Here is a 71,930-nt window from a genome sequence, read left to right as displayed (position 1 = left end):
ATCCTCTGTACCTCGGTTCTGTGAGATGGACTCATTTCCAAGAGAGACAAGGCAGGAGACTAACCACAACACACACTTCCATTTGTGAAGAGACAACAGGGAGAGGAGCAGGGAGAAGACAGTGCTCTGCTTGATCTGCCACCTAAGCAGGTTGTATTTGTTAGGGTAAACATAAACTAGAGGACAGTAAACTGATGCCTAAGGAGCAATTCACCCATTAATCTAACATCTTACACCCACCACAATTTATATGCACCATTAATATTTATAAGGATGACATATATCTCTAACAGGAACTTTTGCCTTCAAAGACAACGGGATGTTACAGCATCTATGAAAGAAACCACTTGAGCATTTCCAATGGATCCTGTCCATGCATGTCATGTCTTTATACTGTGCTCCAATTGTATTATTCATGGAGAGCCTGGATTACCTGCTGAAAGTTAGGATAGTGCCAGTCTCCAGCCCAAGAACATAAAAGGCACCACACTTGATACTACAGGAAGACCTAAAACACTTCAGAGGTGCATTATTTCTCCATGGATGCTCCTCTAGGACCTAGAGACCATTTAAATGGAACCAAAAGGGAAACAGGGAATTATGTGGCAGAAGCCTCAATTCCATGAGAAGTTACCACTTACCTTTGACTCCAAAACACGAAGCAGGCGGCTGAAGCCACAGGGATGTCTTCCACAGTAGGTGTCTTAGTCCCTGCTGCCATAGCCCCGTAAGTGACAACCTAGGACCTGCAAAGAAACAAACCCAGCTATGTTGCATTTAAATGCTATATACAAGCAGACTTACAGCAAAACACAAGCAGCAAAGCCCTGATCCCATTACCTCAGCCAAAACCATGCTGCTCCCCCAGCTAAGCTGCAATATATAACGTGTGGCAGCTGCAGTGCTCCCCACCTTGGGAAAGGTTTAATGATCCACAGGGATGACAGCAGCACACATGCACCTCGCTATCAGTAGGCAGCAGTACTGGTTTAAGCCTGTAAAGAACTATATGGATAAATGGACAGGCTTTACCAAAATCTCCTGCATGGGCAGGCAACTAAGTTTTAGAAAAAGTATGTAAGAAACACCTGTTGAACTGCAGATTGCAGTCGATATTCCACTAAAACACATGGCATTATAACAAAGTACTTCACCTGATGCAATGGGCCTTGTTTAAAGTGGCACAGAAACGTCACATTACAGGTGTGGGCTAGAGCAGACAGACTGCAGGGACTTCTTCCTCAGGTCACATATCAGCGTGATATCTATGGCCTATACATTTTTATTGTACAGCACAAATGTCACCAGCATTTGTTAACTCATTTGCTGTGCATCTTCTCAGAAACAATACAGGAAGGCACAGTCTTTCTTCCACTTAGCTATGTGTAAACTCACCTTGCCACCAGCCCCAGCCACGTCAGAAAAGAAACCCAACTGTACGGCCATGTCCGACTCTCTGCAGTCATCCTTAGCCAAGCTTTGCTTGGGAATCACCAGCTCCCACGGACTGTGGATCAGGCCCTAAAATGACGAAGACATGACACAAATCTCTCTCAGATATTATATTCCCTTATCTCTTTCCAGACTGAATTTATGGTCTCATAAGGGTGCAATGTGTTTGATGTAAATCAGCAGAACTTACACTACATTAAACACAGTGGTTGAGTGTTTCCGATTACATAGAAAAAAATTTGGAAGATAGGGAAAAAATATGTTTTATTGGAAGGGAAAACCTGCTTACAGCCATCCTTTACCACAATTATGTACATTTCATATGCTACTATATGTTTTTAACAAGTACAGTTGTGCATGTGTGTATATATGTATTTATGTATGTGTGTGTGTGTAGATATATTTATGTATTAAAAAAAAAGATGTCTAGTGGCATTACACGGCTAATTTTGGTTCAGAACAAAGGTGTCCCTCGGAATTGTCACATCCCTTACTTGGTTGTAGTTTGCATCCCTACAATTGCCCTTTTTTCTCCCCGTAGGCCAACTATGAACCGGCTAGGCACAAAATGCAGTGTCTCTACTTGTTTAAAGATAAAAATGTTATGTACCCAACCTGAACATTTGTGCTTAGTCCGCATTAATCGTATCAGTGGAAAGATCAGCTAGCTGCAACGACTTGCTGCATGGTGCACTGAGCTCATCACAACTGGCAGGACAGATTTAATCATGCACGCACAGGTACCATCCAGTTCTGCTTCGATCTAATGTAATGAGATCTGCTATCTATAGAGCGAACTCTTGGCCAAAATCTAAGCATTTTTTTGCTGTAAGAGAAAAAGTAGTAAAAATACCTTTCTGAAAAATCTGTTGCCAACAGCTATACAAAAAGCCTCGTGGTCTGAGCCCAGGCCTGTGGCCGGAGCGCCCACGCTGCAGGTCTCCCTGTGATGCTCTCCTTGTCTCGGGGCCGGCGAGCGCAGCTCTGCCCCAGCTCCCTCGTCTGTTAAACAAGTATTGGCACAAGGTGAGCCCGGACGTTTCTGCAGCACCTTGAAGACAAGAACGATGCACAGGGCTGCCTGGGAGCAACCCGGGTCTTTCCTGGAGCGAATCACCCAGAGGGCTCCATGTGGGGAGTGAAGACACTGAGCTGCTAGCGCAGATCACCACGGGGTAAAAGACACACGCCTGTAACTGGGGATGCTACCACCACGCCAGGGAGAAGGGAAAGCTTTTGGAGAGCAGGCGCACGGCTTGGACCCTGCACCCACGGGCTCTGCTTGCAACGGTGCCTTTCCCTGCGGGAACAGGCAGCGGCTCTCGCAGCGGGGAGGCAGGAGGAAGAGCAGCTGCCGAGGGGCCGTTCCCGGCGCCGCGGCCCCGGGCGGGGAAGTTATGCGGACCACGTCCGCAGCGGCAGGCGTGCGCGGCCCCGGGACGCACAAACCGCGCGCGCACCGCGAGGAGCACAAAAAGAGCGGAACAAAGGAGCGGGAGCCAACACCTGCCGCCCGGCGCGGGGACGGCCGCCGGCTTTCACGGAGCCCGTCCGCGGGGCGGCCGCAGCTGCCGACTGTCATCAGCATCAAGTTGTGCACAAAGCCGGGCGGCCTCGTGCGCCGGGGCGTTCCGCACGGATCCGGCGCGCGGGCGGCAGCTCCCGCACCGACCGCGTCCCCAGCGCGAGTCCCATGGGGGACAGCCACGCCGGCCCGCTTTAGCCCACCGGAGAAGCGCTGTTCTGGCAGTTAATGCACAGCACAGACCCAGAGCAGCGCGTCCTCCCCAGCACGCGCTCCAAGCCCGCGTCGGCACAAGATGGCCCAGCCTTAAAGCCGGGAGCGATTCTGCCAAAGCCAAGGCCAAAGGCCGGGCCCAGCTCCTGCCCAGCTGCTCAGATGAACCAGGTTTCCCACTTGCACAACTGCCCTTTCCTAATCCAGGCTGCTGCCTGCAGGGCCGGCGATGCCACCAACCCTTTATGGACCCACAGCAACAGCCACCAGAGACCAGCGAGCACCCGCAGGCGTCTCCCAGGGCCTTGAACACTTATTTATTTATTTACTTTTGGAAGGAGACCCATCCACACAAGCGCTCTGGCCAGCCCCACAGAGCTGGGGCTCATGCCTGCCCCAAGGCACCTGTGTGCCCCTTTCTGCACTCTGCTGCTAAAACCCTCCTAAACAAACAAATGAATAATAAGATATATATTAAAAAAAAAATGAAAACGGGCCAGCTGCCCATGGCAGGGAGGCCGCACCATGGCAAGCGTAAGCGAGTGACCCTCAAATGCTCCTACTTCCATAAAGCATCCGATGCAAACATGAAACACCCAAAAGCACACAGGGATGTCGGTTTTGTTTTATCCGCCACCCATTGCGGGAGCACTTCCACCGGCGCAGCCCGCACGGGTGCAGAACCAGGCCCCAAACCCGTGGGGAACGGAACGGAACGGAACGGCTCGGCTCGGCTCGGCTCGGCTCGGCCCGGCTCGGCCCGGCCCTGCCTAGCGCCGCCATGTCGCGTCGCAGGGGGCACAATGGCGGCGGGACCCCGCCTCGTCCCGCCCCCACCGCGCGCCCGGACAAAGCGCCCTCCGCCCATTGGCCCGTTCGCCCCACGCCGCGGCCTGGCCCCGCGCGGCGCGGCCAATGGGCTCATTGACATGCAAATGAGACGCTATATGTAGGGCGGGCGCGCGGCGCGGGGGCGGGGAGGCGGCTCGGCTCGGCTCGGCTCGGCTCGGCTCGGCTCGGCTCGGCTCGGCTCGGCTCGGCTCGGCTCGGCTCGGCTCGGCCATGGCGCCGTCCCTGCGGGCGGACGAGCCGCGCCTGGACACGCGCAGGGACAGGAAGGTGAGCGAGGCCGAGCCGGGCCGAGCCGAGCCGGGCCGGGCCGAGCCGAGCCGGGCGGGCGGGCGGGCAGCGCCCTGACGCGCCTCTTGCTTCCCGCAGACGAGGAAGCCGCTGGTGGAGAAGCGGCGGCGGGCGCGCATCAACGAGAGCCTGCGGGAGCTGCGGCTGCTGCTGGCGGACGGCGAGGTGAGCGCGCGCGCGGGCGGCGCCGGTACCGCTGTCGGTACCGCTGTCGGTGCCGGTACCGCTGCGCGGCGGCGGCGGCTCGCTCACGGCGCGGCCGCCCTTGCAGGCGCGGCTGGAGAACGCCGAGGTGCTGGAGCTGACGGTGCGGCGGGTGCAGGCGGTGCTGGAGCGGCGCCCGCGCGGCCACGGCCGGCGGCGCCGGCGCCCCGGGGCCCCCGCGGAGGGCGGGCGGCTGCAGCGCGAGGCGAGCGAGCGCTTCGCCGCCGGCTACATCCAGTGCATGCACGAGGTGCACACGTTCGTGTCGGCCTGCCCCGCCATCGACGCCGCCACGGCCGCCGAGCTGCTCAACCACCTGCTCGAGTCCATGCCCCTCAACGAGGGCGCCTTCCAGGACCTGCTGGCGGACGCTTGGGCCGAGCCCGCGCTGCTGGCCCCGCCGGCCGAGGCCGCCCCGGCACCCTCGCCACCCTCCTCCGGCGACGAGAACGGCTCCGACGCGGAGGAGACAGATGCCGAGTCTGGGCAGACGGCGGCCGCCGGGCTGGACGCTCCTCGTGCGCGCGGCCTGCCCTCGTCGAGCATCTCCAAATCCATGTGGAGACCCTGGTAACGGCAGCAGCAGCCACGCAGACCTACCTAGCCCGGAGCGGGCCCGGGCGGCCCTGGAGCAGCGGCAGGAGCACGGGGGGCTCGGCCGCGCGTCCAGCCTGGGCGCGCTCCGGCCCCAGAGCAGCGGCGCTCCCATGCTGTCAGCCTGACAGGATAAACGTGTTAACATTTCATCTGTGAGCGTGGCTGTGTGTATGTGTGTGTGTGCAGCATTTTGTAAGCAGGGGGTTATTTTACAAGGGGCTGGGGTGGGGGGACGGGGGTGTTTTTTCTTAGTAGCAAAGCTCTTCTGGTGGATGCAGAGCAGTTATAACCCCCTTGCTTTCCCTAGGCCCTTATAAATGGCCTGGGTATCACTACCCTTTTCCGCAAAGGAAAAGCATTGTGCATTTTATATCCCAACAGGTAACTCCCTGGGAGGCGCGAGTCTGGTCTGCATGCAGAGGTTCAAGGGTTCTAGGGGTAGCAGAATCCCTGAGAGGGGTTGGTGGGGGGCGCAGTGTGGGGCAGGAGTAGCCTCATGTCTCACCTTCAGTGAAGGAGGAGGCAAGGAGAGACCTCCTGAAACCAGGTGAACGGTTCCAGGACTGGGGGCAGGGTGCCTTTTAGAAATGAGTGTCTTGATGCACATTTTGCTTTTAGCACCTCTGAGGTTATTGTGACTTTATGTATATTTGGGTGTCAAATGGTTTTATTTTTAATCTTTAATAAAAAAAAGAACTGAATTCACAAGAGCTTGCATGTATTTGAGTGTGCTACACTTCTCCCTGTAAAACTTACACTTCCCTAGTGTTAGCTACTAACAAGAGTACATAGGTGTGGGGAAACAATGCAGGCAATTAAGCACTTAATTCTTGCACTAAGCTTTGTTAGCTCAAGTATTGGGATTCAAATGGTGCTTTTGCTGAGTACAGGAAGGTGCTTAGGCTATCAGTGAGAAACCCTCTCCTGGGTAGGCTTGGGCTTAGGCCGCAGCTTTGCTCTTTTTTCCCTGTAAGGCTCAAAACTACCTTTTAACCTTTCAGTGATGTTCATGGAGCTGCAGCCCTCCCCTTCCTTCAGAAGGACTTAGTGCACAGTATCCCTGTGCCTGATTTTTTTTTTTTTTTTCGCCCCTGCAGTTTGCACAGCTGGTTAGAGCCTGTGCAGCAGCTTTGGAAATAGTGCCAGGGCCTGCAGGGCTTCAGCAGTTCTGCACAGGAGGCCTGTACAGGAGCTTTGACACCACTCCTGCTACTGCTTTTGAGAGATACGGGCTCTTTATGCTGCAATACCACCTTCCAGAGAGCTGTGCCTGTAAAATGAAACAACCGATGGTAATGCTGCTAAACCTTACAGTCCTAAACACAGAACAAGCAACTACGGAAGTAACTAGCTACCCAAGGACTAGATGGGTAACTTTGTTCACAATCCCCTGGAATAAAAATCAAAACCAATGTTTCTACTAGAGCTCTGCTTTGTTACTTTCTTTGAGGTACCTGAGGTGGGTGTTTCTACTCAAAGATGCCCCTCAGATGTGTAGCTTTGCCAACCCCTTTTTGTGTTAAAATCTCTTTGAACTAGGGAGAAGGGCAAAACCCAGCTCAGCCAAGGGAGGTGAGAGCTGCTGTTATGGCCTCTCTGCTTTAGGGAGGGAGTTTAGCGTTTTGAAGTGCAAATGAAGGGGCAGCCTGGGACACTTGCACTAAAAGTAACACCCTATACCCAAGATGACCTTTCTGAGTGAGTCTCTCTCCCTAGTGCCCGTGCAAGGCTGGGTTTATTGGGCCCACAAGCAGCACAGAGCGGTCGGTATCGCCCTGTCTTGGCAGCGCCCCACAGCCAAGGGGCAGCTCCTACATCACACCCTGCAGCGCGTTACCTGCTGACACCACCAGCCCCGCTCTAGCACCGGGCCTTGCTGTCCAGGGTGCGCTCAGCCCGTTTCCTCACGGCGCCCGTGCGTCCAGGAGGGACGTGGCACCAGCCTCGGGCGCGGGGCAGGGCTCGGGCCGACGCCACGGGCCGCCATGGGGACACTTGCCTGAGCAGCGTCTCGGGACAGCACCGAGCACCCTTCCCGGCTCGGCCAGGTCCTGTGGCCGGGCTTCCTTTCCATGAGATAAAAGGCTCCCACGTTAGGCTCTTCCGTAAGGCTCCTGTGAAAGCAAGTGCAAGACACCTCAGTGACAGGAACACGGCCCAGAGGCAGCGCAGAAGCGCCAGCTTCCTGGCAGCAGCCGCACCCGCCGCATGCCCCCGGCTTTGCCGCGCGGCGCCGCAGGCGGACGTGAGGGCTCCGTGCTGGTCTGGAGCATCGGAGCACGCGGCCCCGCATCCAGCCACCCGCCTGCTGCCCTTCCGTACACAGACCGAGCCAGGCGCCTGGACACGTCCCACAGCTGGGACACGCGGGTGCTGGGACACGCCGGCTGCCGGCCCAAAGCCAGGGTGGCTTTGGGGGTGGAAGAGCCACCGCAGGAACACAGACCTTCCTGCACGCAGCTCTCAATCCCTTAGCGGTTCAAAAGGAAAAGTTAGGGCAAAGCAACACTGCTATTCGTTTTTCTAGAGAGTGTCAAAAGCATTTTAGAAATGTGTTAGCAGTAAGGCTTTTTTCTTAATCCACAAATTAGGTTCACAGAAAGTTTACATCCTCTGATTAGGTGTTGCTGGATTTCTCCATTTGCATTTCTGTACCTTGCTGCAAAGGTGTCAAATCTGACACTTCCCTGACAAAGGAAGAGGGGAGCATTTTGGGGTGGGACTGGGGAAGGAAAAGGAAGGGGCGAGAAGGTTTCCAGCAGCTCTGATGAAAAATGAATGGAGCCTTTTCAAGTCCTTCTCTATAGAAGCTGCCTTTATTCTTTTCCATTCCAAAGTAATATAAACAGATGATCTGATCTAACAGTGCAGCGCATTGTAAAGGGAGAGGAGCAGGCACTTAGCAGAGGGGCTCCCGATTGATATGCACCTGAACAACAGAGAAGGAAAGGCTCTTTTTTTGCCTCTTTTTGCAGGCCAGTCACCCACACCTGTTGCAGGAGGCAGCTCTTCCTTCTAGACTAGGAGACCTGGGAGGACACACAGTTCAGACCTTCTCCTAACCTACCGGCAACATCCACCAGACCTGTTGTTTTCAAAGTCCTGCAAGCCAACTTAGGCTTTTCCCTTGCCTCCCTTCACACAGGCTCTCTGTAGAGTTTTCATCTCCAAATAAATCTGTCTCTACTTCAATTACAAATAATAAAGAATAAAATTCAGCCCAGCACTCACTTGCCTCCTCCATTGGAAGATGCAGCCAACTTAGACACATGTATGTATCTACGTATCACGGGATGAAAAAATCTGCTAAGTAGACAAGTGTCTGTAACACTGGGAACTTCTTACCCTCTGGGATGCTCTCACTAGCAGAATATTGCTTACACAAATAGGGAGAAAAAGGAGGCTTATTTCTTCAAGAAGCATGCTGGGATTAATTTTGGTTAATCCTGGCATCCAAATCTCCGCTTTATGGAAAGCTTTCCACAGATATCATCCCTACGGCACAGGAATGATCCAGTGTTGACAGGTTCAGCCGCTGGAGCCCAGGTTCAGGATTCTCCCCTTCACGGCCATCTCCAAGTGCCAGCACACAGCACCTCTGTCCTGCCTACGCCTCCTCCCCACAGGAGCGGGAACACAGGCATGTAGTGCTTAAGGCCACGTTGAGCTTTCAGAACGCACCAAGACCCAAGCAAACCTTCCCTCTCTCCTCTGAGAGGGAAAACTGGGACAAAAATGTCCCCTCCTGCGGAGGGCCCAGGGCTCCGGCCTGCTCGCCCAGGCCTCTGCCATAGGCAGCCCCTAGTGACAGGGCCCGGGAGAACATCTCCTTCCACGGATGGCTACAGAGGTTTGAACACGGCCAGGGAGGCACATGGAAAATCCAAGGATCAAAACGAGACCATACCAACCCAAGCCGGCTGGCTTAACCGGCAGCATATCCTTCCTCGGCTGAGTTCTCCAAGTTCTCCATACTTCCTAACAGAAATTTCCTAATCTAAATGCATAGTCTCACCAAACGGTGCACTTGAGGCCTCCCAGGCCACTCAATTTACCTAAAAAGAGAATTGAAGAAAAAAATTCTCTCCTTTCATGGTGTTTTTAGTTCCCTAGATAAAATTGTGTTTCATTATTTCAGCAAGTGCAAATCTAATTTCTCCTTTTTAGGAGGAAAGTTCAACAAATATACATCAGTGCTGACACAGAAAACATTCAAATAGGAAAGATATAGATGTCTTGCAACAAAAGACTTGAAGCTTAATTATTTCATTTAACAAGAAGATGACTGAAGATGATTTAATTATGTTGCATACATACCTTCCAACTGAGGAAGCTGTGAGTTCAAGAGGGCTTTTAGCCCAAGGAAGCAGAATATCTTTTCAGAAGCAAATATGGATTGCTTGGATTGGAACAAAAATACTCGGTGAAGCAACACACAGGCAGTTAGATTATCATTATGGCCCTAGATTTCTCAAGCAAAAATTGAGGTCATTTTGCAGTTTTTACATTGATCTGAGACTAAGCTATAAACTGAGAGCACAGTGAGGATGTGACTGAAATCAAATCCTCTAGTCCAAGCAGGAGCATACAGCTTCCTCCCAAAAACTAGGATTCTGCAGCAAATTCTACTGAGCAGCTGTCATTCTCGGAGCAGCTTTGAGCTTTCCACTTACTAAGTCCTCCATTAAATCAGCTGTTTTTCAAACGCGGCAACACAGGTTGACAGTAAAGCCCTTGACAGCACCACACAAGCCAGTGGTGAGGCACTCCCAAGCCTGGGAGCTTGGGATCTGCAGAGCATCAAGGATGCTCTCGTTACCAGGGAGCTTTATAGGACCCAACACGATGCAGAAAGCTCCCCAACACGTTGCTCTCCAAAGGACTTGCTAAGGGCACAGTTCCTCCCACCTCGATCCCCTCCACGCGTGCATGTGCAGACGCAGCTGCGGGGTAGTGCTGCTCCATGCACAGCAGGGACTGCAGGTCCGCGCCGCTCTTCTCCGCAGCATTTCACAGTGTCGGTGACCGCAGCGGCTGCCCCAGCGTGCGGCCTGTCAGGGTGTCACTCCAGCAGCAGGGCAGACCTCACTTGTATCTGTTGCAGGGCACTGGAAGAACGATTCATATCCTGCCATCCAGCACCGAGCCTTGTTCCAAGGCTAGAAGCAGTCCAGGCGTGAAGACAGGCTCCAAAATGTGCAGTTACCTCTCATCTCCCTGCTAGGCTACCCCCACTCACTGGGTTTCTACAGAGGACAAGAAATAATATTCAGATGCTTGTTTTAGCATTTGGAATTTTTGAGTTTAAAAGATACAAAAAATATATTATATTGATGTACCAGTAGTTATAACAGCAGCCAATAACATGTTTATCTCGCATAGTTCTAGCAGGGCTTCAAAGTCAAAAAAAAAAAAAAAAAGAAAAAGAAAAGAAAAGAAAAAAAAAGTCTTATTACTTTTTTTTTCTCTTCTGTAGAGGAGAAAAAAGAAATGTAAAACGAATTTGCCAACAGCAAATCAACAATCCCCCAGGGCACAGTCTAGCTTCCCACTTGACTACCACCAGTTCTAGCGGATTGTTTTCCACAATAGAAAAAATCCTTTGCCTACATCTTCTGCAAGTTTGTACAGTGATACACCAATTTACAGCTGTTATAACCAATTTACAGGACAACAGAAGGGAGGAAACGGCGCAAATAAACCAACAAAAAAATGCTGTAAAGCTTCCTTATTTGCCAGGAGGAGGAAGAGAAAGGGGGCCTCAATGAGTAACTCTCATTTGAACTGACAGGGAGCAGGAACAGAGGCCAACGTGTTTCCCACCACCTGCAGCCAAGGGCTTCTTGCGTTCCAGCTCGTAGTAGCGCTGGATTCCTGCGAGCGCTCACAGAGCAAGCAGAGGCTTTACCCCCTCTCGAGGGCACGCAGTCCCCCTCGCTCCTTCCTTCCTTCCTCTACTCACGCAGTTTGGATTCAGCATCAGAATGACATTAAGGAAGAATTGGCCACGTGTGTCTCAAGGGGGCATTTCTGTTGTTTAATTGGCCAGTTCTGCTAAACAAAACCACAGAACTTGCATTCTGAAGCCTCTTGTGTCTTAAATACTGTGCAGCTCATGGATTGGGTGAAATGCTACGGTTTTGCAAGCGCTGGCAAGTGACAGCGGTAGATGTTCTACCTTGTCACTATATTTGCAACCTGAGCGGGCTTAGGAAGCTCCAGTCCACCCTGAACACCCCAGACAAACCCGTTGCCTTCAGTCAATGTAACATTGACCACACTGACTCAGCGACACACACACGTGTAAAATTAATAGGTATGACACAGACCAGACTGTGAAGGAAATACAGAAAGAATATAAAGAGAATCCATATCATGCGAGTAGCTCGAGAAAGTAGAATTATGTACAGCCAAGCTGGCAAAACTTCACAAAAAATGGTCACAAAGATGATTAAAGGACTAGATTCTCCCTCACACAAGGAGGCAGAGCTGGCACTGCTCTGAGGGAATCTTACCAGTGTTTATAAACATCTATCTGGGGGGGCTGGCAAGAGAACGGGGACAGACTCTGCCCAGTGCTCCCCGCTAGAGTTACATTCACCAGCACAGAAATTGCCACCATTGGGACTTAGCAGGGAGCCTGGCTGCTACCAGGGGGGTGTCCTCTGGAGTGTTTGTCATCTTGGCAATTCAGCAGTAAGCAACACAAGAACCCCATGCAACTTAACAAAAAAAGAGCCTTTCCACTTCCCCTGTCCTTATCCTGAAACAAAAGGTATCATTTTATTACAAAAATTTTGTACTTACTGTTCTTATTTTCAGGGAATGTTAGCACTAGGAAGCACTTTAAACAAAAGCATTTTACATGTTGCTCCAAATACAATTAGAGATGGATTCAACAAGCAGTTACCTACTCGGTTTCAGGTTTCAAAGACGTGTCCGTTTGAAGTGCCTGGAGAAATTTTTTTGACTCAACTTAGCTTCCTATTTTACCTCAGAGTTCAGATCTGCCCCAAAATGCTGACAGCTCCAGTATCTGGAAATTTAATTTAGCCCTAAAACCAAGCAAATAACCTTGCGAGGCTCCTTCTCCAGCTGAGGATTCTTTTGCCAAAAGCTCTAAACAGCACCTTCTTCTCTCCCCCTCATTTTCTTTTTTTTGTCTAGACATGGGGCAATTCCAGCCTTCCCCGTTTTGACAGGTTCCTCATTTTTTATGGTTGCAGGCCGCAGAGGCACACAGATTTAACCTTGTTCCTTCCTTTCCTATCTGTATTTTAACATCTCAGGCTTAGAAGTTCTAATATCCACATGACGTAAGACGCCTTCATCTTCACCTCTTTCCCAAAACCTCTTTTTGATAAGCAATTGCTACATCCTTTCTAGAAGAAGATATAAATTGGTTACCTACCATTAAATGCAATTTTAAAGATTTACTGTTAAGTGATTTTAAAAAGGAGGCCGTGCACTTCCACACTGCGCTATTACCTTCTTCCTCCAATTCTTCCAGGGAAGTCACAAATCAGTCCCAAACGTTTCCCCAGCAGCCAACTGTCACGTCCTGCATCCAGCCCCGTGTTACCATTCAGTCCTTGTCTTAGGAAGGCTGGGAGGCTTCTGTGCACGTTTCATTACAGCAGTTTGCACGGAGCAAGCCCTGGCAATCACATTCGATAACTGCTCCGTGCCTCCGTAAAGCCACAAAGCGGAGGAGGCCATTAGCATGCACCGCTGTAACATTAATAACAATTATTTCTCACTTGCACAAGTATGCACCACTTCAAAAAAAAATTTATGAGTTTTTATCGCTGAAAGTTTCAAGAATTCCATGGAAATTCTGAAATAATCGAGTGGGTCTGTATAAGTCAACCTGGTGATAAACACCATCTCCGTTTATAGACCCTTCCAGGAGGACACTAGAAGGAAAACGCTGCATTTCCTGGCTCTGATTTACTGCTGTCTCGTTCACACACATTGATGATTTACATTATATTGGCCAAGATACCCCGACCTTCCTCTGCATTACTTCAATTTGTCCCCGCGACAGGCAGTATGGGCAGCGTTACTGTTCAACAACTTCCTGAGCATTTGGACCCTTTGATCCTGTCAAATACATTCCAAAAGACTCTACCTGTAAAGCCACCCTTGTCAGTGTAACGAGTAAAAGCTGACACCATAAACTTCACAGGCCTATGAACACTAAATTAGGTGACAAAAGCAGTCGTATATCACTTCATCCAACTAATTGTCAGCGAGACTAATCTGTAAAACCACTTACAGTATGCGGGGCGCTTGAGTTTCGTATCATTTTGCTGTGAGTACATAGATTAGGACACAGACATCCTCGTTTTGTTCATTTGTTAGCTAATAGCCTATCAGCCTGAAATTTGTTAATGTTTTAGTCAAGGACAGATTTTTCTCGAAAAATCTAACCCATACATTCTGGACAAATCTGTTTTTTAAATTTGGGATTTAAATATCAGCTCATAATGACAAAGTAAGCACAGAACAGATTTTAAGTGGATTTTAGGTAGCCCTAGTGATAAATATCAGGCTGTTGACAAGTGTTTTCATAGTCAGGTCTTTATATCTGTTTACAGTTAAGATTCACAGAGTGTGTTATGCAAGGTAAGTAGCATTAAAGTATTAAACACACTACCCAACTAGATCCAAAGCTTAAGGAGCTTCTTCTCCAAGTAGCTTGCTAACCATCTTTTCCTAGACACACAACTAGAAAACACAGATTATTGTTAATTTTTTAAATTTTATGTGGAGTTTCCCTACTGTTGTCATGCAATTTCGACAGTTAAAGATTTCTGGGGCAAATTTAAACATCAGCCAGTCCAAAAAGGAGGAAAAGCAGTTCTAAAAGGCAGCTATTGCATTCCGCAGGCAAAGATGGTAAAGCTCACACAGACACCTTCTGACACTACTGGTTGGTAATACTAAGATGCCCGTGTTCTATCCCTGCCAGAGAAAAACACCATCCCACTTTGTTCCCTAAAAATCAATATTACTGAAGAAACAAAAAATGCATTTGGAGAGCGTAGAGGCAACACCCCCCTGTGGGGCAGCTGTAGCACGGCCTCGCTGCCCTGAATTTAGTACGAGGCTGCTCTGCCGCCTAATTGAACATTCGCATCATAAACCTCCTGTTTCACCAAATTTAAAAATGTAGCTGAACCACAACATCTTCTAAAACGCGGCAAGTCACATTTGACAGATTTTGTCAACATTCAAGATTCATGCTGATTTAAAGGGGCTAGGCGAAGTTATAACACGAGCATAAGAAAAGCATTAAACTCAATTAATATATAGGCTCCAATCGTTATATGCTCTAATAACTCTGTATAAACTCTCAACACGACTGCAAACGCTGAAGAGCTGTGGAGACGCATCCAGGCACAGCACGAGTCGCAGGGCGCAGAGCGGACAGATGGTCCACGTTAAAACGTTAGGATAAATGCCTGTTTATGATCCACACTGTGGATGCGGCTCTTACCTGGAAAGCAGGAACAACCGAGTCAGACTCGTCAGGCCTCCATGGAGTTGAATCACCCCATTCCAAGGGTTTGTCCAAATTGGAGAACAGAGGTGCAACACAGACCACCCGACTCTTGTTTCGGCTCTTGCAGCACTGGGGGGCTTGGAACATGTTCTCTCACTTTGCGAGTGACAAGAAAAAAGGAAAAAAAAAATAAAACCAAAGAGCATCACTGAGGTGATGTTTCACCTTACCTATGAGGCTAAGCACTAATGAGTGTTTGTAATTTAGCTCCATCACTGCATTGAGAGCACAACGCTGAACCAACCAAGTTAAATGTTTTTATTTCTAACAGTACTAGCGCACTACATGTTTTCTGCCCTTGCTGGCAGCTTCCTGCGGTCACACCAGCGTGACAGAGCGTTCCTGGGTACCTGGTCCTCCTTCTATAGACACAAGCAGCTGTGGACTTCCCAGTGCTGCGGCTGCTCCAGCTGCGGCTGCTCAGCCCCACTGGGGCTTCTCAGACTTCGCTTGCTCAGTTAGATTGATCAGCAGGTTCTGCCACCACGCAGATCACTCACTGCTTAAACTTTTTTATAGATACATGCTACAAGAATAATGAAGTCTTTACTTCATATTTACCTTCTACCATGCTAGCAGACTGAGTCCTTAAGAATTACAACAGAACATGGAGTAAGAAACCATGGTGACACTTAGTTTTTTGCCTGAAAGAGCAGATGGGGACATCAGCCAACATCAGCATGTCCCTGCAACCAACAGCAACAAGAGCCATGTTTCCACAGTTCTGCAGGTAGCAGAAGGGACAACACTCAAGCTGTTTTTTTGTCCAAGAGAATCAAAGGTCCAGGACGACTGGAGAAATGCATTGGCCAAACTTACTCAACCAAACAGCTGTCAGCACTTCTACAACTGTGTTCCCTGGTTTTCTGGTTTCTATGTCGCGTTTTGTTTCGCTTACGCTATGGAAAAACAAGACAACAGCAACAAAAAAAAGGAAATCTAAAAGGAGTCAACTGGTAACAACAGAGGAGAAAGCAGCAGACCTTAACTTCAAGGATGCCAAACACAGCAGAAAAAACTATAGCTGCTATTTTCTTGGGCAGCTAAATTCGTGAAGTTGACAGCACAACAGTTGGAAGAGGACGACGTGCTCGCGACACCACTCACCTCCTCAGCTGTGCCGGGCACCGCTGCCCTCGGTGAACCCCGCGTCGCGGGTCCTGGTGCCGCAGCCCCGGGCACGCGCCAGCTGCTTGGCCGGCGCTCGCACCTCTCCCGTTGGGCGCTCTGCGGCTAACGCACACGGCCTGCGTTAAGGAACAACACGAGTTTCTGAATTTTGAATTGCTCCCTGAGCTTAGCTCGGTGTTTGTGCGCCGTCAGCAGCTGCTTTTTGCCTGTAAATGCTAGGTGTAATCTGGAGACTGAAATTCTGCACAGTGAGACCGCCTCACGCTCGCTCCTTCGGCACATGGCAGCTGGGAGGCTCCTCACATCTTTTTAGTGCCTTCAAGGCCAAGCACACACAGTCGAGGCTTCTCAGGTGTCTCCGTTTAGACCTAGATATTTTATACTTCTCTTTACTTTGGAGGCCTATCAGAAGTGCCCCTCTCCCCCTCCATAAAGCAGTGTCCTCAAGAGCCATGTGACAACGTTACAGACCTCATGTGTCAAGCTCCATCACGCCATCCTCTTCCGCAGCGCAGGGAACAGGAGCTGCTGCCCATCGCCTCCAACAGCACCTCCAACACACGGCTCGGCCACCTGCGAGCAAGCAAACACTGCCAACTGGGCTGCACTTAAAAGCATTTTCCTTCTAGTAGTCCTCAGTTGGCTACTTAAGGCACAATAAGGAGAATATGGAGAACATTTGCTCTCCAACATCCCAGTGGCAGTAAGTAGCCTAAACCTGTTGGTTTTCAGTAGAACACTTCCCTTTTCCTAGTAGAAAGTTTTTTTTTTTTTTTTTTTTTGCGCATTTAGTCTGAGCCTTTAATATAAGCTTTCTCATTATCTCATTTGAAATTCAATCCACAGAAAATAACATAGCAGCAAACTCACTGGTCCAATAACAAAAGAAGCTGAATTGCATAAGAACAGGGGCTGCAGAAGCGGCAGGTTTCACCACAGGGCTCCAGTGACGCCTAGGGGCTACCGAGGTGACAGGAGCTCTGTCGGACCTGACCAACCCTGGAGCAGCCCGAAGCACACGGAGACCCTTGGTGCTGACAGAGGGCAGATCACAAAGCAAGGACACGTGAACACCTGAAGCAACACTTAACTCATATGCCTATAGTGACATTTATAATTTAAGAAGCCCCCAAATCAGAACCACCCCAAGAAAAAAAAAAACAAACATAAACACTTTGAGGTTTAATTATTCTATCTACTAGTCAGGTATGAAACCTTACTTGGTAATTTACTGCTGTCCCGAGGCACTCGGCTGCGCCGCGCATGGAAGCGCAACCCCGGGCGCCCTGCACGTGAGCAGCTGGATGGATACATCCCTGTAAAACACAAGCAGCCTTGCAGCCATGTGCCCTGCACTCACATTCTACAGGCATCAGGGCACAAAAATATCTTTGATATTTGCAGCTCACAAGAACTGCTTGGCCCCCCAGAACCAAGGCAGTTTTTTTTCCTGTTAAAAGAAATATAGAACAATTATATACTAAAAAATGCTTAAGGAGGATGCTAATAATCTGTTTCTTAAACTTGAAGAGGAAGAGCCAGGAGGTGTAAAGCAATACCCCTCAAAATCAGAAAGTGGAAATCTTCAAACCCCTGCATTTTCTGTTCCTGCTTCTTCCACACATCAGCATGTAAAGCAAGGGAACGGGCAGGGAAGCGCCAACCCTGGACCTCTTTCAGCAGTCTGCAGTCTTGCACCACCTCAGAAACCAATAATCAGTACAGGCAAATTCAGGAAGCACAACTGGAACTCTCTAAGCCAGGGGTATCAAAACTACAGGAGGTCACAAAAGAGAAGGTAACAAAGCTGACAGTAAACACAGAAAAACCAGAAATGTGTTAGTTCTTCAGCAACTAACATTTTAAGCCATTCTAATGCGGAGAACCCAGCTGCAAACCTTTTTCCAGGCATCAAACTCATACGTGCTCTCTGTATGACTGGTCAGCAAGAAGATTCAGTCTTCTATTTGAGCGCTAAACTTAGAGGTCAGGCAAGTTGGCCAAAAATTTATTTAACATCCTTGTAGCTTATTACTGAAGTAACTGTGGCTTGCAAATCCTTCTCTCTGTTAAAAAATAAAAATAAAGCTGTTCATATATTAGTTGCAATGTATATTTTTTTTGCACCTTGCATAGAGGAAAAAGCTCAATAAACAGAAAGGCAACTAAAAATATATCTGTTTTATTTACCAGTTTTCTAAAAAGCAAAGTCATAAAAATTAGTCACAAGTGGCAAAACCAAAATATATTGCACAGTGTACAGAAAACATCTTTGACATGTTGACAAAGTGTCATCACAAATAAGTCATCTTACAACAGTTTGGAAAAATTACAGCTTCAGAATCTTATCTATAAATGGAGGCATGTAGATTTAAAGTTACAGGAAAATATTTTAATACCACCCTGTAAATGCAAACACTTTAAAGGATGCAAGAATAAGATCTTAAGAAAGCACATCCACAAAATGCTCTAAATATACTTTTCTCTTCCTTTCACTAAGTTATGCTTACAAGATGGTCATTAAAGAAAAAAACCCAGAAAAACAACAAAAACAAACAAGGATAGAGAGCATGCTAAAGCAAAGAAGTTCACAAAGTGGTTCAAAAGTCCCTGAAAATCATTTGTATTATTATGATGCACTCCTTTATATAAGCTTTTATTTTCCCAAACCCTGGTCCAATTAAAACCATTTGCTTTTAAATGTAAAAAATAATAAAAAAAAGAATAAAAGAATACATGTCATATGCTGGCATAGTTGCACTGTTCCATTTATGATTGAAACATTTAATACACCAGACTTAAACACCAACATTTAAAATTCTCATTCACTTGATATTTACACACGTTTAAGTTTGATCTTGCTAAACTATGAAAGACAGGAATCGGATCTTGCTGGGTAGTGTCACACTACATTTAAGATAGTAACTCTAAGCTGTGATTGTTCTTGTTTCACAAGTTCATTCTCTGCTAATGTGAGAACCTGTCTCCAGTGCAAGCTGCCTGATGGATGACACTGTCCAGTTAATAACTAATTATTTTACACAGGCTACTGCTTCCACCCAGCGAAAACCAGCCACTTCTGCACATGTTTTTGGTGGTGTTAAATGAAACTTCATATCCTCTTTATAGGCAGAGAGAATTTTTCTTTTTTCATAGAATGAAGGTAATCTTAAATTTCAGTGAATAGAAATGTTATCTAATTAAAAAAAGAAAAAATAAAAAGAAAAACCCACATATTTCATGAGAAAACATTTTAAGACAAACATGTCAAAGTTAATTGAATTTCTCCCTATGTTCTCCAAGGCCTACAGCTGATATCTAGCAGTACTGCAACTAAATGCCCTTTACGTAACCAATATTGATGAAGTTTTTGTTTGTTCTCTTCCCCTGGCCAACATGTATGAACAGCACAAGAACATAAAGTACACATATTCAAGCCAATACAATCTCAGAGACATCAGATTAAATCCTTGACAACAAAGGATTCTACCCACACTAAGCTTTAGATTATGCAGTTCAGGTATGGTGAAATTGAGTGTTAGTCTCAATCTCTTCTTTTTATAAGAACTTCCTTCAAAATAAGAGAAGCATCTCCTCTTCTCTTGCCAAGTGCAAGTTTGATGTTTACTTAGCCAAATAGGAAAACTGATGGCCAACATTGACGGCCAGCTTCACGAAGGGACAAATCAGAAAGACAGGTTGGATCAAGTCATACCAAGCTTCGTGTGCCAGATGCTGGAGCAAACACAGTCCTTCTCTGTCGTCTCAGTTCTTAAATCTTTAAGCACAAAAATATCCTGCGGGTAAGTCCTCAGAAACGACGCTTCAAGATAATCAACAGATCACAGTACTGCAGCATCCATTTAAATAAAAGGCTACAAAGTTGTCAGCACTTCTCTATACTTTCTCACACATTCATATAAGAAATTTCATCTAAGGCCTTCTTAAAAAAAAGTTTTATCTTGGTTTTAGACAAAAAAATAAAACAAGAAACGTTTAATTTTGACTAAAAAGTCAAAACTTGAGGAAACAAAGATGATTGGATCAACTGGTATGAGATAGACAAGTGTGAATTAATTTGCTTGAAGGTTATTTCTTCTATTGTGCTGGACCACTTCAAATATTAACAGCAATGCTAAAGAGCTATTAAGCAGAACTGCTAGAACAATTTATAATGCTGCATCACTACTGAAAGGAGATTTAAAGAACTGCATGTACATACAGGGATTTTCAGTACTCATTAACCCACTCAACAAAAACAGTAGGCATCAATGAAAACCTCTATAGTTTATAAAGAAATACTTGAGGCATAAGTGCAAAATATTAGTCTTTTTTTAAAAAAAAGAAAAGAAAAAAGAAAAGCTGTACCATCTTCAACAATGTCCTTACTGGGAAGAGATTGCCACCATTTAAAAAAGAGATTCTTTCACAAATGACTCTTCTAAAACAGAAAAAATACATTTGTTTTATGAACCAGATTCATCTTGCTGGAAACAAGATTAAAACCTTTATGGATCATCACTGTAATTTTGAAGCAGCTTTAAAAACTAGAGGCTCAAAGGCTATGTTTGTTCTTCACTGACTTGACTCAGGGAAACCAAGTTGTTCTCCCCACTGTCTTCAATCATTTCATTAAGGTCCATTTCATGGATTTCTTCATCGTACGATGTATAAATATTGCTCTGTACGTTGTCCTCACAGAAAATACATTCCTTAAAAGGAAAAAAAGAAACATTCAAAAGTCAAAGAAAAACAACTCTTTCCCAGTCACCTGTCCATTTCTACATGATGCGTGATTCCAAGACAACCCTTAGAACGGCGCTGCAGCTACACTAGACACAACCCACCCCTCCAGCTTCTCCCAGCCACAGCGATTTTATAACTCATAGTAAATCACCTTCGGTAATTGCAAAGTCTCCTGGAAGCAGTTACGCCACAGATCTTTGGAAATACTGAAATTTATATACTGAAATATGTATTTATACACAAAATCATGAAATTTCTGGATATACCTATACAGAATTTCAAATATTTATGGGTAGCTTTTAGAAATAAGGAGGTAGTTTTTCCTTTTCTGCTTGCTCATCCACTACTTGGACTATTCCACTGGAAAGAACACAACAGCAAATTAAATCAAGCCACAAGGCCCGGCATCAAAAAATGAATTAAACTGTTGCCCAGCATAACTAGCCAAACTTTCCTAGCGACAGAAACAGAGAGGCCTAGCAGAGGCAGCTAATCATTTAAGCATTGTCAGTAACGAAGTCATGAACTATTTTAAACTTACCGAATTAGCTACTGTTTTTGGCAATCCACCTTGCTGGATCCATGGATGAACTTCAATAAGCTCTCTTTTTTGTTCCTCTGTAAATTTTGGCTGTAGTTTCAGCATTTGCTTTAATTTCTGCTTATCTTCTTTTAAAACTGTTTCCAAATCTCTAAAATACAGTATATTTACAAGGTGAGCTACAGGAGTTTCTGGACTTAATACTTACATGAGGTTACATAGTCCAATACTAACATTCCTAAAGACTATTTTTGTTTTGGAACATTTAACTTAAGCTTTTAAAGGAAGAAAAAAAGGTATGGTTATTTTTCTGCATTTGCAGACAGCTTTAGTACATCTCTGCTCACTCACTGTCTATTCAAATATCAATGAAAACAGTTTTCCCAATAGCTATTCAAGCAGCACCACCAGTGAAACCACCAAGAGCTCCAGTTTTCTTCTGCTAGGAGACAATTCCAAGTTCCCCATCAACAAGAAGGACAACCGAAAACACACAGTTGCTGCACTAACAAAATACTAAAACAAGTAAAATGTACTTAAGTCAGTCATTAAGAATAAATTAAGCTTCAGGACAGAGAGGGAGAAAGTTAGAAAGCTTTTCTATTTAAGCAGCAAGAGTTCTTGTGTTTTTTTTTTTTTCTTTCCATATTGACACACTGATTCAGAGGCATTAAATGCTCAAAAAAAAAAAAAAAAAAAAAGGCTGTCAACCTCTATAGAAGATGACAACAGGAATCAGGTTTTAAAAAAGCCAGTATTGTTTCTTTTCCTTACAGTCACACTTATAACTGCTCTACACTATTGAAGTACGAATAATATTTTTGAGTGTTTTCATTAGAAGCCTTATTATTTTTAACTTCTAGTTCCTTTTCCTATTTGAATGGTAACTTCAGGAAAATGAAACATGTGGAAGCAAACCACCCGAGGAAAAAGCTACAGGGCAGACAGATTAGTGAATCACAGATGGTGACACTTCAAGGCCAACAGCCACAGAGCACAGTCCTTCCACACTGCAGACCCTCATCTGCCCTAAGCAGATGTGCAAGGAGCTATTAACCTATTAACTAGGCTGCAATAATTTGCAGGCAAGTAGTTACAAATCACAAGCTGTACACCAGCTTCAGCAAATCTAACAGTAATTTCTACTCAGTGCAACAGATGCAGAAGCACAGGTAAGATCCATCAAGCAATTCTTACATCTACCCTGTATATTACAGCAAGTCCTGCAAGAAGACATAAAAGGAAGCAAGGATTCTTCTTTGCACTGAGCTAAGCGTTATCATAAATTTGCTCTTGAAATTTCCACTGAAACAATAATTCATAATATAAACTCCCATCCCCACCCAACACATAAGCAGCTCATGAAGGACGATGAGGTTGGAATTACCGAGAAGGTATCTGGTAAGTCATCATAACAGTGTCATCTGTGTTGGCCATCAAAAGCCATATAGGATCTTGAAGGACATACTTAATGAAGTGCTCGCTTTCTTCTATTTCTGTCTTCATTTTGGTTTTATGATGATTTTCCGAGGAGTCAATGCTCCCAAAGTATTTGCTGGTATGACTAGTTTCGCTGCTACCTTTAAAGATAATTTTAAAAAATCATTATAAACCCAATACACAGATTGTTGATATTTTTCCTAAAACAAGACTAAGGAGTACTGAAAGTCTAAGTGCAATCACTTGGCTAAAAACATAAAAACATGCAACTTTGCTCAGAAAAAAAGCTGTTTTAGTATTTCCTGAGGCAAATCAACCAAACAAAAAACAAACAAACAAACAAAAAGCTAAATCCCCATTAAATTATGGCATAAAAATTTAACCAGTTTAACGATTGCATAGTCTGCAATGAAACACCAATGAGCACGATCCTTTCATCATCCTGTCTTGCCCATATTACATAGTTTTATCGATACTGCTTTAGATGGTTAGAAAAATCTATTTTACACACTGTACACATTGAAACAAATGTAGAAGTTCCATATTGCAGATCAAGTGCTAGATAAAGAAGAATCTCTCCCATTACTTAATAAAAAGCCCAAGAGAATTAAGCCATGAGAATTAAAGATTCTGATATAGAAGCACTTGACATTCGAGCACTTGATAGTGATATCCGCACCCCAACACTTCCAAACGCTGCCAGGGAAACTCTCTTCACTGCCACAGTTACCTGTCCTGCTCCCTGACATGCCGCAGCCGTTGGATCCGGAGCCCAGGGATTCAGCAGCTGCAGACACACCACTGCCTGACGAAGCTGAGCCCGTGCCTGAACACGCATCTTCCTGAAGCAGAATGTCAAGCAGGGCGCTGGACATGGAGAGCGCATCGCTATTCTGGGCATCCATCGGAGATTCGGCCTGCTGATGGGAAGGGAAACAAGAACCAGGATTATTTCATCACTACTCACATTTCATGTAATAACTATTAAGTGAAATGGATTTCATTTTTAAATGACTTAGATTGCACAGCAAAGTCTCCACGAGCTGTTAGCACTGACAGTAACTGTAGATTTTACTGATTTCTTACTGCAACAGAGGACCCAGATATGCTTAATATTAAAACCACTCCTGTTCCAATGGCTGCTCTCCTTTCAGGAGCAGTGAGTCCAGTTGTACTTTGGAACAACAGTACCAGATGCAGCAACCAAAAGCCATAATAATAATAATAATAATAATAATATTACAGTAATAAGCCATAGCAATGAAAGAAGGGAGAAAGGAGCAAATCCTAAAGGTTTAGGTTGCATCCTTATCCCATTAGACTTAGCATTTATAAAAGTAACTTACAGTAAAAAGACATTAATATTCATGTCATTAGTGTCATAGAAGTCTCCACAGAGGTATGACTCCACCTGAGGTTTATGTCACAAATTTTTGATTTGTTAAACAGATGCTCATAATTTACATGAGCAAGGAATCTCTAGGCATCTCTATCCATTAACTGTCCTAGTCCTGGCCCCCTGGGCATAGCTATCTAAAATAAACAAGCAACCATTAGCAGACTTACCGGTAAAGATCCCTTTCCACTACAATCATCCGTTGTCATGATTTTGCCGATAGCTCCTTCCTCACTTAAAGCCCCATGTAAGCCTGCAGCAGCTCCACTTTCGGCAGTTTTGGTGGTTTCTTCCAGTTGTAGGAGGTTCAGAGGAGAACTGCACCTTGACTGGAACAAGGGTGGGGAAGCCTGGTCGTGCGGCCCGACCGACTGTGGAGTGCAGGAACGGGACGGCTCGTTTCGTGCCTCGGTGACAGGAACCTTCTCACTCTCTGCTGGTGGATTGTAATGGAATGGCTGCGTTGGAAAAAACGCCTGTTGTGGGAAAGGGTTGGGGGCAGTGAATGGTGGCTGTGCTGGAAATACTGTCTGTGAGGAGAAGCTGGAATGGGCAGGAAAGTCTGGCTGGCTGTGGTAAAGGGTTTGAGGTAAGTTACTGTTCATCTCCGGGTACACATAGCTGGGGAGCACAAGAGCTACCACCGGTGTCATAAGGGGTGCAGAGAACTGGGATGGCTGCATAGGGCAGGGATTTCTGGAGTCTGGCAGCTGATTAAACCCAGGCAGCGGAGCCTCAGGAGCCGGCGGCACAGTCCCGGCTGCTGGAAAAACAGGAAGTGGATACGCAGGCATAACGGTTGGGAAAGACACGGCCGAATAGCTTGTCTGGGAAGTGTCTGAAGGTGACCAAGCTGTGGTATTTAAGCCCTGAAGAGGGAACCGATGGGGGAACTTGGTTCCAGAAGTGGTACTGTCTGAAGATTCCTGTGGTTTAATGCGTTTTGATTTCCTGTTTTTTCCACTTTTCTTCCAAGGCTGATCCACCCCAGAAGCACCATTTCTTTGTCCACGGCCACCTAGGACGGAAAAAAAAATAAAGGAAGAATCCTACTTGCAATCTGGTGACTGCCTTTCACTTGCTCATCTCTCAATGTTCAAAACTGTCGTTCTGGACTTCATATATCAGAACAGAACCATGAGGGCAAAGGCAAGGTTCACTCTAAACTATGCTGACACACTGAGGGAGGAAAGCAGAACTGCACAGAATCAGTTAAGGCTCAAACTTGGGCTGCCAACAAACACATCATTGCAAAGAGTAGCTCCCAGACAGGCAAAGTCCTCCCACAGTTACAAAGAAAGCAGTACTGGACATGGCTGAAAGCACTTCTGGAGAGCTCCACTCATACTGGCCCTTGCTCCAAAGGTGAAAATAAAAGAGAAGGAAAGGAGAGGAAATGGACATGAGAAGGATTTTCTGTGGGGATAAAGCATGCTAGCTACACAAAGTCTAGTAGGAAAAGCGTGGAACTTTATTTTAGGAGAAGTCTGCACCAAGTGACTCTCTTCCCAAGTGAACCCAAGTCTGTCTCCTTACAGACAGAGAGCAAATCATTAAAAAAGTTAAAAACTTGAACAATTTTGAATTCATCTAGGCTTTATCAAGAATTAACACATTAGAATTAAAGAAACCTGTTCTGGAATTGTTTAGATCTGCTATACTATCGAAACAAAAAATGCAAAATGAAGGCCTGCAGAAAGTGCTTGACACTGGCTAACTTGTGTTCCAAGCAGAGTCGGGACTGTACTAAGCACTTCTGAAAAATGCTATTATGAGTTCTTGGCTCTAACAAACAAGATTATCTCTCTACTTCAGACAATCTGCTCTGTTCCCAGCCCTCACTGGCCACATTCTGGCCAACCTGCCAGACCTGATGGCATCCAGACCATTATCAATGAATTGAAACTGATGGCAGTGAGCAGCCAAATTGGTTTGGATACAGTTTTCCCCTAAGGACCTGTTGAGGGAATCCCACAAAAGGAAAGGCAGAAGTAAAAGAAAAAAGCAAGGAAGGACCAGGACAAATATGAAGATATATACTTTTACCCTTTCATACTGGATATGTGGGAGCAGTCACTTAACGAACTAACAAAATTAAAACAGCAGTTATTACATGAACAGCTGTATTCCACTCAAACCTCAAGCAAGACGGCCACTAGAAAGTGTTGCTGGGAATTTAAAACTGGAATGCAAGTGTCACTAGGCACAAACACCCCACAATACAAATGCAACTACCATCTTAACAGGATTCCCTTCCTTTGTAAAGTCATGTTTAATCATGAAAGTTATTTTCATACCACGTTCAGTAGGACGTCCTTTGGGTTTATCTTGTAAGTAGTAACTGCAGTGGGACTGGAAAATATTGAACTTCTTGATTTCTTTAAACTTATTCAAAAAGCTCTGCTCTTCTTTTTGAGTATGCACTGCAAGGACTTCCTTAGTAAGCCCTAGTTTTTTAAATGACTCCTTTTCCTGGTTTACATGCACAGAGCTGGATGGAGGGGCAAGAAGTTGGCCATCCAGGAGTTCTGCTCCACCAGGACCATCTTCTATCATTTCTAAACAGAAATAGGGAGAAAAAACACACATGCAAAAAAAATTAAGTTTAAAAACTCTACATGCATTTTGAAACTATTAGAATCCCATAGCAATTCCGTTGTAAATTTAAAATAGAAATTATGTCCCTCTGTTTCATTTCCATAGGGACATAATAGCTATAAGAAAATGTAAATCACCAACAGGTACTAGTTATTTCAACATTTGAAGTTTAAAACTAGTAGCAATTACCATTTTGGAGAAAAATGTCATTATCAAAAAGCATACCTAATTCAGGTTGTGGCTTTTTGTCTCCAACATGCACAATGGTGCTACTGTAGCTGCACTGACTTGTGAGAGATACAACACTTTCTGGTTTGCCAGGCAAAGCCAGAGAGGTTAAGTGAGCACCAACTACTGGCGGGGCACTTGATTTATCAGATGCCTTCAACACAGCAGGGTCTATAAAAAAATAAAAATGTTAATAAAAAAAGATTATAATAGATCATAATTTACTAAAGGTAAATATGAGCAAATCAAAGTAATATGTTGCTAGGATTGTAGAGGCTAAACTGTTGTTGGCAAGACAGGAAGTAAACTTTTTACTCGACTTTGTGCATTTGACCAGAAACACCTTCGGAACGAAACAATTCCTGGGCCATCACAGCTGGTCCGCTAATCTCAGGCAAAGCCAAAGTAGATGGTTTAAAGAAAAACTCCCGGCCCTTTCCTCAGTTTTCTCCTCCTTTGATGGCACAATTTCAGAAAAAAAGCTTCTATATCCTAAGCCTAAGACCTCCTAGCTCCAAGCTTGTTGTACACTAATCTCATTAAGTGGTTATCCCAACAGTTTTGTTCTGAGCATCTGCCTATTTAGGACCATTCAATTGAAGGCCATAGTCAATAACTCAGCAGACGCCACACCAGTGCCTCACAAAATAGCATCAGAGCATTTCTTCTTCTGAGGAAGGAAGACTTGGTGTAATTCAGACCTCAAGTTTGCCTCTGTACATTATAAAACAATCACCAATTGCACCTATTCAGTATTTTATTTTGGGGAATTCTTGCAAAGGCATATTGTAGCACGCAGCCGAATAATTAAAAAAAGAAAAAAAAAACATAGTATCACAGACAGACCTCCCAAGGGTTGTATAGTATTGTCAGCTGTTTTTGGTTCATGAACACCAGCATTCAGTGATGCAACATTCGATGAAGGTTCACATTTTCTCTTTGAGGTACCAGGCACGTTACAACTCTCCAAATACCTAAAACATGAAGAGTTAGCAAAATTAGAGATGCAATAGCTAATTGATATCTCTTCAGTCTAGAGGTCAAGAGCAGTTATATAAAGTAGTTGCTTACCTGATGACACTGTCCAAACAGCTAATCTGTTGATAAGAATATACAGGCTGTTCCTTCCAAGCTAGCTCCTCAGTACCCACATTTTTAGGAGCAGCTGAGACTGTAGTATCCTTTCCCGTCACATCTTTAACACCACCTCCAGGACCGCTTTGTTTTTCTATTTAAAAAGAAAAAAGAAAAAAAAAAAGAAAAAAAAGGAAAATATACTGTTATTGTGTATTAATCCTTGCAAAATCCTAAAAGCAATAGTAAAACAGTAGATTTTGAGATTCATATCTATTTAACAGATCAAAAGTTGGGCTCAGTACAGCAAGATGTCTTAAGCTAATACTAATGTCTTACCTGCAAAAGGCTCTCTTTTCTGTTCCAGTTTTGCTTTACTGTCAGTGAAGATATGTTGTCCCTTATTTTTGACCTTACGGGCACCTTGAGAAGTCTCCTGAAAAAAGACCATCAGAAATAATTATTAGGAAAATCTGTCCTCAGATGTCAGGCATATTGACTTCTTCATAAGCTTTACCCAGTGTTAGCTAACAGCTGTGTAAAAGTTACTCTGATCGTGGCAGTCCTCATATATATAGTTTTATGGTCTATCAGCAGAATATTGGGAACTAGAAAGAGAAGAAACTTAAAATTTGGCTTCTTTAATTTAATATTTTGTTTAGAACGACTTCAGTAATGCATCTTTAAGTTTTCATGCTTTCCTATCAATAAGAGTTCAGAGAACAAAACAATATAAACCAGAGTAAACAAAGTATTACTGCTAAAACTGAACTTTTCCTGCTGAGAGTTTAAGCAAGCACTGCCAGGATGCTGTTGAACTATGCTTTACTACAACAGTCTTCATTATCTGTAGATATAGTGAAGAACTAAAGGCTCGTGCCTGTCTCTCAAAAACAAGACCTCCTTGAGCCTTTTTTGTCTATATAATTCTAAAATTTAAACACGTATCTGTTAAAACACCCAGAGACTTCATCCATCCAAGACTCAAAGCAGGAAAGCAACCACCTGGGCAAGTGAGCCAGTCTGCCACGCACAAACACAAAGCTCAGGCTTGGGGGATTTTGCCTATGAGCTCTGACATAGCTCATGTTCCTTTCCTTTCCTTAGAAAAGAGTAGAGGAAAATACTGACTTTCAGAAATTAAACTCAGCTCTACAGGGCTACAACAAAAACTAGGCAAAGTAACCCAATTCTAAGAGTAGAGATGTTAGAAGACAGTGCAGCTTCTTTGACCGCATTAACATTCAGCACACTACTGTCTGTCTCTTGTTTACTTTGACTATGCAATAAAACAAAAAGTTACATCTTGCTACCAATCAGATGTAGGGATTGTCTGATCTACAGTAATACTAAATTTTCAGTTATGTTAAACTGAAAAATAATCAAACATTTTAAAAAGCTTTTATTATTTTTTGTGACGACCAAATACTTGAATAAGAAAAACTCAAACACCTACTGGTTTATCCTTATGAGCATCTTCATTGTTATTTCCTGTGCTGTCACTGGATGATGCCACACTCATTAAGTGCTCGTGTGAGCCATTGCTACCCAAACTTCCATAGCCACTGGATCCACTGTTGTGTACGGGCTGTTAACAGCAACAACGTGTTATACATTATGTACGCACACAATCATACACACAAACACACTCCTTTGCACGCCAGCTTCAAATAAAATTGGAATAAGGAAACTGCTAATAAGACAACATAAGGATTTTTTTTTTTTTACTGTCTTCATAGAGGCATAAAAAAATCACTTAAAACATCATATACAGCTTTTAAGATAGCTCAGTAAATCACATCCAATAACCAGGAGAGAGAATTATTTCCAGGAATGAAACTCTAAAAATCTACCACTGTGCTGGGATTTAATCTATAGTGCTAGATTTTTTTTTTTTTTTTTTTTACCCAGTAGAGTGATAGATTTTTAAAACAGCACCTAAAGACAAATGCTCTTCCTTCAGTGGAGGATTAAAAGGGGAACATGAAAACATGTTCTGTACCTGCAGTAATAGCCGATATATTTGCTCAGTGATTTCCTGAACACTGGGATGAAGGATTCTATCCTCTGTATAGTTGGGAGCAGCAAAGACATCTTCATTTAAAGGACCCCTGCATAAAACAAACATATCCCCACCAGTTACAAAAGCATGTACTTCAGTAACAAAGAAATCACGATTTCAGTTTATTACCAAATACATTGTAAATAAACACAACCTTATTCTTACTCTGTTAAATCTTACTCTGTTGCAAATTGGGAAAGTTGCTATCTGCTAAGATACATATCCTTGCTCACTTGGAGCCCCATTTCTGTTCTGAGGAAATTCTTGACAATATTGTCAAAACTTGCAGTACTTCAAGTTTCTTCTTAAAGCAGTTAATACCTTATAATACACACTTGCAACCATGAAACCCAAATACAGAAATAAGAGGCAGCAATTTGAATTTGTGATTTCTTCCTATAAACCTCTTGTAGTCTCAGTTAAGGACTATTGGGTAAGCTTAGGGAAAAAGATACAAAATTCTAGTAATTTATAGACTTACGTCCGAACTTTGTGTCTTCCAATGATAAATGAAACTTTTCGACTCCAAGGATTGATGAAACTGGACCAGCTAGTGTCCATAGTTATATAATCTCCATTTCTAGTGCAAAACCTAATTGGTGAATAGTCAAAAGGTTGTCCTCCATACTGAAGTACTGTAATAAGTGATTAAAAGAAAGCAGTTTAGTATCTGTCGGCCAAAAAAAAACACTTAGCAATTTATGATTTTACAGTGACATCTACCAGGCTAAAGGGACTTTCATAATATCCTAGACTATGCCAGCGAATTAACAGCACAACACAGCAAGCCAAGGAAAGACGACTGAAGACAGGTTAATAAGTCAGCATTGCCAGGATGTCTCATGTTTTCTCTGCCATACTACCTATGAACCTAGAAACGCTACCATTGAGATAATGCTTATCATTACATTCTCAGGACAGTTTTCTTAAAGTATGAGGTATTCTTGTATTGTCATTATTTACAGCAGTCATTTATCTTTCATATCAAATCTCAAATTGAATCATTCTTCATTTTCATGAGTTTGCAATAAGGAACAAGCTGTAGAGTTAAGGAGTATTTCACCATTGCTTTACTTGCCAGAAGAGTCAGGCTCAGTATTAATTATTACCTCCACCCCAGAAAATGTTTTTAATCAATACTATTAATTCTTAGAAATAAACAATACTTAAGACAATAAAAATTGACTTACTTTTTTTGTGAATTGCTAGCATTAAGGGTCTGTCATTCGGGTGAAGATGCACCAAGACTGGCGTTCCTATTAAGTCCTGAGGTAGGTATCCCAACAGAGGTACCGCTCTGGGGAGATTAAAACAAACAACAATATATATATAAATATATATATATAAATATATATATACACACACACACACATTAAGTGTACATTTATTTTTTAAAGAGATCTCCATTTCAAGTCTTCTTCACTACTTTTTTTCTTTATTAACAAAGAAAAATGTGGCATACAACAGTGCTAGATTAATAGCAGAAGTGCTCTTTGAGCAAGGCTCTTTCAAATCGTTTCATATGTGTTCAGACCAAGTCAAGGAGTTGGTCACAGCATTTCTCCAGTCTTTTCCATGCTGCCCTGCTCTGGAGGATGCTTACCCTAATTTTGAAAGCGCATTAGTAAAGTTTAATCTCATAAAATTCTCATGCAAGTAAGTAGTACCCCCAACGTATGGGCTGCAAGCCAGGGGATAAGGATCACACAGAATTACTATAGCAGAACCAACAGCATAGTTGGCTAAGGCTCAAGAAAACTCATAGGCAGGTTAGGAGTTTATCTCAAAGGAGTTGCAAGAAAAGAAACTTCTTAATTAAAATATTCAGAGATTTAAATCATGTTGATAGTTTCCTACATGTTACCAGTAACATGAAACTGTTTTTATCGACCAATTAGATCGTTTAACCTTAAGTACGCAAAAAGCATAAAAAAGAGTGAGCATTCGCTAATGTCAGATGGCCTCTTACCCTGACAGCTAACCTCCAAAAACCTATTTTGACCAAGTATTAAATTGTACCAAATCACACAATCTTGAAACACATTTAAAAATGCTGCCCATAAATGTGCTTAAACTCCATATAAAAAAAAAAAAATCTGTTTTCTTCCACTTCTTGCAACTTTGTGGTAATCCTAACAGAAGTCAGGTAGAATAGATAAAATATTTTTTACTCTTTGAACTCCCCCCCCCCCCCGCTTCTTTTTGTTTTGCACTGCTCTTTTCCTTTGCTTCCTGCTTTTTGGAAAACACCCATTGTGCTCATCTCTGTCCATGGAGATTTTCAGACCTTGTCCAGCTGGGCTAACAAAAACCTGGACAACAGACACGCTTAAAGAATGAGATTGGAGCAGAGGCTCCCAGCTGTCCTTTCCAACCAGCTCTTCTGTGATCATACAACAGTCTATTTGAGAATACATAATTTATTATCTACTAGAAGCAGTAGCTCATCATTATGCTTCCTCATGATGAATAACTTGAAAAATAATTCAGAGTTGAAGTAATAAATTTGTTTCATGAATGCAAATGCACATATGGTAAGAGAATGGCTGATGAGGTCAGGCAACAAGTTTGTCTTGTGTTTGATAAAATGTCATTTAAAGAGTCAAAACAGCATGCAATAAGAACTCTCCTTATGTTCTTATTGCAAATTAAAATGCCAGGAAACTACTTCCATTTCCTCCATTAAGATTTCTCTATTGTGAGCTATACACAAGTTCTTTAAAAGAGAAAGAAAAAGATGTTATACCCACCAATATCAAATTCTGAAGATAGAATTTAAGGAAAATATTTACTTGTACAGAGCACATTGAATGCAAAGATCCATTTCCAGCAGTAAGACCAATAAACATTTTTGCAACCTCCAGACACACACTGATCACAGTACAAACCTTTTTGTGCCAATCTAGTAACAGTTTCAGAGTTACATTATTAATTCACACTAGCCAGCAGGTATTCCACTGTATATTTCCAAATTCTAGGCTCAGGTTTCTCAGAGAACTTACTGTAGTAGTATTATAGCTTGAGAACAATAAGCAGCTCCATACACATATCTTTATAAATGGTTATCTGGACACTAATACTCTCAGGAGTTAAATAATGAAAAATAAAAATCACCCGCACAGGTTGAGAAGACAGAAAGCAAGGTCCTCCCCTCAGACTGAGGTGTCATGGACCCTCACTGATGGTGAATGTGTAAAGACATGTGAGACTCAGCACTGACACCAGACTAATATGCAAGATGTTCCCACAGTGACAGCCACAGAGAAGGGATTTCTCATTGACTAAATAGCTCTTCTGTAAACACAGCTTTAGCTGTAAACTATATACATCACAGAAAAAAAAAGTCAGCATTACACTGTCTTCTCTGCACACTAAACCACAGTGTCTGTACAAGGCAGACAAAAATAGCTGTACATGTTCACCTTGACGCTGACACTTGCTCGTGCTGATTAGCCATTGTATTGTGCTCTTCCACTGCAATCTCTAAGAGCTACTTCTTGCAACTCTTGTTTAAGCAAAACAAAATAAATGAACAGAAACACACACATGTTGACGTTATACTTATGGTCCTGACCACCCGTTTTTGGATATGACACCAACTAAAACTATGAACACAGTAGTTTCAACTCAGAACACAAAAGATAATCCATTTATCAATGCAATTAATGTTGCAGTAAAATAAACAAACATTCTCACATCTCTAGCCATATCTGGGTGGGCAGGAGAAAATGACTGCAGCTTATGGGTTGCTAAAAATCAGGATAAACTTATAAGAAGTTTGTTGGTACAGGAATTTTCCTGCCTGTGGGGCTCATTCATGGAATTTATGCCCAAAGTTATCTCAGACGTAAGGAAAACCGAAAAACAAGTTTTTAAAAGGCAAACAGCTTTCCATATAAAGACCACAGCACATCTATTTTCATGCTTAGTGAAATTGGAAGAGGTTTTTTGTGTGTTAAATTCTCTTCACTAACACCAAAAATTTTTAGCAACCTAGATCTTAACTAGATCCTGCAGAGGACACTTGATAGCTTGTTCATCAGTAATTTAGGAAACAGTATTTCTAATAATTTACCTTTCATCTACATCTTGAAACAAACAGGTTGGTGTATGTGTAGTTGTAAAAATTCTTTTGTCAGGAGGAATTCTGGGTGCTGAGAGAAAAATAAAAATAGATTAATAATGAACTTTTGCATAAAGAGAATCATTTAAGGCACATGCTTCCATTTAAATGCTGAGTATAATCTCAAAATCTGTCTGTCAAAAAGCATGTACAAAAGCAGCTTGCTAGCTCCAGCCCTCTCAGCAAGGGCAGGGAACAGCACCAATTAACTTCCCCATTCGCAACATTAAAGATCAGTGACAGCAACTCACACAGTTGGCTATCTTGGGCTGAAATCAAGCTGCGTTGCATTGCATACATATTCCTGTCGAGTTTTTATTTTCACGAAACCAAACTAGTCTTTGTATGCTGAAGAATTTACCTTCATAACCAGAGTGCACTTTTTCTGCCAGCAGCACACAGCAAAGCTGGTCCTCTGCTATCTCCGGGTCTTGCACTTTGATAAGGTACGGAGTCATCCGAAACGGGTGATAGCAAATCTCATTCTCACGCTCCTTCCCTGCACTGTTAAATAGATTGATTTATTATTTCAACAGATACATTAAAACTTTGTTTAGCATAAAATGAATCTATTGTAAATGACAAGGCTGAAGGATGGCTCCTAAAAGGAGTGACCAAGAACTTAGAGTTCTGATTTCCTGTCTGTAGAGTATGATCTAATTCCCATGGCATCATTGGCATACCAACTGCAATAGAGATCACATTTTATTTTGGACAGTAGAAAGGACAAAAATCCATATATGCTTTAAATGCTACATTTTATGAAAGACAAGGAAAAAAGATGACACCCACCCACTTTCATATCAATTCTCATCCACAAAGGCAGCCATTAAGTCAGTTATACTTTATAACTACAACATATCTCAGTACACAAAAACCTTTACTCAATATTTATTCTGATCTAAAAAGAAAAAAGACCTAGAAGTTCATACATATTATCATAGTTGTCTGCTTAATATGAATCTGAATCATAGTAATGAAAATACCAGCCATTTAGATAGGCACTAGAAAAAAAAAGTTCCAGGTGTAGTACCTTTTACACAAGCATAGCTTTTGCAACCCATGTAGTTGCTTTTTGCTCTAGTAAACACCACCACCTGCAGTATTTTTACAGGGCATTCATTCAATCCAGTTCTGGCAATCTCAAATTCCTTTAAAAAAATACTCAGACTTTAATGGTATTTATTTACTCCAGAATAATAGGAGCCACAACTTCTCCTTTCTGAAATTGCTACTGGAGTGGCAACAGGCTGTAAGAAATTAAATTGTAAAAGAAAAGCAGAAGAAAGAATAAGTTGCTAGCGTCTCCCAAATAAAGCAATGGAAGGGAGGGAAGACAGGAAAAGGAGAAAGAAAAATAAAAACACAACTGCAGTACCTAGCGGCTGAGGAAAACACAAATCAAGCTACCCTCAAATACATTTCTTCACTGAACACTTGAGATAAATTTGAGATTTGCCCTTAGTCTTGTAGAAAGAAAGATTGTGTGAGGTGCTAAACACAGCAGTACAACTAACACGGGCTGAAGACTTCCACAGCCATAGGAGATACTGTGTTAGCCTCATTTGTTGTGCAAAAGTCAACATTTAAACTGATTAACTTCTAAGAGGCAGCTTCCTGAAAGTGTCCTGCAGTTCTCTGCAGTGTCTACAAGTTAAATAACTACAGAGCATGACATACGTTTCATCTTTTATTCATAGTATAGAAAAGTATGAAACTTAAGTGAAATACTTCTGTATTGAACAGTTTCATAATGTAATATTAAAACTCATCATAATCCTATCATCTTACCTGATGCGACAGAAGAAAGACTTCTCTTCCATGCAGTCCTGGGTGGAAGACTCTAGAAATATTAAATATTGCATAACAAGTTACAAAATGATTATAAGATCACCATGTTTAAGACATTTCGTCTCCATCAGAACAACAACAAAAAGACCAAATTCTTTACAATCTTTCACGAGCCCCAAAGCCTTCCTTTTCAAAACACAACTCAGTGAAAAATTTCTTTATACATGTAGATTTTGCAGTAAATAACTTGCTAAAAAAATATATACTTTATAGGCAACTAAACTTGCATACCATGTGGACACTGAAGCTTAGCGTGAGAATCACAGCTGCTTGCTTATTAAGCCTTCTGCCAAAACCACTCCTAAACAGTGCTCTAGCTTGAGCTGTTTACCCATTAGATTTTCTGCTATAATTTATAGCGTTGACCTAAAATATTAGATTAGTCAAGAACCACAGCTGAGTCTCTTTCCTAAAGGGGCACTAGGACAGCTAGATCAAATCCACTTATCAAGCCCGGCAGCACCTTTTCATCAAGGCTTCCCCCATCTTTTAAACTCCTTTCCCTCCTTTTCAAGGGGAGACTTTGCAGACTGCTTTTTAAGGCAAGCTCCAGTCTTTAACAGCTCCAAAAGGCCCAAGTGTGTAATATCTGTAAATATTACATTCATTTTAGCCAATACACAGGATGAGGTACTGCAGTTCTGCTAGCTTCATTTTAGAAATTTGAAGTTATGCATAAATGGGACAAATATTTGTTTCAGAAAAAAAAAAAAAAAACACACACACACGCAATCAAACAGCATCCACAACAAATGACTAACTGGCACCATATGGTCTAAATTCAGCATCAAGATTGCTTCAAATTGGAGGTTGGACTAGACACCTCTGTGTGTCTGCTAGCCTATATGATTGTAAGGCTGTTTAATATCAGAAACACTTGATATACATTTTTGTTGGTAGTGTTCTCAAATTAAACAAGACCCACACAAGGCTTAACTTTACAGACTTGGTAAACAAAGGATGAGAATTTCAAACATTTATAGCAGACCATGTATTTTAATGTTTGCTTAAAAATTGGCAGATTTTTTTCCGTTTCTAAAAGCTGCAACTACACTAATAAAACAATCTTCCCCCAAACAAATATGAAGTGCCCAAAAATAACTGCGATGTTTTACTACTAATTTGCTTAACAGCATTTTTTTAAAACTAAAAGAACAGAGATACAATTACACTAGTTTAATAAGCTGCAGGGTTAAGTACATGTTTCTTCACTGCAATCAAGTATCCTGTATGCAAGCTATAATTATAATTTGAATATAATCAATAATTTAAGAACATTGAGTATTATCCTCATTATATTTCAAGAAATGAAGTTTTAAAGGTCTATGGTCATTTGACTACAACAAAAAAGGGGAAAACAAACTCACTATTCAGTGTAAATATCTACTTTGTTTCCATTCATCAACTGGATCAAAGAGGGCCCTGAACTAAATAACATCCTTTAGAAGATTTCTAGCCACCAAACAAGCCTTGCTAATTCATACAAGCACACTATACACCCGGAATCCTTCAGAGTTGTCCTAATCACACAGGTGTATTATACCTCCAAGAAGTGTCAGAGAAGGATGGCAGGACATCCAAAAAAACATATATATATATATATATATATATATATATATATATATATATATATATATCCCCCATGTCCTGCCACAGTTTAAATATTTACATCCGCAGAACTGGAAGAAAGTTAGGAGAATTATCTGAAACTGAAACCACTCACCAGCTCTATTGCAAATATTCCACGATGGCAATCTATATGGCGTAGTGGAGGTGTAGAACACGCTGACATCCTGAGGCGCCAGGAACTCCACAAATTTGGCATTTTTAAAATAACCTCTCTTACAGCGGAGAATAGAAGCAGCTTGATCAGAGATATACAAGATTTTCCCAGTAATCAAGGACACAGCTACAGCAAACATATCCTTAAAGAAAAAAAATCTCAGATTATTCAGACAGTTTAAAACATCCTTAATCTAATGCATACTGTTTAGGGAAGAAAATAGACTCAAAAGTATCCCCCAGTCCTAGCTGTACAGTAGACTCCCTATTTATTTTACCTTGTAGGCAACCTTTGTTGCTGAGAGCTTAAAGTAGGGGTTTTTTCATTTGTTTTCATTTTTTCCCTATATTTATGGAACCCCAACATCACCCCATTATTTCACTCATTTCAGAAGCTCATACATTCAAGTAGAGGCTTCAGAAATTACATATATATATTCACTATATATGTACACACATACACACACACATATATATAATGGAAGGCAGTCTCATAAATTTAGATAAACCATTTTGGATTAATCCATAAATAAGTGGGAGGGTGAAACCTCAGACTATCATTTTACCGCTGGGCTTACATTGATCATCTAGAAGACACTACCCCTGGATCATACAAGGATCCTACACCAGCTGTAAGAACTAGACAAATGGCACTGAAGAGGACCCCAAGCTATAACGGTACAAATGCTTTGATCATTTTTCAGTTACATGAACACAAATTGGAATATTTTCAATATACCAGAATAATGTCTAGTCTTAAGGATAAGCTAAGAAAGACAACAAAGTCTCTCAGAGCATTTAAGTGCGAGAATGTTAATATGTATCACACACTGCCTTTCAGCACAAGGTGCATTTCAGAGGATCAACAAGTTTAGGCTACTATTTTCCCACCAAACTACCAGGGAAAAATCTAATATCAGGAGGGTAGATTCAGCTGCTACTATCAAAGCTTACAAAGGGCTCCAAGTTTCTACTCAGAAATCGGTTTCCTCAGGTGATTGGGCTAGGGTCCAACTCCTACCTTGCAAAAAAATGTAATTCCTGAGAAATTCGGAGAACATTTCACACAGACACTGCAGACGTGGGTCAGCGTACTCACCGCGTTCTTCATGATGTATTCTGAGGTTATATTCTCGACCTCTTCCACCGTGTATGATGACACATTGAGTCCAGAAGGCTGGCTTTCATTAATCATCAGCAACTGGTAATACTCCTCATTGGCTATAGGAGAACACGAAACAACTTAGTTATAATCAGAATTCAAAATCTCACCCATAGACAACCTGGAAACAGTTAAATGGGCTATTGGGGCAGGGGGAGAGCAAAGGGACTGCAAGGACAGGATGGACTGTTGGGAAATCTAGATACTGCTCCAAATGGGTTTTTTCCCCCTTAGTGTAGTTTCCTTATCAATAATCTATACAAATGTAACATTCTTCCATTGTAACCAAATATGCTCCATACAACCCATCAAGCATTATTGTCCATTACAATACATTTTGGACTATAGGACTGGTTGGGAGAAATAATTTTTTTTTTTTTGGCAAATGAATTTTCTAATTAAACAAACATCAGTAAAAGACCAAACAGACAGAAATCTTCTCCGGCTCCCCAAGGAACTCAAGTTAATGGACTCAACAAGCAGGAAAACACAAAAATATTTTTTAGAGAGGTTTTCAAGCATAATAAGCTTAGCTTTAAACAGACAATGACATTCAAACTCCTATTTACATTTACTTTCATCAAGCTTGGCATTATCTAAGCGGCTTCATACTTGATTACCTTTAACTTGCTTAATGCTTTTAAGAGCATATTTCAGTGTTGTTAGGACACTAGATTTGCCTTTGATTCTCTTTTCAGAAGGAAGATGAGCTTTCAGCTCTTGTAATGTTTTCAACAATTCCTTTTGAGTTTTGGCTTTAGTGGACTGCTCACTACTGCAAAATTAAAGACAAAAAAAATTATCACTTGAATGCTTGAAATGACATCCCATCCTCATACAAGTTCAAACACATTCTGATGTCTATCACAAATTTAAACAGCTAGCCACTTTATATATTTCTAGTATCAACATTCAGAACTTTAGGTAGTTCTAAAATTACCTACAATAATTTAAATTGATTTTGCACCACCTAAAGCATTACTGTATGAGGTACTCTCTGTATATACAGTAGCATATACTCCCAAGCTCCAAAGAATCCAAAGGATTCTATGACAGTCATCCCTCTCCTTTATTAGTGTTATAATCCTTAGCTTCTTCCAAATTCATAGAAATGTTTGTGGACTTCAAAGGAGAGAAGCAGAAGGTCCATTCAAGTATTCACCTCCTGTTCCAGAAGGTTCTCATAGGAAAGGCCCTTGAAAAGGGAATGGCAGTGGGAGAGCATCAAGTTAACAGAACAAATGGAGCAATCCTGGGAACAACGTATCCCAGTTAAACATTAGGCAACATATTACATAACGTAAGGAAACTTGACTATGTATGCAGAGTAGAGGATCAGAGAAGAGGGCTGGACACAGAAATTGTGTTTGCATTTCTCAGATACACGTTTAATAGCGTTGTCTTGAGGCAGAATGTCAAACTACACGAGAATCACTGCCAATGTACGAAAATTATTGACTTCCTTTACAGTTACTGTTATATCAAGCAATTACTCAGAGATGCTGACCCAAAAAAAAAAAAAAAAAAAAAAAAAAAAAAAGGTGGGCAGAAGAGTCAAGTGAAAAAAGTGGCAAGATGACTAAAATGAGCAGTAGGTAGATAGGAAACAGGTAAAAATAAATAAATAAATAAATAAAAGGTCACCTTGTCTTTTGCACTGGAATAAATTTTAAAAGCTAAGAGAGGACTAAACCCTCCTGAGGGAGGGCTCTTTCTCATCAAGAGGAAGGTGTTCTGTCAACTCCTGATGGTCACACCTTCTGGAACTCCAAGGAGCTATCCTAAGGACTACAGCTGAAACAGTCTTGGCAACTGCCTTGTATTCAGTTTCAGCCTTCTGGTAGCTTAAGTGGATTTATGAACATTTTACTGAGAAATCATAAAAGCAAATCAGTTCATTTGGGTAGATCAATTCACCTGACAGGCGTTGGATATATTCAGCAAAAAAATACTTAGAAAGTGACAATGCTGGTTTGTGTTACAGAAAACACAACCAATATTCCTGGTTACATCATTCCACACTATGCGAAAGATTTATTCACTTAATCATTCTGTACTGAGAAATAATAGCAAAGCACAACAGAAAAGAATGTAGAGCTCCTTTGGAAAACATTTTATTTACCCTCTGCATGAAAGACCCATCTACAATCTGGCTCAACAGTTGCACCTGACAGAATCAGACAGGACCTTATTAATAGAAGAACTCTCTATGCTGGCAAGAGGAAAAGAGAAAGGGGAAGGGTTATGAAATATCTATGTGTACTGCTATTTCTGTAACCTCTGGGTATGCTTTAGAAAAGTGGTCAGAACCCTCAGCAAGAAAAGAAGCCTTCCCAAATTATCCTACAATGGCAGCAAATACAGAAGATGAGCTTCCTTGAAAAATAAGTCATCCGAAGGCATTTCAGAAGATCAGAAGAGTCAGGCACAGTAGACAACTACAGGGCAAGTTTATCTGCAGAGTATATATATAAAACAGGAAATTCTACAAAAATAGGAGATGTGCATTTTGCTTTATGTAGAGAATGAACTGAAAAAGTATTCATAAATATTAAACTGCATTACTAGATTATAGTGACAATGAAAGCAACCCCCAATACCCTTTGAATCAAAGGTTAAACCTAAATCTTATCAGGGTACTCTTGTCAGCTCTTCAAAGAGCACTGTCTAACCATCCTGTCTGGTGACCAGATCATGCTCTGTAGCTCTCTAGTACTAAGCTTGACAGCTAGGGAAAATGCTGTACCATCTCAAGCCATATTTATTTCTGAGTAGACAGCTGTTAAAAAAACAAAAAGAAGCTGAAATAAGATGGCCCCGAAGATCTTGCTGTGAATGGAATCACTGCAAAAGGAATGTTAAGACCGACCTATGTTCACTCTGCTCTTCACATTAAGCAAAGTGAACTCAATTTTCACTTAAGGATATAGTACAAAACAAGGTCTCTTCCCAGCGCCCACAAGGCACGCAGATACTATGTTCATCAAACACCAAATGGTGAAAAGGGGCCAGCAAAAGAGGTCATTTTAATTTACCACTTCTCTAGGAACTGCCTCAGGTGAAAACAGTTTCAGACTGGCAAGCATAGATAGGAATCTTAACAGGAATATGCTAGAGCTAGATATCCTTGGTTTGCTTAGATGAAGTTTTCCTTCCTGATCAGCAGTTGACTTCCAAGTTTAGTAGGGCATTCTGAAGTGCCCAAGTTTGAGCTTCAATGTCACCAGGTTTCTCAAGGCTACCAGGGTCAGAAGCCGAGTTCATACAGAGGTACTCCTGCTGATGCTGTTGGTCTATCCTTATAAACTGGAGGCTTGAATCCTGGCCTAGGGAACACAGGAGAGACACATGGTATGGCTGCTGGACATCACAACACATCCAACTCAGTGGCTGAATTTTGATGTCGAATCACTACTCAGTCCCCAGGAAAGGGCTTCAGACCAACACCTGAATCATGTCATATTTCAAGACAACCTTCAAAAAAAGCCAGTATAGCTGAAGCAATACCCCAAAACAACCACAAAAATAAAATTACTAAGTTACTAAAGTAAGAAGCCAGAGGTTACTGCACAACTTGCACAGAACAGAAACAAAAAGCTTGAATTCAACCTAATGTCAAGAGGACCTACACACAAGGCACATTCTACTGATTTGATAGGAAGTGAATGAAACAGGGTAGGATTTCATGCATTCATACAGGTATAGGCCAAAAGAAGTAGAAAACATGGTCCCAGGAAAAACAAAACAAAACAACAACAACAACAAAAACACACACACACACCCCCACTATTCAGGATTTGTCAGTATGTACATTTACCAAAGAAATAAATCAATATGTAATCTCAAGATGCTTATTAAAAATTAATGCATATTAAGTTACCTGCATCCACTGCTAGATTGATTGTGCTCAGAGTTTGCAATTATCAGACTAAATGCATTTGAGCTTGAACTAGAACAAAGAAAGAGAAAGAGAATGGTATTAGTAAATCTAACATACCACTTATTTTTCTTAGCTGTATATTTCCTCATTAACGACTGGCTATTTGAGGGGAGAGAAAGACACTTTAAAAAGTTCTGTCCAGCACAGCTAATGGAAACTGTAACTGGAGACGGTACATTTTTGTCTTTAAGAAGGTTCTCACAGTATCTTTACTCTGTACGTTAAGCTACTAAAAAGACAAAAATAGTACAGCTGCATCCTGACATACAATATATCAGTAATTTTTACTACTTAAAGAAGTTCTAAGTGAGAAGTTCTAAGTTGTAAGTTTATACTTACAACAGTAAGTATAAAAGGCTAATCAAGCAAGCAATACTGAGGAAATACTGAAGTTAAGCTTGTCCTGTGAAACACTAAAGACTTTTTATTAACTAAACGTACTACACGTTTTACAGCATTCAAGAGCGCAAGTTAACTAGTGGAAGGAACAGTAAGCTCCAAATTGAAGATACACTTTATATTGTGGTTATTATCCATATATTAGGTTTAAACGAAAAAGGTGTGCAGTGACAAAACCAAAATTAGCAACTACCTTTTTTGACAGTCTGAAGATTCCATGAGCATTGCTGAACCTTTGCCATTTTCATCAGATTCATGGCCATGAGAATCGTGTCCACTGGAGTAGTTTTCATTTGTGTCATTCCCACTGAAGTCATTTCCACTGGATCCACTGCTCATTTCGATATCTTCCTGAAGAACTTCATGAGGCTGTTCAGGCTTTGCCTGAATTTCCGAATCTCCAGCGATCATCTGGCTGTGGTTGCTTGCAAGTCCAGAATACTCACCCATTTTCTGTTGCTCTTTTAAAGAAAGCGATGAAGACAAATTTTCACTGATAGCAGGTTGCTGTTCAGAGTTTTGCTCCACAGTGCTAGTGTAGAACCCCCTGAACTGGATACAGTCCATGGAGCACTCATTAGAAGCGCTAACAATAGCAAGAACAAGTTAGGTCATATTCAGAATGTTCTGTCCATATCTGCCTGGAAGCACAGACCCACAAACCTGAGGAGGGGAAGAAAGAAAGATTTTATTTTTTGCCTTTGCTGACAAGCCAGAATTCTTATCAACTGATAACGTCAGTGATAGCCATATATGGAATATTTCAATGGTGGAAAGTTGAAGCTGAATACAATCACTAGTCTAACAAGGTACTATCATGGAAAAGGTACTTATTTTTTGAGCAAAATCCACAGAAATGGATAAAGTGGCAATCAAAAAAAAATCTGCAGCTAAGTTCTGCTAATATTAGCTGCAACAACCCTCTATTTAACACAGAATCAGTATTTTTAAAGGCCTATAAATAAATGGCTTTAACTCAACATTCATTTTAAATGCAGTATGGTTTTACTTCCCTCTCCCTAAAACCTTTGAAATTTTTTTCTTACCTTCCTGATAGGTGCTTTTCCAGACATTTTATATTTACTTTTGAACTTTTCAGAAGAAAGAATTGCTCATCTCTTCCTCTGGCCAAAGTAATATGCGAGATATCTGTTTTAAGTTGAAAGATGAAGTATAGTTTAGTGACATTTATTTAAACTATTACTATAGGTAAATACATGTTCTTAATATTATTTACAAGTATCCCATTACAGTGAGTTTTTTTTTTTTTTAAATCAATCCCCCCCTCAAAAAATCACATATTTTCAGGGAAGTAAAACATATCAACATTTCACTTCTGCTTCTATTCACATCGAGGATACAGGCAGTAAATTGCACCTTAGTACCTCTAACAGTTCCCAGCCACGGACTAAGGAAACCATTTTTGTCTTAGAAATTACATAATCTAGAACCTGCAATAGAAGAATATTTTCTCTCAGATGAAACTCCAGTAGCATTTTGCAATGGCATCTACTCTGATGGCAAATGATTAAACCAGGCCAGATAACTCATCTGACCATCAGACAATCCATCTGAAGGATAACTCACCTAACTCATCAGATAATTGGAATAGTGACAGTTGATCTGGGTTATTTCTAGGAGATAAGCCTCACACATTGAGCCTGTGAATGGAGCTGCTGCTGGTCAGTGGTACCCATGGTGCTAGCAGTTTTGTAGCCCTTGCACAGCAAGGGCAGAAAGCACAAGGCCAGAATAGCAACAACTAGCTTTCTCTGCCAGTAACTTGAAACATAACGGGGTTCAAAACAAAAATCAAAGCGGAAAATGGCACTGGGGAAATAACTACATGAAGAATACACGAGGAAAAACCTGTTACTGCACAGATAAAGAGCATTTTATTAAATGTCAGTCCATTCCAGTCAAGTAAACTCTCTTAGTTCAACTACTGCCTAAGTAAGGGCATTTATACAGTTTAAAGACTGAAATCACTCTAGAAGCCACATCTCGAGCATCAGCTATATTACTAATTCTCAGAGAGAGCTAAGGCTACAGAGCACTTGGCAAGTCCTGCAGCAACCTACCCAGCTAGCAAAGGGATGGCCTTTTACCTTCCCTGTTTGCAGGGAAGTATTTTGTTCAAGTAACTGCTGCACCCACAAAATTGCACAGATTACACCATGATTAAAATGAAGCCTTTGAAAGAAGACTGCAAAGGCACCATCTGAATTTGAGATGAAATCCAACATCTCTTGCACTATATTCTGTTCTCAAGGTAAGGGCTAGTTCAGCATTATTTCAATAGTACTTCCTTAGGTGGAAGATAACCATTGTCAAGACATATATATATATATATATATATATATATATATTTGTAAAATGTTCAGTAACTTTAGTGAAAAGAATCACCAGCTGATAAAGAAATGGGTACTGGTCTAGGGATGGTATCATGATTTTTCTCTTTTCCCATTTGGCAGAAGTGTTTACATCAGGAAACACACTGTGTTACTGCTGCCTCTAACTGGCTACATACCAGAGCTTCTGCAGGTTTGCCCACAAGTCTCCACATGGTTCCTACCTACGTTACAGGGAGACAATTTGGAGCCCAGGGCTCCAATAAACCCAGAAATGAAATGCATATCCCTGTAACGGAGAACAGGTTAAGTTTAGCCTTCTTTTTAAAAGGCATCTTTTATTAAAGTTGCCCTAACTTGTACAGGTGAAATGATACTCTTATCTAAGATTTATGTCACCACAAGTTAAATCTGTTTAAAAATCTGAAACACCTCAGGGCCAATAGCACATGTCAGATCAAGGAAAACAGGAAGAACCAGGAGGAAAGAACATCAACAAATTAACACGGACTTCCAAGAGCTTATGGGGAAGAGCTTGATGCATTCACTGACAGTACTGAAATCTCTCAAACAAGGCGGACGTTAATTATGTCCATAGTCAGCTGGGAACAGAATGTGCGAGAGAAACTATATTTAAATGCAGTCATCTTTGATTGCAACATCCTAAAGCACCAATAAAAAAAAATAAAAAAACTTTAAAAAAAGTCCCACTGAAGAACAAGCAAAAGAACATACAGAAAGGTGGGGAGTTCAATGTGGAAGAAGAAAGGAAAAGAAGGAAGAGAAGTTTATCCAAAACAAAATCTGATATAACTTCATATTTAAGAAGAATAATACAAAACAAACATACACTTGGGATAGTGTGTGTGGGATGCATCAACAATAATATATGACATAAGTTTGGAAAAATTCTCCAAGAGATGAGAACAACTATGAGAAGAGAACAGACAGGCAATTATCTTTTGTTGTGCTCTGTGCCTGCAATTTTAGATAAGAACCAACTGGTGCATCTGGCTAGAATTTACTTTCAGACAGAAGAATATCTTAAGTGAATCATCTGCATGCACAGTCAAGCACCATGCTAACATTTCAGTAATACAGAGGATCAGTCATCCCAAAGAGATTAATTAATATTGTAACTCATCTCAGTCAAAAGGCCATAATAAATTGCACATATCCATTCCACTTATATGCTTGAATACGTTCCAAGTAAATAACCAAACAAGAATGAAAAAACAAGAGTACACTTTCCTCTGCTGCTACTGCAGTTTCAGGATGTTAACTGCATCCCGAACTAAGCTCACCAGGGAAGCAGAGCTTGCCTCGAGGAAACAGTGCAAGTGTTTTTAGGTTTGATCTTGAGACAAGGAAGTTCAATCCAGTGTTTTCTTTCTGCTATAATTTTCTAAGCTATAAAGTATATTTTCCTTCTGATTATGTAAATAAATATTTGTTTTCAATCTGAAATTGGCACAAGTTAGGCTCAATTTTAAGGTAATTGGTGCACAAAGCAGCCTACAATTCCTGGCAGAACAAACCTCTCAAAGTCACTCTCAGTCTGGATCTATCAATACCCTGCAACAGAGTACAAAAAGGCAAAACTTCCACTGAGCGATAATTTAGACATTAATATTGCCAGGCTAGACAAGCACAAAGCATCATCTGCCTACACATTAGCCAGAGAAACTCCTTATCTAGAGCAGAAACAGCTTTAGATTTAACAGTCCCAGAAGACAAATGGACAATCCCCGAGGAAATAATGGATTTCCGCTTCTGGGAAACCCTCCTAAGAATTCAGGTGAGACTGTAAAACACCAAGAAGGGAAGTTCCTTTGGAAAATATGGCACTTACAAAGCTGATCTCAGCATGAGCCTGCATGGTTACATGCAAAGAACAGATTTTTTTTCAGATTTCATTTCATGAAACAAACTTCATACCTAGCATTAACATCTAAAAGATGAAAATTAAAACCTAGCATCAGATAAACCAACTTAAGAACTGAGCAAGAAGAAAACATTTCAAGACTCTGAAGACTTCTTTGGTTCTATATTTGCAACCAATATGAACTTTATTTAAAAATGAAGCAAGAGGTATACAGGAGTTTAGAACTGCTTCAACCACCCGAACATTAAGGGACTAACTCTTCTAATACTGGTAGGAGACATTTCTCATAGTCAGGATTTTACTTTATTGGAGGTTTTAATGACAAGGTGACTTTTCATGCATATTCTGAAAGACGACTTGGCCAGTGGTAAAATTTTCTCATTCGTATGACGAGTACCTAGCAGGGATTTAGTTGTATCATGCAATTTTAGAGAAAATTGAAAATTAACATCTACAATGAATGCATTCTGCCAGTGCAATTAGACAATAATTAAATGCTTGGCAGCAACGCAGTAAGAAAAAAATATTGAAAAATAAACATTAATAATGGAAAAATGACTTGTCCATCTGCATGGGCATGACTTCACCAGCACTAGCTCTGAGAACTCCACTTTTTTTGTAGCAATAGATAAAACAATTAACAGAACATCTTCACTAGGACACTTTCTAGGAAGGAGAACAGAGAGGAGAGAAAAAAAAAAAAAGCTAGTTTCAGACTTCACTATAGAAGAAATAACTTGCATAGCACCAACTTCCAGCAAGCCTTTTTGAATAGGTTTCTCTTGTGAAAAATTTCCCACTGCACTGCAAGCCATGAAAAACAAGTTGTGTGTGTGTGTGTGCGCACTCGCATTTATTATTATTTTATTGACATCATATAGATCATCACACGTGTTCTATGCAAGCCAGATTTCACAGCATTTATTTCACATTTTGCTGTTCATGAATATAGGACTATTCTAAACTGCTGCATACTTCAAAAAAAGTGAGGAGAAAAAAAAAAAAAAAAGAGTGAGGGAAGAGGCAGTCGACCTTTTTTATGTAACGAAACAAGCTTATTCTCAAAGCTGTCCATAGGAAGGATGCTTTGGTCTATAGTAAAGAAACTCAAACTTGAATTTAAGGAAAAGTATGTTTTTAGGCTAAAATTCCCTTTTCTTCAAAGAACTTAATTCCCCACAGTTTATATCCAACAAATAGTTCTGAATATGTACACGCCTGAAATTACAGTTTTAAGATAAAACATACAACAGCAATTTTTTATATAAACTCTACAGAACAAGAGTGCATCTTTCTAACATGAACCACAAAAATTATCCATATTCCTTACCTGTTTTTCCTAAGAAAGGTTGGTAAAACTGTATATCAAGTTCCCTCCCAGCTAGCATCAAAAGCATGAAGTGCCTAGGTCCAGAGTCTCCCACATGCACTTAATTCTTGTCTCATCCTCTTCTACTGGAAATCTTTGACCATTACAGAGTCCGGACACCTCTAAAACTATAAAATATAAAAGAAATACCTGGGCCCCCCAACAGTGTCCTCTTCAAACAGATACCAGAGATGCTCAGTTATGCCATGCCTATGCAGATAAACATTGGTTAAACATTCAACAAAGGAATCACAGAAACAACTTAGCATTTTAAACACTTCTAGTGTAGAGTAAGGTCTCGTAAGTAACAGAACCTTCTATACTAAGTGTATTGGAACACGTCACTACACAAAGGAGTTCCAAAATAAAAAAACACAAGTTCAAAAAGGCAAATTTCTTAGAGTGATGTAACCATCTACCACACAAAGTACTGCATTTGAATACGCACAAGGAATGTTTGGAAAAAAAAAATTTTGGAAGAGCATTCGAATCCCAAGCTAACTGTTTTGGAAGCCAGCCCATGCTAACATGCCTTATTTAAAAGGCTATGTGTCTACCAGCTGTTAACAGTACATTTGCGTTGGCCGGACTTCAGGAAGAATTTATTCACAACGTTCCATTCTGTAGCACACTGCAAATCCAGGGAGAGTTTTGCAAGTCTCGGATTACGATACAAATCTGGGTACGGGCTAGTTCCTTATACCTTTTCATTTCATAAGTTGATAAGGCAGGTTTTGAAAGATAAACTCTATTTCTGACCATGAGGAGTGTTACAAACAGCTTTAGGCAGAGGTACTTGCAAATTGTATGCATTTTAGCATATGCACTGTAACGTGAAATGGCTTTCTGCACTAGTTCAATACTCATTTAAAGACAACCTTTCCAATGCCCTCATGCCAGCTCGTCTCCCTGCTAGTCATATGTTCCATAGTGGAACTTAAAATTTGACAGCATTAATCGAGAAGATCTACAAGAAATTAGCCACAAGGATTTGTCTGACTACTACTGATGTGACACAGCACCCATTTAGTTTAATGGCCCTATCACAAAATTTTCATAGGTAATAAACCATTAAAAGTGTTTACAAAGAAAAACAAAGTATAGGTTTGGAGAGGACTTTCACAGTAGTTCCATGTACCACTTGAATTGGGTATAACATTGGCTTCATCTACTTAATGAGCTAATGAAGAAATTAAGAGAACAGTTCCTATTGCTTCTTAAAATTCTCACTATAAGCCTTTTCATAGTTACTTGGAAGCTAAGACCAAGCTACATCAGGAGGAACTTATCTGAAACTAAGTAAAAGTCAAAGCATTCATTTTATCAGTTAAAATTAAATAATAGAACCAGAAGATTAGATTTATCAGAGGAAACATGCAGGTGACTTAGTCCAAATCCTAAAGAACAAGAGAGTTCTTTCCCTCAAGAAATCCTCCCTATGGATCCCTGGATGAAGCCAACAGAAAATCCATGTATGGCATCTTAACAAGGCTTTTCTACAAAAAGAAGTCTAATTTAATCAGTATGGAAAGAATATTGAGTTTCTGATATTTCTTTTAATACTGAGGTAATCTATTTTAAACACAGACTTCAAATATTAGAAAAGAACAAACAACCTGCTTTAGGGAACACACCTGTATTAGAGGAACACAGCCAAGTTCACTGTCTAGACAGAATTGAAGTCATACCTGCAGTATGAAAAAAAAAAAAAAAAAAAAAAAACAAGAAAAAACCCCAAATCAACATGTCAGCTTTAAAAACTTAAACTGTTCTGCCTTTGTAGCTGTAACTTCGGTCATTTAGACAAATCATTCACTTCAGTATTAACCCTCAAAACATTCAATTAGTGTTTCACCTTCCCCTGAGCATCACAGTACTATCCAGCACTGGATATTATTCTGTCTCTTATCCTTCTGCCTTTGGCCCGTTCCTGCTCCACCACCAGATCACATATAATAAAACCATTTGGGTAAGTTTCCTTCATATCATAGACTGCATAATTTTTCCCCCTACCTTTTCTTTGCATCCAGAACACATCCCACCTGAATTGCAACAAGCTTTTTTGTCATCAGCTTCTCAAACACTGAATGTAAAACATTCATAGGTCAGTAGCGCTGAAGCCACATGCTGAGGTTCTTGAATACATATTAAAATAGCACTAGTTAGAAGAATAGCATTTTAGTGTTTTTTTTTTCTCCCCTAAACACAGCAGCATCTTTAATTGATCGAACCATGAATTTTCCTTTTCAAAATTAGTCAAAATATCTACAATACAAAAACTGGAAATTATTAATAGACTACTGTGCAGCAAACAGCACTAACGTAACACTTCATATTGGATGTTACACTAAATCTTTTCCATTTTCCTAAAATTAGAGGATCTAGATCACTTCCACGTGCTTAATGATTTGTGCAGCAGGTCTTCTTGAAGTCCTGAATATATTTGTACTTTCAGCATTCTGATAAGACTACAGTTCAAGAGGAGCATCCAAAGCAGCAGCAACAACAAAGTCAGCTCAGACTGAGAAAGAACTGATATTAGAATGGTTTTCCTAAGAAAACCGTATGTAGGACACCTACCTTAATGAGCACACTAATTCTAATTCTGATCTGGCCAAATCAGGCAGAAAGCGTCATCAACATGTTCCTGAAAAATAAAATCCAATAGATCTGTATGGTTCTACAAGGAAGACTTTAAAAACTCATTTATGAAAAACAGATTTTCTTTTGGCAATTTAGTAATGAAATGCAGAATGAATCATAGAAGATATAATATACATGGACAACAGTTATGCCAATAATATACATATATGAAGAGCAGTTACACACTATATATAATATATATACACATGTATATTTATATATTCACATGAAGACTGCAAAGCAAAGAGGAGTATGAGAGATTGTCTTATTCTTACGATTTACTATTACAATCTACACTGTTTCCTTGAAAAGGCATGGGATAACTATTGACTGAATTCTATTACCTTTTTCTTCTTTTCCTACAGATGATCAACTGATGGTCTTAAAGCACTTTGCTGCTGAAATACAACTCCAAACTAGCCTTAGCAGATGGCAACCTCCTCAGAGAGCTAATTCAACTGAGATGGAAGTATGCACATCAGCACCAAGAACAGTTTCACGTTCCAAGATAGGAATATGAGTTCCTAGAGCTGTTTCTTTGTCATGTCCCAAGGAAGCAAACTGACTCAAATTCCTCAGTCCCCAACAGATGGTTCCTGAATTGACCTAAGTTTATCCCACCAATCACCTGTCTTACTGCAGCACCCTAAACATCAGGAGAGACTTGATTTTTCCACCATACCAATCACGACTATTATTTCGTTTCCTCCCCAGTTACCCTATGTGGGACTTTGTTTTTAAAACTGCCTGTTTTCCTTGCAGGATAGTTAATACCAAAGAATTACCTGCAACAACAGGACAAATTCACCTCTCTCTTTACCACAAATAGCATGGTAACAACACACTGTTGGACTTAGTAAGTCAACCTCATGAAGAGCCAAAGAATCTCATCTCTACTGTGCTTATTGACCAAAGAGCCCAAGAATCTCATCTATATCGTGCTTACTGACCTAGGCCAGCTCTTAATCCATCATTTGCCTTCACATGATTTGAAGAAGCCCATTACAAAAATAACCCCCAAGAGTAGCTAAAAAGCACTCTCCATACCTGCCCTGTGCTAATTTCTATATAACCTTCAGACTCCATAATTAATTTTGTTTATTTCCTAAATATGCTTTGTATTAAGTGTGATTTTTTTAAAAAGATACTTGATTTCTTTTTAAATGAAAACTCTCCTTCCTTCCTGAGCAGAACTAAATGTGCCTGGAGAGATGACTAAACAGAAGAACCGTAGTCAAAACTCTGAATTTGTACACATCAACTCTTGGCTTCTTGAGCAAGGCAACGCACGTGGTACATTAGAGAACACGCTGTCACAGAAAGGAGGGAAAATGAATCATCCCCATCATGCAGTCATATACCTTAACTTGATTTCAGCACACAGCTGAAATTACATATTTTCTAAAATCTCTATAGCATAGTATTTTCATTTTGATATTTGTTAACATCACCACTAAGCAATATATTGAATGTCTACTATTCTCTTCCCCTAAAAAAAGAAAGGGGCAGAATTTCATCGTATGGCATTACATTCACACAAGCTTCAGTCTAATACTACTCTTGAACCAGATCCAAAATGCAACAGTGTCTAAATACTTCAGTCAGAATCAAAGTCCCTTTCTGGAAGCCTCTACACCAAAAAGTGCCTGATTACTACTAAAGTGGCTCTCATTGCATCACTAATAGACCCTGGGAAGTGTGCAAGCTAAAAAATATGATATACTTTTCCTACAAGTTGGATATATTAGTAGTGACAAATAAGAGCTTAAAGGCACATGGGAACCCAGAGCACAAACAGTAATTGCTATACCCAGGAGAAAGGGAATTAAAGGCAGAAGAGAACTTAATATCCTCAAGAACTTGGTACAGTTAGAGAAACTAAAAAGACAGATATACACAGAAGTACATGTATGAGATATAAAGGTCAAGCACACACACACAAAAAAAAAGACACAAAAGCTGCAAGGAATAAAGAGAATAGGAGATAAGAACAACAAAAGAGAGGTACTGAACATCCTAATCACATTTTCTACCCCTAAACTTCAATTATGGCGAGCACAACCATTATTTAGCACTGGAGGCTTCCATGCAGTTTTAAAAGCACACGATGTTCACAAGACTTGAGACCTTTAGCTCAACTTTTATTAAGCTACAGTTTGAAACACCTATACAAGGAAACTTCTAGCCATTATATCCATATGGAAATAAATACAGAAAGCATTACATAAGCACACTACACTCCTAAAAGCTGGAAGTAAAACTCAAGTGTTTTTCCCAATTACTTTGGCATACAAACCAATTTGCTTCCCCAGTAGCCTGTCTTCTCAAGAAGCACATGGTTACTGCTAGCATACTACTCCTGCAGCTTGCCCATGTGTCCTGCAGAACAACCTTCAACTTGGGCCTACTGAGGTGCTTTCTATGCATTTCAGTCTCCTTGTCACTTAAACAGCATGCCTGGGCTCTGCCTTTTCAGGGGCTTTCCAAAAAAAGTTTTGCTCTCTCTTGGGAAAGAATGAAGGAGAAGGAAAGACTGCACTCTGCAGTTATTTATCTCAAGGAAGGTAAGTTTAGCCTCAGAGCCTCACTCGCACATGCAGACAGGTAGGGAGAACATGCTCTCCAGAGCCAGTGGCCCTGCAACTTGCATGCGTACTCTGTACACTGCTCCTGTCCCTCAGGCACTCTCTCCGGAAGGAAAGAGCACCAAAGGAGAAGGTTTTGCAGAAGCCCATACGAGCCCAGCGCGGGCATTGGGACGCCAAGCCCACACATGCCCTTAAAGGGAGCCCTTGGCAGCAGCAGCAGCCAGAGGCGAGGGGCGCTGCGCGCACTGCCGCGCCACAGGCAGGCAGGCTGCAAGCGGGCTGCCCGCGCGGGCCTGGTGATCTACTAAGCCACTTACCGGAGCGCCAGATCACGGCGCGTATGCTCAGGCACGCGGATCCCCATGTGCTCCGGCACTTCCCTACTACGCGCATACGGACGCTGCCTACGAGCGCAACTAAACAAGCTGCAGCCCCTGCAGTCACTCCCAAGCCACCTGATCCTCCCTCGCTTTGGTCTTCTTGGCCATATTTCAGCTCACACAAGCAGCCTAGGGCCACAGGACACTCCAACAGGAAATGGTAAAGCCAGCGGCCTCTGAAGCGCTCCTTAAACAGCTGCCGCCTTTTCTGCAGTACCCTTTAAGCATGGTTCACAGGAAAAAAGCCCTTGTCTCATAGCTAAAATACTTGCAAACCAATATGTGAAGTTATTCTTTACTTAACAAAACCCAACAAGCAAGAGACCTGCTTTACTAGCAAAACCACATACAACAATAATATTTTACCCCCAACCTACAGGAGGTAAGTTTGAGACGGCTGTGTGAGGGCGCAAATGGATCAGGCACCTTTAAATCCTGCACAGCACATCATCATCATCTGCATCGCTTTAAAGTCCACTTTTTTTTTTATTTTCCTTCAATTCACCCTCATCTATACTTAGAAATTCAAAATCCTTTAAATTAATAAAACTAACAGAACAACACTGATATTGCCTGATCTGCTCCTCAGTGCTTAAGGAGAGAAGATAATTTAGCAAATATTGAAGCAATTTAAAACTTGCAGAATAAACATGGATATGGAAAATACAACTCCACAAACAAGAAAACCCAGTTAAAAGTCCCAGTAACCTATCATCCTCCTAAAGACATTCTGGGGCATGCAAGCCAAACCCTGGACACAAAAATCAATTTTCAGAAACACCTGATTACCTCCTAATTACTATGTGGTAACATTATGAGTATAATACAATGTCTACAGCACATTCATGCCAAGTATTACACAACACCTTGGTAAGAACATGATGTTCCCTTTCAGCATAGGCCAGCTATAGCAACCCTCTATAAAACACTACAGTCGATCTAGACTAGCGATAATTTACTTGTTCTGCTGGCTACTGATAATCTACCTGCTTTTCGTTAACACCACACCGCCTTGTCCCACAAAAAACTGCTTCTGTGTCTACACCTTAATAAGCAAAACAAACTTTTCTGGAGTAAAACACCGTTTCTAGTGCAAAGGGATTAAAAAAAAGGGTTTAGCAAGAATCCAGGAAAAGGAAAACTGGTTTCATTATCAGTCTGGGACTGAACTAAACACTTCCTGGTCATAATAAAGTTGAAGGCAGGAGAAAAACCAAAGATAGGAGAAAAAAATAGGAATACTGTTTCCAAGCAGTTTTCCCATTTCACTGTATTCACATTCCTTGGCTCAACTCCATTAAAATCTCGATTTACTCAAAAAAGTGTGATTCTTCCCAGGGGAAATTATTACTATAAAAATGTATTGTCCAGGGATTTAATCAAATACTTTTATGTAACAGCCTCGTCTTATCCAATGTCTTCGTCTCAATGACTGAAAAAACATACTCAAAATAAAGGCACCATGCTAAGAGTTAGTGCTACATGTCCCGTCTTCATGCCTCTCTGGGAAACACCAAGGAACATGAGTAATCTCTAAAAATAAAGTGGAACACTTTGACTTCCTATATTTCTTTTAATGTATGAATGATATCTACTACAAGGGCTAGCAATTGACAAATAAGCAAACAAACAGGACAGGAAAACTATGTAATCTTTGGATAAATGAAACCTGAAAACTTGCCGAATCCAAAAGCATAAAAAAGCTGAAATTCTACTTTCCACACCTCTACCTCTTGTATCTATGAATTAGGTCAAGCTAAACTACACTTCAGCTAAGCTCGCCACAGTGCAGGATAGGCCATACTCTCTTACAACCTCATGCCTTCAAAGCGGTCATGCAAAAAGGGAATGTCAAGTTCAACACTAAAACGGTTCCAAAAAAATAAAATAAAGCCCAAGTCCTGGTTTAAACACACATTAAGTGAACACATGATGAAATACCATACAAGCAGCAAATGCCAAGCCAAGAGGCAAAGCAAAGCATCAGATTAATGGTTCCTCTAGTCTAGTATTCTGTCTGGGGCAATGGGGAAAGGAAATGCAACTTATGGAAAAGGAGCTTGACCAGCTGTTTCACTCTATCCCCCGGCAGGCCCTGCTGATGCACTGGATGCAGAGGGTACATCCCTGCCTACTCCTTTTAGTGCCCATTTACTGTAGCTCATAAATTTGTCTAATCTTTTCCAAGCTGCTGGTATCATTTGCCTCCATGCTCCTGCGGCAACAAGTTCAGCAGCTGCCATGTGAAGCAGCTCTCCCCTTTGCCCATCTCACAGCTCTCCTCCTCCCACTGAATGCCCTTAATTCTAATAGTGCTGGATTGGGTGAGTAACAGCATTTGCACTCTGCTTATAACCTACAGCTGTGACTTTTCGAAGCCAGTCACCTATGCCCTCAGTCTCCTTCTCTCTAAATACCTTCTCAATTTCTTCTCCCAAGGCAACTACTCCATCCATTGATTATTTTATTTGCCCTTTTCTAACTTCGCTGCAAAGTTAGAGTCACCTCTTCACCTCGCCGTGGATGCTTGAGTGAAATAATCAACTAATGTGTTCACCCTTCTACCTTGAACACCTGCATGAAACTCTTCCCTGCCCACCCGCCAGCAGCATCCATTCAACAACACCCATGTCTGGACTACAGGGACAGGATCAAACCCGCAGCTGCCAGCAGTGTGACATACTTATCAGCACCACATGTATCCAAAAGCAATTACTTGCATTTAGGGAGGTATGCCTCACTGCCGCCTTAGCAGTTCATTCTGGATTTCACTTTGACAACAAGCAAAAAGCAGCTCCAAAAGTTTGGAGAAATGTTAAATAACTTGTGTTATCTGCAAACAGTTTCTACACCTGGAGCAGTGCTGGCAACTTTAAACAGCTTCACATTGTACTAAAGCAATTTCTGGTACTACCCTTGACTTGACAACTTGACTGTCAGTCATTATAAGATATCCCATTTTTAAATGGTAGATATTCAGTGAGTCACATGTATAAGATCGAAACCTCAGCCTTGAAAAAAAAAATCACAAACTAAAAAATATAAGCTTTTATATATAAATATAGACACACTCGAGTTATTTCATATTATGCAAATTCAGCTTCAAAGGCCTTCAGCTTCCAAGTACCCAAGCCCCTGGAAGGTCTTTTGGGAGCTTTTTAAGCCCCTGTGTGTGACAGACCAGGGCCGCATCCCCTCACAACCTCTCACACGAAGCCGGGGCAGAGGTGTCAGCCTCACAGCTACCACCCTGCTCCCCATTTGCATGGGACAGGACTTACATAAAGGGTTTTGTAATCACGCGTGTGCTAGCATGCAGCCGGTGACAGGAGCGGCAAAGCCACGCCGTGCCGGGGAACAAAGTCTGCTTGCGGGGATCAGAGGGAACATTTGGAGGGGGAAAAAACAAAGAAAAAAGAAAAAAGAGACAGCGACCTGTTGCCTCTTCCCGCATCTCTGCGGCACGCCCCGCTTCTCATACTCACTGCCACGGGGCTCCTCACGTGGAGGAGAAAAATGAAATGAAATGAAATAAAATAAAATGAAATGAAATAAAATAAAATAAATAAAATAAAATAAAAGCAAGGGAAGGCGGAGCCGTGCGCAGATCCCGGGAAGGGGGACCCTCAGCGCCGGTGGAGGGTCACGACCGCCCCCTCCCGCAGACCCGGTCCGAGCGGGCGGGGGTCGCGGCCGCCCCCTCCTCTCCCCTCCCCTCCCCCTCCTCCGGTCCGGACCCCCCGCCCCGCCCGATGCCGCCCGCGGCCCCGTCCCGTCTCCCCAGGCAACCGGCGGGCGCCGGCGCGGCCCTTACGTAACGGCGGCCGCCGGGCGGGGGAGGGGAGCGGAGCGGGGCGGGGGCGCCGCGAGCCCAGAGCCCCCCGCCCGCCACCGCCCGCCCCCACCGCCGCGAAGCCCCCGCGTTGCCGCCGCCGCCGCAGCGCTCCGCGGGCGGAGCGGGACTCACCGCGCGCCGCGCCGGAGGCGCCGCCGCGCACCCGCTCCGGCTTCATACAGGCAGAAACGTGACCGGCGCCGGGGAGCCCGCCCCGCGCGCGCCGCCATTGGCCGCCGCCGCGTGACGCAGAGCGCCGGCGGGGGCGGGAGCGCCGCGCCCGCCGCCCCCATTGGCCGCGCCGCACGCCGCTCACTTTACATAAGCCTCACGTGTGACTCCATGTTTCCAGCGGCCGCCGCGATCGCTGCCAAGCCGGGCCCGCCCTCCCCCCACGGCCACCAAACACCCCCGCACCCCCTCTGCTCCCGTTCCCCCCGCGGGAGCGGAGCCCTCACCGCCGCCGCGGGCCTCCTCGCCGCTGCGCTGCGCTCCGCGCTGCCCCGCGCCCGCCGCGCCGCACGGAGCCGCCGCCACCCAGCGGGGCAGAGGTTACATCACGCCCGAGGCGGGCGGGGGGGGGGGGGAGGCGGGGGGAGGCCACGCCCCGCGCGCTCCCCGCCGCCCGTGACGTCAGCGCGCGGCCGCGCGCCGCCCGCCGGGCAACGGCCGCCAACGGTCGGCGGGGGCGGGCGGAGCCTCGCGCAGCCCCCGCGCACAACGGCCGCGCGGGGGCCCCTCGCCGCCCCGCCAGGTTCGCTTACATAAGCGCGCAGCGCCCGTCTCTGCTGTCCTGGCGCTGCGCCCACACCCCGGGCTTGCGAAAGCGGGTCCCGCCGGGCCATGGGTCAGCGCCGACGCTGACCAGCCCGCAGCGGCCTGGCCGGCCGGCCGCGAGAAGCCGGTCCCCTCAGGGAGCAGTCAGCACTAGGAAACGAGCCCTAGGCTGTCTGTGTCCCGAACTCCCAAGCTATCCCTGTCCCGAGCTTCCTTTGCGTGGGCAGTGATATGTGGCTGCAAAAGAAAGGAGCAGAGATCACGCCAATGGCCTGCCACCCGCTGGGGACACCGCAGCCTGGTGTAGCAGCATGTTCACACTCATTTTACACCCGAGCAGTTAGTTCACGGGACGTAACACAGTGCAGAGCCAACAGGGCCTCTGCTGCTTATCTGCAAAATGAGGTTAATGCTGCTTCCCTCCCTCGCTGTGGTGTTAGGGCTAAGTCCATTAGGTGCAGGGATATATAAGTGTGGGCTGTTACAGAAACAGCCTGTGAGTAAAATAACTGTTGCAGTATTTAACTCGTGTGCCGGGGAGGGAGTGGGGGCCGGAAGCATTAGCACCAGTCCCTGCAACTGGATTTGTTGCGGGACACCAGTCAGCTTAGCCGGATCCCGTTTTAGTGTATGCTCCTCTGAAGAGCCTAATTTGGAGACTAATCCTAATTAGATAGTCTCAGGGTAGGGTGGTCAACTCACTGCTCTCGCAGCCTGGTGCAGCAGGAACATCTTCCGTCTTGTCCGTGTAAGTCCTCTTGGGCTGGAGGGACTAGAGAGACGTTCTTGGGTTCCATGGGGCTGAAAAGATGAATGTTTCCCATGTCATAAGCCAGAAAGACATAACAGGGCATGCCGAGGGCATAGCTCAAGCACAGCTCCCAAGTGTGGGGCTTCAGATGGGGAGAAACTTGGACCCCACTCTTGGCAGTGGGCACAAACCTGCACCGCAGCCACGCCAGGGCAGGAGACATCCGCCACCGCGGCGCTGTGCGCTGGGTCTAGCGGGCAGCAGTTAGCTGACACCCCCCAGAAAAACACAGTACATTATCCATACCCTAATTCCCAGGGGCGTTACTCAAATCCAGCTCCTTTTGATAGGGTATTAAAGTATTTTGGCCCAGCTATATACTTACAGGGAATCATTTTCAACATCTATTTCTGCCACCTTTTATTGTTCCAACTTCTTTTTTTTTTTTGAGTCATATTAAAAGCTAGAGAAAACACCAACACTCAAAATATGATTCTGCATCTTTAACCAGTTTGGTCATTTTTTTCCTATTGTGCTGGTTTTCAAGAAGTTGCAGTCACATTTATATAAATACAAGTTATTCCAGACAATATTAGTATGGCATAACAAAAAAAAATAGATGAAACCTCTAGAGCAGTGACTATTCCTACTGACACAATGACTCCACTGCCACAAAATAATGCAAAATAAAGTACTTGAAAAATACAGCAGGAAAAAATTGGTAGAGAAGCAGATACCACAACCCTCTTTTATCTTGCTTCTTTTTTTTTCCTCTCTCACTGACATGTCTTTCTGATATTCCAAAAAAAAAAAAAAAAGTAGAACTAGGCTTTTTTAATTATTGCAAAGATTTTTCTTTGAAAAAAATCTTTTAAATCTTTTTGAGACTTTTGCATCTTTGCAATAAATTACGTTTTCTTACCCATTTGACCACTTGTAGCAGTTACTCATAATGACTTATATCACAGGACTGATGGAACACTATATTGCTGGAAAAAAATAAATCAATATTTTGCAGCGGAGAACACCTCTAATTCTTCATTTCCTAAGCCTGACTAATTACTTACCACTTACAGTTGATGCTGATATTCATTGATTCTCGCAGAGAGCCGGAAAGGCTTTTTTTGCTAATGAGCAAAAGGCATCACTATTACTGTCCATACTGCTAAAGCTGAGGGAAGACAAAAAAATACTTTCTTATTACCAGTCAGTTTATAAACAGGTTTTCTAAAAGCCTTGTAAAGCGCAGGAATATAGTATAACAAGCAGAAAAAAATAGTGATATGCAGAGAGTCTTGACAACTCTTGAACTGGAAGGCAGAGCCACGTGAACATGATGAGGAGCCGCAGCTCCAGCAGCAAGTTCCTTCATGCAGGCACAAGGAGCTGGCCTTGGCCAGAAGACAACTACAGAATTCTTGGAAATATAGCCATTTATTATGTCCTCATTCTTACAATTTTCTAGTTTCTTTTATTATTAAATTCATCTTCTCTTGACTTCAGTGTAATTTTATGTTTGGAGTGTCTTAAAACAATATTGACACATGGAAAAGCACTGTTTAGTCATTAGATAAAATACTGGACTACCTCTTGGTTCAGGGTTGGATCTTGGCTCTCTCTTATTCCCAAATAAGATCCTAATCACTGCATCATGGACTCACGCTCCTGGCTACCAGGAATCTGGAGGTTGAGCTCTCCCTTAATTTATTTTCATTTTAGGAAGCAGATTCCATATTTATAAAAAATGGGATGCTAAGTAACAGACTAGCTAGAATCTGTTCCAGCACAACTATACCTCTCCTTAGTGCAGTCGTAGACATAACTTAAGGCAGAGAATCAGGCATTCCTTCTAAGAAGACTAATTATAGATGGGTGATATATACTTGGTGAGAAAATAGGAGACAAATTCTAAATTATGAAGAGCTTATTTTTGTATAATGCTGAAGAGTGTCTCTTAATTAAAAACACTTCATTTTCAGATTGAGTTTCTCATTACTGTTCTGCCTAAGTTAGTTTTCCAGTGTTAGTTCAAACAAGAAACATTCTGAGCCTGGTGCTGCTGAAGTCAGTAGAAATGTGAATGGTATTTGGGAAGCACGCAGGTATGGACTGGCTTCTTAAAGGGAATCCATCCTAAGCAGAAGCCTAATACACCTGGCAGCTTTAGAAAATAGGTCTTTTTATAAAGCCTCTTGGCCATTGCAAAAACCGCTCTCAAACCAGGCCTATTCAAGTTACTTCAGTAAACAAAGTTTCACAGATTGAATCTCTAAATCCACCAGAAATTTCTATCAAGCCACAAATTAAAAGAAGAACAAAGAACATGTCGCTTGGAACACTGCTGTTGAGGCACTGCCCTAAGAACAGAAGAAGTGATCAAAATTCTCCCAAGTCCCTTGGATTCCAGGAGGTTTAGGAACTTGCTCCAAAAGACAATGGAAACATGAAAAAGGCACAAATATTTCACATCGTGCTGATTATCTATGCTTTGTTGGTGTGAGTGTAACTACTCACACTGAAGAAAACTAGCGTTTCTTCTAATTTCTTGGAAAGGACATAGATGTAGTATCTTTGGGACTTCTTCCCATCTGTTATATTTATAGACATGGGCCAATAAATTCAGAATTAGGTGAATGGTGATGGGAAAGCAGGCAGACTTACTTAACAGTGATCACCTGGACCTTATTTATACAGGAAAACACTCAACTATAATATTTATCATCATTTTGAGGACATTCCATCCACTTGTAATAGGCTATTCTGTTAGCAGGAATAGAGCTTCAAAATGCAAGGCTTCTCTTGTATAACTAAGTCATAAAAGAATTAAGCAAACAGTTTAATTCAATAAAATAATTTAATAACCTCTCTTTCCCTAAAAGAGAAAGGCTAAAGGGTATAAAAGGGAAGCAGGGATCAGTAATGCTGAGTAACATCAGCCACTGTTGCTCTTGAGAGGCTGCTCTTGTACTAGGACAGGGTGCTACGGGGCTGCTGAGCAGGTACATTTGGGAAGGAAAGGGGTAGTCGGGACAAACCAAAAAGGCTGAAGAAGATCCTACCTTGCCAGGACGTAGAGCTGTGAGCTCTGCCTCCTGCAGACAGTTAGGAAAACACACCAGAGCTCATTATTTCTTTGGTGCCTGGGTAGAAAACTGTCAGCCTTGCGGTTTCTCTTTTTCCCGTGGCTCTGAAAGGCACTTCCAGCAGCTTTTCAAGCCTATTAGTGATCTGGGCAATTTGCAAGGAGTATTTTGTGTCCCGGCCCTGCCTTCTCAGTGCATTATTAACTAGCTATTGTTGCCACTAATGCTGGTAGCTTGTGCTGGCTGCATTTCACTCTGGATAAAGCAGGGCTCAGCTAGGGAGGCTGATTATTCCGGTAGTAATAGCACTCTTACCCTTTCTAAATGAACACAACGCAGAGAAAACTTGTCAAAGCCTCAGAGTAAAGCTGCATGATTTCACAGCAGCATCTGAGGGCACCTTTAAAGCAGCTTTAAAAGGCTGCGCTCGGCCGGGGCACCCGGCACAGCCCTGGGACCCTCCCCAGCTGCCAGCACCGAGCGGGTCTAGGGCCCTGCCTCCCGACCCAGCAGCTTTGCCGACACCCACAGCATCCTCTCCCCCTGCTGCAAATCCTGCAAACATCATAATTCCCCTTGCCGGAAAACCTTATACCCTTACTTCATTTTTTTCCCTCTTGCCTGTGTTGCTATCTGATTTTCTCTAGCATGCATTACATAAAGGAGGTGAAAAAGAGCACATTACCTAACTCAGGTTAAAAAGAGCCATAAAAGCAGCAGGTATTTTGGCTAAACTTAACAGCATGGATTTAAACACGAGGCTCACTTGCTCCAGCTGCTAGCCAAAGTTAATAGCTGCATTTTATCCTCCCTTCAGTTTCAACCTGACTTAATCCAAGGTGTGCATACAGCCCTTCTTTAATCTTTATTTTTTAAGTGAATGGTGTATAATAAATTGGCTAATGCAGAATTTAAACAATTTTACAAAAAAACTTAAGATTGAATAATTTAAAAAACTTAGCCCAATTTTATAAGCTGAGCCATTGGATTGTCCTTACCTCCAAATCAAGGAGCTATAAATCACAAGCAGACCTATTAAAGGCCTTAATTGCCTCTGTTTTCTAGGATCAAGAAAACAGGGCTGAGTGCCAGCAGAATTTGAGGGGTTTTAACATGGTTGCAGAGGAGGTGCATCCTACTCCTCAAGCCCCTTCAAGAAGCCCACTAAAGAAGGGAGAGGTTTTATGGTTCCCTGGAACCTAATAGCCAATTAATCAACTTTTATTGCTAATTCTGTCTATTGACACAGCTTCTCTTTGGAAACTTCTAAATGCACTCAATGTGCATTTTCTCAATATCTCAAAAATCCTTCAGTCATTTAAACCTTTATTTAGAGCCTGAACCCAGTGCCTCAGGACTAGAGATGTGGCTCTGCACATCTACACATCATTATTAGTACCTATACCTCAAATCTTGATATGGAGGATCCTGTACTTACACTGAATGCAGGTAAGTGTCAGTAATGGAAACCAAGTTTATATGAACAAACTTTCTCCAGACATGTGGTAACAGCACAAAAAATTGTATATAGTGACTATAAAACTAATAGTCTAATGCCCATCTAGACTGGTAAAGCGACTACACTTCACTGATCCTAGCTTAGGAGGGCAGTGCGTGTTGATTATGTATGACCAGCCCACAGCAGTAAGAGCAGAACACTAGGAGGAGACTTAACAGGAGGACAAGGGTATTGCGCATTCAGAAATTATGCAGCTATTTGCATCCTGTAACTAGGCTGAACCTGGCGTGAAGCTTTATTTACATTTATGTAACTGAATTTTGTTGTTGTTGGCATCAGCTGACTTTATGATACCAAAACATGTATCACAGGCAACGTTCGAATGTTCAAAGTTTACTCTTAACTTGTCATAATTTCTATCACATACTTCTTCTGAGGGAGGTTTACTGAAGCGGGTATTGCTGTACCACAAGCTGGAGAAGCCAAGGCATAGCACTGTGTTCAGTTCTTAGCTTCTCATTAATCCCAGCTTGGAATAAAAACCGAGAGCAGAGGCTGCACATTCTTGAATTCGAAGGCACCGCTGGCTTGGTGAACCTACACCCGAGCATCCTTATTCACAGGATGCTGTTCTCATCTTGACAGTTTTGTCCTCCTCACAGATGGCAATTGTTCCTCATCCCTCTGGCATTCTGTAATTTTGAAGCTTTTTGATTTAAGCCTATGTAATAAATCTGTTTCTTAGTATTAGCATGCTGGTATCTGCTGGTAAGGAAGCCTCCACGGAGGCTGGGGCTGGTTGTGTTTATTCGCCCCATGGCCCGGCAGCGCGTGAGCCCTCCGTGCGCTTTGGCCCAGGAACTTTCCCCGCCCTGCTCAGTTCCAGGTTACTGACTGTGGTGAAACCGCCTGTTAAAGGAAGGTAGGGAATGTTCCTAAGTGAGTCATGTTTGTTCCCGGCTGTCAGACCGCATCCCGGACTGGTTCAGTGGCTCCATTCAGAGGCGGAGGTGTTGCCGGCGCCGCGCAGGCCCAGCGTGGCCTGGGACGGACCTCTGCAGGCCTGCCCGGGAAGATGCCCAGGAGCCACCCGTGCTTCTCCTCATTGCTGGGGCCTTTGCTGATTGCTGTGAGAGAATGTGAGATGGAGCTAAAACACACCAGAAACCAAGACTTCTGAGACAAAGCTGCAGTTATATACTATATATTTTTTTAAAAAAACAAGTGTTTAAGAGTTTATTGAGAACATATGAGGCAATGTAATCAAAATTTCCTAGAAAATAGCTAAAATAGCAAATGCAAGTATGTAAGAAGCAGCCCTGGAAGCGCCTGGAGAGCGCAAAGCCCTTGAGCAGACTGAACTCTTTTGATTGCTATTTCTGTAGAGAATGGGGGAGCCACATACGAGGTAAATGAAATTACTCAAGAAGCAGTAATGCAGACAAGACGGAGAACAATATTTAATTCAGTATCATCAAATACAAAACCAGCCACTATGAAATGCAGCGGATGGAGAGTGACACCATGCTAAGCTAAAGACATTGAGAAAAATGCCTCAAATCTGAAAGCGCTTGAGGAACATGAGGCCTACACTGAGGTGACTGATGAACACAAAAAGCAGCTGAAACTGCTAAAAATTGATCTACTGATTGCCCTAGAAAGTTGGCACAGGAGGTGGGAAACACAGTTGAACCCTGTACGGACGAATCGTGACTTCATTTGTTCTGAATTTCCAGCTGCTCCTCTATGTTGGCTGAAACCACCTCACTGGGAAGAAGGGGGGACAGTTTCCATGGGCGCTGCACGGCCACGAGCGGGAGCGCGCGCACCAGGGGGTGGTCACGGCCGCTGCCTCCCACCTGCACCTCAGCGCCCTGGGGGTGTTTTTGGTAACTGCAGGTGATAAAAGCTGCTCGGGATAGCAGCCCAAACCAGGGCTGTGTTACAAAGCTGTGGTCCCTCAGGTTTGCCAGAGGAAAAGCAAGCAGCGCTTGTTTCCATAGTAGCCATCACTACTACTGCTGGGGTCTCTCCACTACGGAGCTCTAGCGCTTTCAAGATTCCCTGCCCTTCTACCCTGGTTAAAGTTTTCACTTTTTTTTTTTTTTTTTTTTTACCATAAATTTTAGGTCTATCACGAGTACTTAGAAGACTCTTGTTCATTCCCTTAACTATATCTACTTAAGCTCATGAAGCAAGGTGTGCAGACAACCATTTGGAGGGCTGTTTTGTCTTTGAACTAACTTCTACTGACTTCCCCAAGCATCTGTGAGCCCCAGAGCTCTTCACCCCTAATAACTTAGCAGTCCTTCCTTATTCTTCTCCATGAGTTTCTAGGAATCATGAAAATCTGCTATCTGAACAGTTGTAAAACACCTTTCTTAGGTATAATCTTACCAATTTTGTTGTCCTCAGGTAGCAGAATACCTGAATATCTTCTTTACATCATGTGTAATGTCTTTTTCACTTGTTTTTATCATTTGTAAGCTAGGAAATGAAAAAATAGGGTATTTAATTTCACTGGAACCAAGTCAACTACCCAACCTGACTCTAAAGGTGTTAATAGAGTATTACCCCATGGTGCTCTCCTATCAGAATTAACATAAGCCTCATTACTGCTTTTGTTCCCTATGGCCTTCAGTGTCACATTCCTGTGCAGCAATCAACCTAATCCATTGCTCAGTGTCCTTTTTTTTGATAACTCATGTAAACTAGAATAGGCACTGTAAGAAAAAAAACCCAAAACAGTGATAGTTCTTCCCTAGCTCCTCCTTGTGGATTCACAGTAGCCCCTATTTATTGCCAGGTATGCTACGGTTATCGAGGGGAAAAAAAATGCAACTTTAATAATAAAATACTGTCATATCAGAAGGTACCTTGGCATTACCTGTTTTTGGTGTGCTCAGTAGGATGGAAAAAAGTACCAACGTCCTTTACATGTTCTGAGTTGATCTGCCGGGAAATCAGAAGAGCTGCTAGATGACAAGGATGCTCTATATGGCATAAAGGTGCTGAGCTATCCAGGAACACTTACAGCTTTTTAAACGCAGGTGCACTCACTGGGAGGAGGAGACACACAGCTTCCAGCTCTTGCCCCTTCAAACACCTGAGTCACTACAAGTAAAGATGGTATCAGTTACTGTGCCCCATTAAGCCTTCAAGCCAGTAATTTAGAGTGGTCGGCATCAGCTGTTTCAACTTACATCAACTTACAGATGACCCTACAGGACAGGTGACAGGTCTGTAGTCACCTCATGGGAATCCTTCTTTCTTTGCTTAAAAATAATGCCCCCTCTACTTAGAAGTCCAGTAAATTCCTCAGCTAACACTGTATTGTATCAATAACTTCCCTGAATTAACGGTGCCCTACTGAAACAAGATACTTTGCCCCTGATAGAGATAAAAATCTGACTTTCAAGAAGTTTTTAGCACTTAACACAGAGAGGGGGTGAAAGCTAAAACTGTTCTTAAGCGTGTGGTTTTGGAACAGAAAACATGCAAAAAGTATCTTCTTAAAACAAGATTTATTGGCACAAACATACATGTTACAAATGCATACAGTATTCTTGGAAAATATGTTCACCACTTAAAAAGAAAACACTTCACAAAAAAGTACAGTAATATCAAAGTTAATAACTTGTCACAATTTTAGCATCAAAATGTCTGCATGCAGAATTTCATCATTTACAAAGAGAATTCCACTGACCTCCAGGTAAAGCACTTTAACAAATTTCTTGATCTCCACAATGCTTTTTTTCCTCCCAACATAGCTCTATTAAGGTGCAAATGTAACATTTTTCTGTAGAGGTACAAATTCCAGTTTCTTGCTCAGCACAGCTGAGTTTGGGACTTGAGAGATGCTGTTTTCAGCCCAGATCTCCAATTCCTTTCTGAATGCATTACCACACAGCCTAACGTTACCGAGTGGCCTTTAGAACGACTCAGCTAAAGATTTGGTTTGGAGTTCAGGTTTTCAAAGGAGGGCTGAAAACTTATTTCTGTCTATTCCTGTTAGAGCAAATAGAGCTTGAGGAACTACATGGAAAGAGGTAGAAAACAGTATTTTGTTTTGCACTGCCCTTCTAGCAGCATTGCTAACGTGACCTGTGAGGAGAACTAGCACTCTCAGTCAAGAACCCTCTTTGGTACTAAGGTAGCAGCCATGCAGAAGTCCCTAGTTATGTTCTGTCATTCAGACCATAGGGATAAGAGACTTTTTTGCTCCACTGCCCCTTGCCTGTGACTGAGTTGCTCACAGGACGCACCAAACGCACAGGGCGCGTTGGGTCTACGCAGATCCACCCCGAGCAGTGGGTCTGGTAGATGAGGACAGACAGACATAGTCGTGAAAAGGCCACTAAGGGATCTGGGGGCTGCAGCCTCCGATGGGTGAGGAGAGGCTGAGGGGGCTGCCCAACAGACTAGAAGGCCGGGGGGAATGTGAGGAGGGTCTTCCAGCACCTAAAGCAGTGAGGGATGGAGAGAACCAAGCCAGACTCCTCCTTGAAGTGTACAGGGAAAGGTCAGGGATCAAATGCTGGAAGTTACAACACAGGACATTCCTGCTTAATGTAGGAAAAAAAACCCTTTACTGTGAGGTGAAATAACAATTAAAATGTACACTCAGCATCCTTGCCATACATTCTTACTTGGATTCAGAATCTGTTTTTTTTTTCTTTTCTTTTTCCTCCCTCTCCTTTCAATACCTGAAAAGCTGAACTTTTTAATTTACTTAGAGTTTGTGGATTCACCATCCTTGGAGACTTTCAAAGCACAAGACAACAAAACCCTGAGAAGGGCGGAGCTAACCTGGGCCTGCTTTGAGCAGGGGGTTAAACTAGAGGATCTCCAGGGGTCCTTTCCAACCTGTTTTGGATACGATTAAAAGGAAGGAGTTTTCCTTGCTGAATTCGAGCATGTCACAGATCTCCTATGAGGACTGGAGTTAGCAAGAACAAACAAGGTGTCCCCTCGTCCCTCCCCATTAGCACTGGCCGATACTCTGTGCACAAAGATCCTCAGCTACCAACTTCCCCTTTCCTCCTCTCTTACGGCAGAAGATGGGAATTCAGTGTCTGCTTAAGCACATGGGGAAGCAGCTTCCAGCACTTTGCCCCATGCTTTGCTCCTCGCTGCAAGGCGGAGTGTGAAATACTGACCCATCTATCGACATTCAGTCTACAGTGATGAAGCACTTCAAACCTCCCAAGGCTGTTTTTCTGCATTAAAACTCAAGCATAAATCATTAAAGAAAACACTGTTTAGTGGCTACAAACTTTCTTTCTTCCTGAACAGGGCGCAAAAGCATCATTTCCCACAATGACTAAACGAGGTCTAGAACAAGAGTCTGCACATTGCCGATGCGAGAGGTTATTATGTTGCAAACTAAATAAAGGCTGCTCACAGCAGCAAGTGTCAGCATTTCACCTGCTTCCCACACAGCTGGCAAAATGGGAGGGAGCAAACAGCCCCCGGAGCTCTCTTTTGGGAAGGAAGAGGGAAAAAAAAGAGTTTTTTTTTTTTTTTTTAAATTAACCTCTGCAGCCGTTGATGTTTCCCACTCAAAATGTATTTTTGCTACAGACAAAGGATGTTTTCAAGCATCACTCTGGAGTAGGACGCATTAATTCCTAATCTCTCATCGATGCTGATATACATAATGTGACTAATATTTTATCACGTATGTGGTTGGGTGGGGGGAGGACTTTTTACTGAGAAGACAAAGTAATGATATTTTTCATGACAACTAGTGGGCTGTCATTAACATTTATAGTGCAAACCTGTGTGTCGCAGCTGCATTAGCATTTTATTTTCTTTCCAATATGTGGAAAAAGCAAACAGAACAATTTTAGTAAGAAAAAAGTATTCTGTAACGATTGCACAGGCTTTGGAAGCTACTTATTTGACTATCTGGGTGTTGCTAATCACTTTAACAGTTAAAAATATTTGAAGAAAGAATAGTTAAAAAGCATCCCTTGTCCTTGCCATACATTTCTACTTTGATTTGGGATCCCTTTTTCTTTAAATTCTCGAAAGGCTGAACTTTATTATTTTTCACATGCTCTAGGTTGCTCGGAGTATGGTAGGCCCAGGCACTGACCACTAAATATTCAAATCCAGATAGCACTAGAATAACTGTTGAAGGAACTGCAGCATCCTTTCAGATCAATAGTATAAATATTTATAGCTCATCATATAATGATGTGATATGAATCTGTAAATTCATGATTCCATTATATGCAATATCTCATACACTGGTCTTACAAAGAAAGCCACAGCATCCTGTATTACTTGCTCTTATTTTAAACAAACCTGTGGTTTATTAGGAAACTAATTTCAATAACTAGATTAAAATATTGAGTGTTCTTTTTTCTCTTTTCTTTTTTTTTTGTCAAGATCTTTGCAACAGAAAAGCTCAAGCCATCACCACGTATTCACATATGCATGTCAGGAATGCAATGGGTCCAAAATGGGGCTTTTCCATCCCCTCCTTAGCCTATCTATTAATGGAAAAGCACAGACATTAGAGCAGCAGGAGGGTGAGCAAAACCACCATGATAGTTCAAGAAGATTTAGTGACTGGCAGACTGAAGTCTATGCACTGGAAAGGTCTGTGGGCAGTCAGTATCTTTACAGCACCAAGTGCGCTGCAGCCCGTATGTGATGGAAATTCTCAAGCCCTTCTGCATCAAACAAGACCATGTCTTTGGATGATAGACCCCAGATGGCTCTCTGCAAAATATAAAATCATCTTTACTGCATATATTATATCTCCCTGTTTTCAAAGTGAAAAAGGGGCTAAATTCAGCTAGCACTTGCTCTGGCTCATTTTATGTAGCAGTGTGTATACAGTTCAATAGACTGGCTCCACTTGGTTTTAACGTAGGAAGGGTGCTCCTAGATACAGTACTTACAAAGAGGTGGTTATTGAATGTTTGCTCTATTGTACTCAAACTACCATTATCCTTATTTCCCATTTCCTCTCCTTTCCATCAATAGTGATGAAATTACAATTAGAAAAAATAATAATAATAAAAAAACTACATGTTACAACCGAAAATGTTTGAGTGGTTGCAAAAATGCTGGATAGTCAGGAGCCACCTGGAGCTGCATTCCAACCGGGAGCTGCATTCGGCCTTCGGCGCCCTCCTCGCAAGGAGAAGCTGCTCTGAAGAGAAGGTCCCGCTGCCCTGCGGCCACCTGAGCTCTGATTGAGGTCAAGAGCCGCACGGCAGAAGGCAGGGAGGCAGTTCCGAGGGCAGCAGCACGACCCGGCTCCGGCACGCTATGCTCCAAATACAGCCCACTCCAAAACACAAAGGCTTCTGAAGGAGACCAAGAGGGACTTGAGGAATAAAGGAGAAACCAGCTACTGTGAGAGGAGCTGAAGAACAAACAGGCTTTTCCCTAATTAACGTCGTTGCTCTCTATGATATTTTCTCTTTGAGAACAAGTACTTTGGCCTTCTAAACTTACAGCACGTGGCTTCCTCGGTTGAATAGAATGTTACGTATGAACCACGAGGCCGTATTCATGGCTTGAATCAGTGCAGGTTATGATGTTTGCTTTGGAGAATTAGCAGATGTGATACAGGCATGACAGAATGAGGTTACTGCAGAAATGACTCATTGTTGAAT

At 42.4% G+C, this 71,930-nt stretch overlaps 2 protein-coding genes across 4 annotated transcripts; one reads left to right on the top strand and one right to left on the bottom strand.

The window, feature by feature from the left end:
* The first annotated feature begins 4,166 nt into the window (after window positions 1-4,166).
* On the top strand, window positions 4,167-5,108 carry LOC148593600 (transcription cofactor HES-6-like). The gene is made up of 3 exons (XM_088530180.1): window positions 4,167-4,309; window positions 4,409-4,495; window positions 4,602-5,108. Exons 1-3 carry the CDS (start codon window positions 4,253-4,255, stop codon window positions 5,106-5,108), a joined length of 651 nt encoding a protein of 216 aa, XP_088386306.1. The 5' UTR covers window positions 4,167-4,252.
* Window positions 5,109-20,175: 15,067 nt separating this feature from the next.
* Window positions 20,176-51,431, bottom strand: PER2 (period circadian regulator 2). 3 transcript variants are annotated; one of them, XM_088530213.1, is made up of 26 exons: window positions 51,358-51,431; window positions 50,410-50,465; window positions 48,739-48,987; window positions 44,219-44,321; window positions 43,366-43,835; window positions 42,714-42,782; window positions 39,454-39,608; window positions 38,771-38,892; window positions 37,613-37,814; window positions 35,830-35,881; window positions 34,400-34,542; window positions 33,991-34,069; window positions 31,106-31,212; window positions 30,397-30,550; window positions 29,856-29,964; window positions 29,310-29,441; window positions 28,193-28,289; window positions 27,851-28,007; window positions 27,626-27,753; window positions 26,777-26,950; window positions 26,251-26,511; window positions 24,124-24,971; window positions 23,288-23,477; window positions 22,505-22,697; window positions 21,118-21,268; window positions 20,176-20,542 (listed from the first exon to the last, which is right to left on the bottom strand). In XM_088530213.1, exons 5-26 carry the CDS (start codon window positions 43,737-43,739, stop codon window positions 20,393-20,395), a joined length of 4,047 nt encoding a protein of 1,348 aa, XP_088386339.1. In that variant the 5' UTR covers window positions 43,740-43,835; window positions 44,219-44,321; window positions 48,739-48,987; window positions 50,410-50,465; window positions 51,358-51,431; the 3' UTR covers window positions 20,176-20,392. The 3 variants fall into 3 exon arrangements, with proteins under 3 accessions (XP_088386339.1, XP_088386341.1, XP_088386340.1); XM_088530215.1 differs by having other exon boundaries at window positions 23,288-23,474; XM_088530214.1 differs by having other exon boundaries at window positions 48,739-48,899; window positions 50,412-50,465.
* Window positions 51,432-71,930: the final 20,499 nt, after the last annotated feature.

The sequence above is a fragment of the Tinamus guttatus genome, unplaced genomic scaffold, assembly GCF_059628265.1.
Source record: "Tinamus guttatus ecotype Peru unplaced genomic scaffold, ASM5962826v1 Tinamus_guttatus_pri_ptg000364l, whole genome shotgun sequence".
NCBI lineage: Eukaryota > Metazoa > Chordata > Aves > Tinamiformes > Tinamidae > Tinamus > Tinamus guttatus.
The sequence above is the reverse complement of the archived record's forward strand: the minus strand, read 5'-3'. Positions and strand labels throughout refer to the sequence as shown.

Excerpts from the sequence above, each read along its gene's own strand:
- LOC148593600 (XM_088530180.1), top strand. The coding sequence starts at position 4,253 with ATGGCGCCGTCCCTGCGGGCGGACGAGCCGCGCCTGGACACGCGCAGG. Across the intron at positions 4,310-4,408 it reads ACACGCGCAGGGACAGGAAG|ACGAGGAAGCCGCTGGTGGA; the intron begins GTGAGCGAGGCC and ends TGCTTCCCGCAG. Across the intron at positions 4,496-4,601 it reads TGCTGCTGGCGGACGGCGAG|GCGCGGCTGGAGAACGCCGA; the intron begins GTGAGCGCGCGC and ends CCGCCCTTGCAG.
- PER2 (XM_088530213.1), bottom strand. The coding sequence starts at position 43,739 with ATGGACTGTATCCAGTTCAGGGGGTTCTACACTAGCACTGTGGAGCAA. Across the intron at positions 34,070-34,399 it reads AGTGCACTCTGGTTATGAAG|CACCCAGAATTCCTCCTGAC; the intron begins GTAAATTCTTCA and ends TTTTTCTCTCAG. Across the intron at positions 26,951-27,625 it reads TACTATACAACCCTTGGGAG|ACCCTGCTGTGTTGAAGGCA; the intron begins GTCTGTCTGTGA and ends ATTTTTTTATAG.